The sequence below is a fragment of the Chiloscyllium plagiosum genome, unplaced genomic scaffold (genome assembly GCF_037043375.1).
Source record: "Chiloscyllium plagiosum isolate Xiang-an unplaced genomic scaffold, Cpla_swu_hap1 HiC_scaffold_48, whole genome shotgun sequence".
NCBI classification, from domain to species: Eukaryota; Metazoa; Chordata; class Chondrichthyes; order Orectolobiformes; family Hemiscylliidae; genus Chiloscyllium; species Chiloscyllium plagiosum.
The window spans coordinates 19,340,992-19,413,080 of record NW_028270186.1 but is presented as its reverse complement, the minus strand read 5'-3'; the positions used below and the strand labels follow the sequence as shown (position 1 = coordinate 19,413,080).

The 72,089-nt window shown below is 42.0% G+C and overlaps 1 protein-coding gene and 1 pseudogene across 1 annotated transcript; one reads left to right on the top strand and one right to left on the bottom strand.

Annotated features, from left to right (window-relative positions):
* Positions 1–35,400: 35,400 nt before the first annotated feature.
* LOC148135718 (uncharacterized) lies at positions 35,401–45,881 on the top strand. The gene is made up of 2 exons (XM_087984316.1): positions 35,401–35,578; positions 44,980–45,881. Exons 1-2 carry the CDS (start codon positions 35,401–35,403, stop codon positions 45,879–45,881), a joined length of 1,080 nt encoding a protein of 359 aa, XP_087840442.1.
* On the bottom strand, positions 36,202–43,375 carry LOC148135719 (uncharacterized; annotated as a pseudogene).
* Positions 45,882–72,089: the final 26,208 nt, after the last annotated feature.

Sequence of the window (72,089 nt, the reverse complement as noted above, 5' to 3'; positions counted from 1 at the left end):
TCCAAAGCTTCCACATCTTTCCTAAAGTGAGGCGACCAGAACTGCACACAGTACTCCAACTGTGGCCTAACCAAAGTCCTGAACAGCTGCAACATCACTTCACGACTCTTGAATTCAATCCCGCTGCTAATGAACGATAATACTCCATAGGCCTTCTTACAAACTCTATCCACCTGAGTGGCAACCTTCAAAGATCTATGTACATAGACCCCAAGATCCCTCTGTTCCTCCACCTGACTAATAACCCTACCATTAACCCTGTATTCCGCATTCTTATTTGTTCTTCCAAAATGGACAACTTCACACTTGGTAGGGTTGAACTCCATCTGCCACTCCTCAGCCCAGCTCTGCATCATATCTAAGTCCCTCTGCAGCCGACAACAGCCCTCCTCACTGTCCACAACTCCACCTATCTTCGTATCATCTGCAAATTTACTGACCTACCCTTCGACTCCCTCATCTAAGTCATTAATAAAAATTACAAACAGCAGAGGACCCAGCATTGATCCCTGCGGAACTCCACTTGTAACTGGACTCCAGGCTGAATATTGACCATCTACCACTACTCTCGGACATCGATCGGTTAGCCAGTTTTCTATCCAACTGGTCAAATTACCCTCTATCCCATGCCTACTGACTTTCCGCATAAGCCTACCATGGGGAACCTTATCAAATGCCTTACTAAAATCCATGTACACTACATCCACTGCTCTACCCTCATCCACATGCTTGGTCACCTCCTCGAAGAATTCAATAAGACTTGTAAGGCAAGACCTACCCTTCACAAATCCGTGCTGGCTGTCCCTAATCAAGCAGTGTCTTTCCAGATACTCATAAATCCTATCCCTCAGTACCCTTTCCATTACTTTGCCTACCACAGAAGTAAGACTAACAGGCCTGTAATTCCCTGGGTTATCCCTATTCCCTTTTTTGAACAGGGGCACAACATTCGCTACTCTCCAGTCCCCTGGTACCACCCCCGTTGCCAGTGAAGACGAGAAGATCATTGCCAACGATACTGCAATTTCCTCTCTTGCTTCCCACATAATCCTAGGATATATCCCGTCAGGCCCGGGGGACTTGTCTATCCTCAAGTTGTTCAAAATGTCCAACACATTTTCCTTCCTAACAGGTATCTCTTCTAGCTTACCAGTCCATTTCACACTCTCCTCTTCTACAATACGGTCCCTCTCGTTCGTAAATACTGAAGCGAAGTACTTGTTCAAGACCTCTCGTATCTCTTCCTACTCAATACACAGTCTCCCACTACTGTCCTTGATCGGACCTACCCTCGTTCTCGTCATTCTCAGGTTTCTCACATACGCATAAAATGCCTTGGGGTTATCCTTGATCCTATCCGCCAACGATTTTTCATGCCCTCTCTTAGCTCTCCTAATCCCTTTCTTCAGGTCCCTTCTGGCTATCCTGTATCCCTCCACTGCTCTGTCTGAATCCTGTTTCCTCAACCTTATGTAAGCCTCCTTCTTCCTCTTTACCAGACATTCAACCTCTCTCGTCAACCAAGGCTCCCTCACACGACCATTTCTTTCCTGCCTGATAGGTACATACATATCATGGACACGTCGTATCTGCTCTTTGAAAAAATTCCACCTTTCCACCACATCCTTCCCTGACAGCCTATGCTCCCAACGTATGTTCCTCAAATCCTGCCTTACAGCATCGTAATTGCCCTTCCCCCAATTATAAAATCTACCTTGTTGTGCGCACCTATCTCTCTCCATAACCAAGGTGAAAGTCACAGAATTGTGGTCACCATCACCAAAATGTTCACCCACTAACAAGCCCACCACTTGTCCCGGTTCATTACCGAGTACCAAATCCAAAATGGCCTCCCCTCTGGTTGGACAATCTACATACTGCGTTAGAAAAGCTTCCTGGACACACTGCACAAACACCGCCCCATCCAATCTACTTGATCTAAATTTTTATCTTTTTGTCATCTGTATGCGAGAGTGCGACGACACCCACATCACTCACATCGTCAGTCATCTTGAATGGTTTTGCGTCAGGAGGTGAGCCTCACACTGCGGCAGTGGGTCGTACAGCTTTCCGGCTGATGGTGTTCCATCTAATGGAATTTTCTGCACCGCTTCAAAACGTCAGTCAATAGAGTAAAGACAGTGCTAAATTTCCGGATAAAGTTCCGATTAAAAAAAAAACACTCAATTCCAGGAATCGTAGTGCGATGGCATAGGGAGCCCTCCAATGATCTTTGTTTTCACATCCCATGCGACCATCTGTTCATGACTAATCGCATGGTCCTGGAAGAAGACATGGTCTTTTTTCTTTCAAATTCACTCTTCGACTGGTTTATCACGAAGCCTGTTTCTCCAAGTCGATTCAACAATTCTGATAGATGCAGCAAATGTTCCTTCTGGGTGTAACTATATTTCACAAAGTCATCGATGTACACGACACAGTTGGATAATTGACAAATGATTTAAGTGTTTAGTCTTTGAAATGCTGCTGGCACTTTTTTTTTCATAACAAACGACATGAATTTAAATAAGTACAGACCCCATTAGGTGTCACGAAAACAGAAACTGTCAATGCTGTTTTAGATAAAGATACCTGCCAGTATCCTGAGTTATTCCAACTTAGAAAAATAAGTTGCTTGTTTCACCTTCTCAATACAGTCTTCCAAACGTGGAATATGAATCAGAATTTGCAACTGCAATAGTTCTCAATTAATTGTTGATTACAACTTCGGTGAGCTCCAGTCGCTGACCTGGACATCTTTAAAGGGATAGATCGATAATGGTGTTACTTAATTGGAACTATATTTCCTATCTCTGTATTATATAGAATTAGGTTAGTATTTATCTCCGCAGGTGATTGCAAGACTGCTTTCAGATAATTTCGCCGTTTCTCTGCAAGGTAACTCAATATTGCATGTCCATTTTTGTGTATTTCCTTATTATCTAACTTAACTTGAGGCATGTCCAATTCTGAATTCTCGGAATCGTAGTTCTTCGCCATGCCTTTTAACATATTATCATTTTGCTTTCCTTCCCCATTAAACTGACTTCTGAGTATAGTTAGATGACACAGTCTGATATTTCTTTGAATCGTGCGTTATTTTCGAACAATTCTCCTCACTAATCTCCTTTCGGTTTGATAAGCCCGACACAACCCTGCTTTAAATAATTCACCTGTCACTGGCAATAATACTATCAATTTCTCTCTACTAGCAAAATTGTGTTTTTTGTTTGTCTACTTCCTGTTTAAGTACATGCTTTGCTACTATTGATATGTTGCCTTGAAGATTCGCCTGGTTTCCTTCATCTTTCCCGAAACCTTGTCACATGGTCCAAATATGCATTTGCCGAACTCTGACCGATGAATTCCTCATGAATCCATTTCGGCGGTCATCTCACCTCCTGCCGAGAAACTAAATACAATAAACTAAGTTTGGTATATTCAGCTGGATCTATCACTAATTTTTTAAAAAAGGACAAATGTACTTCCTTTATCCCAATCTCCTGGATCGTCTTGACTATTAACCCTCAGCTGGGCGTTTGAAGTCTGATTCCGCTGTTCTAATGTTACTGCAATTTTGCGTAGTATGCAGTTAATTTGACTTGTCTCGCTCCAAATCAATCCATAATTTCTTCTTTCTTTTCTTGTTTTTAATCAAGTGCTAGTCAGTAGTGAGTTTGGTTATTATTTCACTTCGTTTGGTTTCGCTATTGGTTCATATTGTAGTTGGACAAAGTTAAGGTTAAGAGTCAAATGGCAAGAGATCTCAGACCAATGTATGCTCCTTTTGCTCAAAGTGGGAGCTCAGGAACGCAGCTAAAGTCCCTGACTCCTTCATGTGCAGTAAATGCGTACAGCTGCAGCTCTTGTCAGATCGCATGACGGCTGTGGAGCTGCAGATGAACTCACTTTGGAGCATCAGTGATGCTGAGAAGGTCGTAGATAGAATGCTTAGCGATTTGGTCATAGCACGGATTATATTTGCTGAGGGAGAAAGGGAATGGGTGATTGTCAGGCAGAGAAACAGCAGGATGGTAGTGCAGGAGACCCATGCGGTTCTCTCCGTCTGAAACAGGTACACTGTATACTCATTTTGTATACTGTTCGGGAAATGGCTCAACAGGGGAAGACAGCAGTCGCCTGGTTCACAGCAAAGTGGCTGGCTCTGCTTTACAGAGGGGCGGGAAAATTGTTTGGAATGGTTACAGTCAGAGATGATCCAATTGTAAGGCAAGTACGTAGGCAGTTCTGCAGTTGCCGAACCCGATGTTGCCTCCGACATTCACGGGTCAGGAATGTCTCATATCGGCTGCAGGACATTCTGGAGTGGCAGGGTGAACAGCCATGCTGCTGTGGTGCATAAATTCGCCAGTGGTATAGGCAATAAACAGGATGAGGTCCGACAAGCAGAATTTAAGGAATTAGTAGCCAAGTTGAGGTGTTAAGAAAGATGGAGGTAAAGGCGGGACCAGATTGAGGTCTACAAAATCATGAGAGGTGTAGACAGGGTGGAGAGCGAGAAGTCTTTTCCCAATGTGGTTCCGCAATTGCTAGTGGTCACCAGTTCAAGGTGAGGGGGTCCTTTAATGGAGATATGCATGGTAAGTTCTTTATGCAGAGAGTGGTGGGTGCTGAAAAGCATTCCCAGCAGAGTTGTTCGAGGTGGGCACAATAATGTCATTTAAGATGTGTCGAGACAGACACATTAATGGGCAGGGAGCAGATGGATACAGATCCTCAGAAAATAGGTGATTAGTTCAGACAGATGAACTGGATTCTCTGAGGCCTGGAGGGCCACGTGGCCCGTTACTGTGCTGTAATTTTCTTTGTTCTTTGTTCTCTTCAGAACTCAAACCTTTCATACCTGGAAACATCCCAGTAAATCTCTTCAGTGCCCTCTCCATCTTTATAGTATCCTTCCTCTAGCAGGGCCACTAGAACTGGGCACAGTTCTCTTGACGAGCTCTCATCAATGTCCTGGCGAAGCCCTGCATGACGTCCTAACTCCAGCACTGACCTGACTAAGCAAAGGAGATGTTAATGAGCTCAAGGTCCCTGCTACCTTGTGGCGGGACTCGAAGTGAGAGTTGCCTTGTTGGACAAGTACTCACCGACAATGAGGATGACCTCACAGAAAGTCATCGTATCCAGAAGATATCATCATTCCAACAGTGGTCGTCAATGATCGCCACCACATCCAGTTCAAATTTCTGCAAAGCACAGAAAGAGAGAAGGGGTTCACAAATTCCTGCTGATTGTGATTTCAATCCCAGATAACAGTGGCTCAAGGAGTTCACAAGAACAACAGCGGCCACTCCGTTGTGTTTCGATCGTAAAAGGAAGGGAAGTGCAACAGGATTGGTTGTCCCTCTTACCCCACTTGCTGAAAGTCCGGCATGCAGGATTCGAGTACAGGAGCAGGGAAGTACACGGCGAGACCACACACTGGGGTATTGCGTGTGTTTGCATTTTGGGGTCCCCTTATCTGAGGAAGGATGTTCTGGCGATGGAGGGCGGGCAGTGGAGGCTTTCACAGAGAGATTCCTGAGCTGATGGATGGAGAGAAACTGAATCTGATTCGGATTATATTTGGAATCCGAATTTAAATATGAATTTAGAAGAATGAGAGCAGTGTGGTCTCATTGAAAACGATCAAATTGAAACAAGGAGCAGACAAGTTGAAGAATGTTAGCAAGCACTTTTGGGGTGGTGCGGGGGAGTCCAGTACCATAGGGTCACAACACAAGAATACGACGAGGGACTTAGCTGGGGAGGAATATTTTCATCCAGAGAATAGTCGGATTTCTCTACCACAGTAAACAGTTGGGGGCAAAATATTGATTGTTTCCATGAAAGAGTTAAATATAATTCGTGAAGCGAAAGGGAGACAATGGTGAAGGGGGCAGATTTGAGTAGTTAGTCCATGATCGTATTGAATTGCAAAGCAATTGAGGGTAGCACTGTGCTCAAGGTTTGGCCTTGCTCCCACGCAGTGAGAATCTAAAATTTGAATGTAGGTTGTTGTCAGAAGCTACAAGTGTATGAAGACTTTTATTTAACACAAAATGGTTTTCCAATTAAAATAAAATAACAAATGCCTCTGGAATTGTTGAACTGATGCCTTTCTGAGTTGGTTCTATTTAGAGATAAGGCAAACAATGAACACTTTGAGACATTAATTGACCATTTGAACGAACCTTGAACTGAGACCACGACATGACGATTTACGTAATTAAGATCCCTTTCGAAGGGAATATCGTTGGATTAGCCTGTTGTCAATCATGTCCCATATTACAGTTGATTGGACTTTTCTTGTAATTAAGATTTCTTTCCCAAGGAATATCATTGCATTAACCTGCTGTAATTCGTCACGTTATTACATTTGATTGGACTTTTCTTGTAATTAAGCTTGTGCTCCCCCTTAAAAATATATAAATTATGTGAAATTTCGAATGTTATTGTGCCATTTCTTCACAGAACACAGAAACCTCTAACCTGTGTTGCTGGACAAATCTGCGCCAGGCTGCCTTAATTTATTAAACTGGTAAGCTTGCTTTAAACAGATATTACTCCTAATGATTCTTTTGACCAATCTCGAAAAAAGTGGCCCTCTGGAAGGGTTCATACCTTCAGCAGCCAGGGGACCTGGGTTCGATTCTGACTTCTGCCTTTTTCACAAAAATCTTTTTTTAGGATTAGATTTGTGGATATCCGAAGTCTGTTACAGGAGGCCCCTGTCCAGGAATATCGAACACATATGAAGACAATTGGAATTTCTGAATCTTATCAGAATTTTTGTAATATTGTTGTTTAAAGAAACGTGATTGCCAGATTTGTATTCAGAAACAAATATATTAAAGTCATTGACCGTATAAGTAACTGAGTACAACATTTTGTATAAGATATGTTATGTCTAGTAGAGGCACTGCAGGGAAGCTCTTCCTGAACGTTCTGGTTCTCAGAAAATACTGACAAGGATGGTGACAGGATTGGAGGGTCTGAGCTACAGGAAGGTGCTGAACAGGCTGGGGTTGTTTTCCGTGTAACGTCGGAGGTTGGCAGGTGACATTTTGGAGTTTTGTAAAATAATGAGGACACGGATAGGGTAAATGGACAAGGTTCTTTGCCTGGGGTGGGCGAGTTCGGAATGACAGAGCGTACAATTAGGGTGAGGCGGAAAGATTTAATAGTGACCTAAGGGGCAACATATTCATGCAGAGAGTGGTAAGTGGATGCAATTAGCTGCCACAGGAAGTGATGGAGGCAAGGATAATTACAGCATTTAAACGCCATCTGGATGGGTAAATGCATAGGAAGGGTTTGGAAGGATATGGGCCAACTGTTGGCAAATGGGACATTGTTGAGTTTGGATATCCGGTCAGCATGGAGGAGTTCGAATGTCGGGTCTGTTTCCATGCTGTACATCTCCATAATTCCACCGCTATAACAGAAAAATCTCTGTGTGCAAGAATTAGAATTATCTGAAGAATTGATAATATTCTCAATTGTTATTAACTTCCAAGCACGAGCTGCTCAGTTGAACCACAGATTCAAACCAGGCCGGATCAATAATGCGAGGACTCGGTTCCTAAATTTGTCAGGACTCGAGAATCTAAACCCGATCATTGCAGATCAGGAGGGATTTCACAGCCTTTGTTCAATCAGCAAGTACAACTCACTGGAAGTGGCTGATCTGCACCGTTTTGTTGTAATTTAGTTAATACAACTAGAGAATAAGATGTAAGGACAATAAACATTTCTTCAACTGGCACATATGCGCATTGGTGAAGAACTGCAATGCAAAAACAAACACTAATTAATAGAAATTCAATAAAGGGAGTAACACAACACTGTTAGAGTTTATTTATGTCATAAGTCCTCTGAAATAGCAACGCAAATATGCCTTAAATAAAACTTACCAGTGGACATCACCCTCAACCGACCACATGGAGATTTTGATAGCGCAGGAGACGTCCGTTACTACAGTTGCATAGTTTGTGTTACATGAGCAAACTGTGCCAGTTAAAAAAAGTTTGTTGTACCCGTACAATGTACAACCTAACCAAAACAACGAAAGCTTTGTTTTTAACTCCTATTTTGGATAGATATGAGAAAAACTATTTGAATTTAGATTCGTAATCGTTCTCTGCTTAATCTGTTTGTATGTGATATGTCAAGCGAAAATTTCTGGTTTGGGAAAAGGGAAATCCATTTAGTTGCAAATAGTTAGCATTATGTGCAGTCTTGACGATTCAAAGTATCGAGCGTTAAGCTCGTAAAGCGAAAGTGTTGTGAGAAAGTAGCCCGAGACTACATGCACACAACAGAGAATGGCAAGGTTTCTCCCACAGTGGGCAGTACCTGGGCAAAGTACAGCCGGTGTCACCAGAAATTTATTTTAATTCATTTCTCGTTTGAGACAACACTCGGAAAGGAATGTCTGGAAAATTTTCGAAAAATCTGTCCAGTGTGCACTTGAAGTTCATGAAATGTAAAGACTGTTGAACGGGGAGTAACGTGAGGACCTCAGGTGAGCTCATATTTTCCCAATTAGTGAATGCTCGTGGGCAGCAATTTCAATTCTCTAGGAAGAAGATAGAACATAGAAAAAGAACATAGAACATTACAGCGCAATACAGGCCATTTGACCCTCGATGTTGCGCCAGCCTGTGAAAACAATCTGAAGCTCACTGAACCAACACTCTTCCATTCTCACCCATATAGCTATCCAATAGCCATTTAAATGCCCCTAAATTTGGCGAGTCTACTAATTGTTGCATGCAGTGCGTTTCTTGCTCCTCCGACTATCTGAGTAGAGAAACGATCTGTGACATCCGTCCAATATTTATCAGCCTTCAATTTAAAGCAATATCCCCTCTTTCTAGCCATCACTATCACAGTAAATGGGTCTGACTGTCCACCCTGTCCAATCGTCTGATTCTCTTATATGTATCACAAATGCCACCTTTCAACCTTCTTCTCTCTAACAAAAACAGCCTCAAGTCCGTCAATCTTTCCTCGTAAGACCTTTCATCCAAGACAGGTAACATCACAGTAAATCTCCTTTGAACGCTTTCCATACCTTTCATGTTCTTCCTCTCTTGCGGTGACCAGAACTGTACACAATACTCGAAATGCGGTCACACCAGACTTTCGTACAGCTGCAGCATCACTTCTTGTTTCTGAATTCAATCCCTCTGCCAATAACAGCAACACATTGTATGCCTTCTGAACAACCCTATCAACCTGGGTGGCAACTTTCAAGGATCTATGTACACGGACATCGATATCTCTCTGCTCATCTGCATTACCAATAATCTTACCATTAGACCAGTGCACTGAATTCCTGTTACTAATTCCAAAGTGAATCATGTCACAGTTTTCTGTATTAAATTCAATTTGAAACTTCACAGCCCAATTCTGCAGCTTATCTATGCCCATCCATAAACTACAACATCCTTCGTCACTATCCATAACTCTACTGACCGCAGTAGACCGCCCAAGGTGAGCGTTGGGCGTGCTGGAACCAGGGTGATAGTGACTAGATTAATTTAGGATATTTGGTTGGCATGGATAAGTTGGATTGAAGGCTTGTTTCCATGCTGCATGTCAATGTGATATTATCGATTATAATAAAGAAAATCTCGATGGTTCAGAGTTAGAATTATCTGAAGAAATGAAAATTTTCTCCACCATTATTACATTTCAAATGGTGTTTAAAGTGATCCAGTCTTAAATTTTTCAAAAATTTCTTGAGGCTACAGATCAATTTTTGCATCAATTGACTCAGCGCTCAAATAGACTCATAGAGTTGTGCAGCATGAAAACAGACTCCTTGGAAAATTTTGGGCGAGCCGATATGATGTACTTAATTAATCTAGCCCGATTAACCAGTATTTGGCTCAAATCCCTCCAAACATTTCGTACTCGTGTACCCATCCAGATGGCTTTTAAATGTGATAATTGTATCAGCCTCCAACACTTGGTCACGCAGCTCATTCCATTAACGCACCTCCTTATAATTTATAGTTCTGGACTCCCCCAAGACTGTGAAAAGGCCTCAGCTATTCCACCAATTCATGCCTCTCATGATTTTATCAACGCTACAGGGGAAAGAGTCCAAGCCGATTCAGCCACTCCAAATACCTCAAACTCTCCAAACCTGGCGACATCCTTCTAAATATTTTCTGATCCCTTTCAAGTTTCACAACATGCTTTCTGGAGCAGGTGTATTGAAAAGTTCTTTATGCATAAACCAAATACCATGGGAAACTACTTTTTACCTGTCCTAACTGAACCAATTCAAATGAAACACAACGAGACACTCTGGGTTCAAACTGAATAATACGTGTCAGCTCTCTTCCAAACAAGGAGACAATGAAGAGTTTCCAATTGGTTGAACGATTTGCTCTATAACAATCATTTCTACTGTTCGAGATTGGACACTTTAGAGTATGAGCTGCAGGCAAGAGGACGAGACAGTCAGGAGTCGAGGGGCTGAAATTTTGGGATTTGTTCGTGCTGATCGGGAGGAACAATTCAACATTTTTTTGGGAAATCGGAAAGTGGAGGAGAACGAGATCCTGTAAGTCATCTGTTACAACCATTTGTACTGCTGGATCCACGGTCTGTCACTGGGTGTTTCTTCACACAAAGAAACAGGATACAGCAGTATGCTCCCAAGTACATCGTCCAACTATATTCCTACAATATTTACAACGTTCTGGTAAACCATGGCGGAGACGTTGAAAATACCCGAAATGCGTTGCAGAAGCTTGGTGAGGTGGCCTTCGATGGATTCTCTGAAAGAAATTTGTGTTTAGAAATGGAGATTTTGCCCAGTACGATCTGCAACCCTCCAAATGGAACATTTCAAGAAAGATTTTTCTGCCCTGATTGCAATTTACATATTCCCGCACCTCACCATCAAAACGTTTGCATCTACACTCACACAATTCTTCGCTCCAGACGTTGGGGACATCCAGATATTCCTCCGTGAATCCAACAGCAAGAATTATGCTCGAGTTGAGGTTTTCCAAGCTTTATTTCTGCTTTCTCCTCTGCAAGGCACGTCGGCCTCTCGACTACTTCATTGATTAATTTCTTCATCAAACAACCTTTTGTTCAACTGACTGTCTGAAAGAGAAGGTTGGAGCACACTTTGGAAATATGCAATCTGAAACTGTAAAAATGAACCTCCTGAAATCATTTCAGTGTCTGTTTGTGTCTCTGAATAAAGCACTGCGTCATACCACAGTGGCATTAATGATTGGATTGTATTTCACGAGCTGCGCCTGACCCCGTTTGACTGTGTGATCCTATCGTTGACCACTAATCTCTGTGCAACAGTAAAACAGCTTGAATCAGAAGGATGCATCATTGTTCGCGAAGGTCTACAACGTTGAGGATGTGTACTGCACAAATGCCAGGCATTATGTTCTTGCTCTATAATAAAAGGAAACAGCTGCTCAATTCAACGACAGAAACAGATTAGAACCGATCTATATCAATAATGTGAGTATTCAATTCATAATTTTGTCAGCCCTGGAAAATCCAAAATCGACCTTTGTTGATCACGGTGAATTATTTCACAGCCTGTTTTCAATCGGCAAGTAGAGATCACTACAAGTGGCTGGTCAGTACGGTTTTGTTTTTCCTTCGTGAATAAGACTTGATAGTGGGATGTAAATGCAACAAACTTTTCATTAACCAGCATTTATATGCATTGATGAAGAGGTCCACATAATGTAAAAACACATAGTAAACAATAGAAATGTAAAATAGGGAGTGGACTCATCACTGTTATAGTTTACTTACGTCATAATTCCCCTGAAATAATCATGCAACTTTGCCTTGAATAAAATTTCCTGTTGGAAAGCACCCTCAACTGAATGCATGGAGATTGTGATTACACAAGAAACATCCGTTTAGATTACTTTACAGTGTGGAAACAGGCCCTTCGGCCCAACAAGTCCACACCGACCCGCCGAAACGCAAACCACCCATACCCCTACATTTACCTCTTACCTAAGACAACGGACAATTTAGCATGGCCAATCCACCTGACCTGCACAGGACTGTGGGAGGAAACCGGAGCACCCGGAGGAAAACCAAGCAGACACGGAGAGAATGTGCGAACTCCACACAGTCAGTCGCCTGAGGCGAGAATTGAACTCGGGTCTCTGGCGCTGTGAGGCAGCAGTACTAACCACTCTGCCACCGTGCCGCAGTTATGTCAGGTGATTAATTGTTTCCAGATTAGCAAAAGGTGCCACTTAAAAAAAAGTTTGCTGTACCTGTATAATGTACAAGTAACAAAAAAAACCTGAAGCGTTTTTCTCAGTTGCCAATTTGCTGAGAAAAAAGCAAAACAATTTGAATTTAGATTCGTAATCATTACATGCTTAATATAATTAGCTGTGTCTTGTCAATAGAACATTCTTAGTTTGGGAAAAAAAGGAATTCGTTTCGTTGCAAACAGTTAACATTATTCACAGTCTTGCACCTTAGCACTTAAAGCGAAATTTACGTGAGGCATTTGCCAGACAATACAGCCACAGTGAAGGGAATGTCAAGGCTTCTCCCATGGTGGCAGGAACTGGGCGAAGTGCAGCCACTGCCACCAGAAATTTATTTTATTATTTAATTCATGTTTGAGACGCCTCTCAACGTTTCGAAGGAATGTTTGGAAAATGTTCCAAAAATCTGTCCAGTGTGCACCTGCAGTTACTGTAACATGAAGCCCGTTGAACAGGGAGTTACGTCAGAATCTCCTGTGAGTGCAGCTTTTACCAAACAGCGAACGTTCGTGAGCAGAAATTTCGATTCTCGGGGAAGAAGACAGAACACGGAACATAGGATATAAAACATTGCAGCAGAGTACAGGCTCTTTGGCCCTCGGTGTCACACCGAACTGTGAAAACCATCAGAAGTCCAATTAACCCACAGTAATCCTTTCTCATCCATGTGCCTATGAGACAATTTAAATGCCCTGAAAGTTGGCGAGTCGACCACTATTACAATCAGTGCGTTTCATGCCTTTACTACAATCTGAGTAATGAAGCTACCTCTGACATCTGTTCAAAGTTATCATCCCTCAATTTAAAGCTATGTCCCCTCGTGTTAGCCATCACCATCCGAGGAAAAAGGATCTCATTGTCAAACCTCCGATCATCTTATATGTCTCAATTAAGTTACCTCTCAACCTTCTTCTCACGAAAGAAAACAGTTTCATATCCGTCAGCCTTTCCTCGTAAGATCTTCCCTCCAAACCAGTCAACATCCTAGTAAATCTCCTCTGCATCCTTTCCAAAGCTTCCATACTTTTCCTATAATGCGGCGAACAGAACTGTACACAATACTCCAAGTGCAGACGCACCAGAGCTTTGTATAGCTGCAGCATGACCTCATGTTTCCAAGAATCAAACCCTCTACCAATACAATCTTACACAACGTAAGAGTTCTTGAGAACCCTATCAACCTGTGTGACAACTTACAAGGATCTATATACATAGACACCGAGATGTCTCTGTTCATCTCCACTACCAAGGATCTTAACATTAGTCCAGTACATTACACTCCTGTTACTCCTTCCAAAGTGAATCGCCTCACACTTTTTCGCAATAAACTCAAGTTGCCATTTCCCAGCCCAGTCTTGCAGCTTATATGTGTCCACCTGTAATTGACAACATCTTTAGTCACTATCCACAACTCTGCCGACCTTAGTGTCATACACAAATTTACTAATCCATTCTTCTATACCCTCATCCAAATGATTTACAAAAGCAACAGTGGACCCAAAACAATTCATTGCGGTAAACCAAGAGTAACTGAACACCAGTATAAATATTTCCCATCGATCATCGCCCTCTGTGTTCTTTCAGTTAGCCAATTTCTGATCCAAAACACTAAATTACCCTCAAATACATGCCTTAGTATTTTGTGCAATAGCCTATCATGGCGAAATTTATCGAATGCCTTATTGATATCCACATGGACCGCATCATCTATGTTACACTCATCATCCTGTTTGGTCACCTTCTGGAAGAACTCAAAAACACAATAAGGTTTGTGAGTCACGACATACCTTTCACAAGACCATGTTGCCTATCCCTAATCAACTTATTCCTTTTGTGATGATTATGAATCCTATCGCTTATTACCCTTTCCAACACTTTACAATTACCGAAGTAAGGCTCACTGCTCTATAATGACCAAGTTTGTCTCCACTCCGCTTCTTGAAAACGCCAACTTTTGCTATCGTCCAGTCTTCTGGCAGTATTGATGAATACAATGACAACATAAAAATCAAGGCTAAAGTCTCCACAATCTCCTCCTTGCCTTCCAGAGAATCATATGATCAGTCCATCTCGCCCAGGGGACTTATCTATTTTCACATTTTCCATAATTGCCAATACCTCCTCCTTGCGAATCTCAATCCCAACTAGTCTAGTGGCCTATATCTCAGTATTCTGCTCGACAACATTGTCTTTTTCTTGTTTGAGTACTGGCGAGAAGTATTCATTTAGCGCTTCACCTCTCTCCCCTGACTCCATGCACAACTTCCCACTACTATCCGTGATTGGGCCTATTTTTACTCTAGTCATTCTTTTGTTCCTGATATGCATACAGAACCCCTTAGGGCTTTCTTTAACCCTATCTGCCAACGACTTCTCGTTACTGTCCCGGCTCTGCTTTGCTCTCACTTTACGATTTTCATGCAGATAACTTGTAATTCTCAAGCGCCGAAACTGAGCAATCACATTACATCCTAATATAAGCCTTCTTCTTCCTCTTGACAGGAGCTTCATGTTCTTTAATTACCCAAGGCTCGACAGCGTTTTCCATGCCTGACAGGTGCACTCTTATGAAGGATCTGCAGAAGCGGTTTCTTGAATTACCTCCACATTTCAATTCTGCCCATTGCCCTGCAATTTCCTTCTGCATCCTGTACATCCTAAATCTTGCCTATTCGCGTCATAATTGCATTTCCCCCAGCTATGATACTTATCCTGCGTTATAAGCCTATTCCTTTCCATCACAAAAGTAAACATAATGGAATTGTGGTCACAATCACCAAATTGCTCACCTACCTCCAAATCTAACATCAGCCCGGGTTCTTTCCTCAGTACCAAATCGAATGTGTCCTCCTCCCTTGTTGGCCTGCCCACACACTGTCAGGAAAACCTCCTGCACACATTGGCAAAAACTGACCCATCCAAAGTACTTGAGCTATAGTATTCCCAGTCAATATTTGGAAAGTTAAAGTCTCCATAGCAACAATACTGTCACTCTCACTTCTATCGAGAATTATCTTTGCTATCATATCCTCTACAGCTCTGGAAGTATTCGGAGGCCTGTGGAAAACTCATAACAGTATTACCTCTCCATTCCTGTTTCTAACCTCAGCCCATACTACCTCAGTTGATGAGTCTTCAAATGTCCTTTTTGCAATCGTAATACTGTCCTTGACTAACAATGCCACACGCACCTACACCACGTTCACTTCCTCGTTTGTTATTTCTGAAACATCTAAATCTAGGAAATTGTATTATCCATTCCTGTCCCTTCACTACCGATGTCTCCGAAATGACCACAACAACGAAATCCCAGGTGCCAACCCATGTTGCAAGTTCACCCATCATATTCTGGATGCTCCTGGCATTGAAGTCGGTATACTTCAAACCAACTTCTTGCTTTCCAATGCCTTCTTGTAACCTTTGAAACTCATTTCTTAACTCTCTACTTTCAAACTCTTGCATACTCGAACTGCAATTGAGGTTCCCAGCTCCCTGCTGAATTAAATAGGACAGGAGTTTCCTCGAGGCAGCAGATTATTTACTCTCCATCACTAAACGTATTGTCAACAGTGGAGACATCTATTCCATTCATTTCTCAACTTTTATTTTCAACGGTTGTTCTAATATCAGAAACAGCCCAACTCTTCTTATTAGAAGGGAGGTTTCGTTCGGGTTGTTTTTCATTCGTTTTGGTTAGATTGTGATAGAAGGACCTGGGAGATTCAGGAGTGAAGGTGGTGCCTATGTCCCTGAGAAATCCAGACTGTTAGATACAGAAACTGCACCATGTACCTGACTTTAACTGATTTTATGATAACTGAATGTTTGATGCTGCGTATTGTTACTGATGTCAGGAACGGTGCTATTATTATTCACTGAGTTTTGTTCTGTTTCCTGCTTATCGTTTCTGTTCCTCTTTCAACTTTTTATCTGATCCTCAGCCTCTATTACAATGGCATCACAAATTGTGCTGAGGAACTCGCCTCCGCTCTCAGAATAAACGGGTCGCTGATGGATCTGTACCTGGATAATAATAAACCAGCAGGCACAGGAATGAAGCTTTCTTTTATCCAAATCTGAAAAAATGTGAATTTCAAAATACAGGCACTTGAGTAAGTGCCAGACTCTCAGAAAATGTTGATCATAACTGTTGTTCAACACGACTGGATATTAGCCATGTCAGCAATTTTTTTTCTTAAAATAAACATTGCAGTATTAGCATCAGCAATAGGTTTGTTATTACAACTGCTTGTTGTTTGTATGACTAGTAGTGTTTCTATTAAGGACTGCGCATTATTAATAGTTTCTGCAATTTTTAATGGACAATTAACACGGGTTTAATTTGATTCCTGTTACTCCTTGCTCTGATTCCACAAGGTGCTTGCGGTTTGTCTCTGAGGGTCGTGTACTGAGGTACTCACCTCCGTTCTTAGCACCAACCAATCACTGCTGAACCTGAACCTGAGTAATAATGTACTGGGGGATTCAGGAGTGAAACTACTGTCTGCAAGTCTGAGGAACTAGACTTGGAAAATACAGAAAAAGGGATCATTATTTAACTCTGTGGAGTTTTCATTTCAAAAATGCTGTCTATCTTTGTTATTATGCGTCATACAATCATCGGTTAACTCTGATTCTTTATTTTCCTGAACGCCAGTCTATACGGCATCAATATGACAGATTCTACTATTGATGATCTTGCCTCAACTTTCCGTCGAATCTGGTAACTTACGTTTCCGAACCTAAGATCATAATCTTCACAGACAAATCATCGTCATGATCTGTCAGCTGATAATGATCTGCTGGAGAGTGCAGAGAATCTGGTAAGTTTCTCGGAGTTGTACCGAATGTAATAATCAAAGTATAAGCTGAATTAAGTCAAGGTTATGGTCGCTATTTGTAGTTACTTTGAAAGTGTTGACACCTTTATGCCATTGTCCCTGCTTTTCCTCTGTTCTTGGCTCAAGTTCTTTCCTGTTTAATCTGTTTCAGGCTGCAGCAGAATCCGTTCAGTCCATCTGGAAAGATAAACTTGATGTCGCCGCTGGAAACCAAACCTGGAATGTGTATGGTCGTGTGAACATTGTTGCTTTATTGTTTGTACCTTTTGTTGAAGCAGTTGCACTCCAGATTAATGTCCTTTTGACGGTTTCCAGGAAAGAGCCAGGATAAAGCTGTGGCTGTCAGCAGTGGCATGCAGACAATTGTACTGGATAGTTCTGGGTTCGTGCTCAACATCCGCGCTTGCTGTTACTTCTTGGACGTGAACCAGTACCCCCTTCAGGTTGGAGACAGAATCTGTCGATCTGGGTGGATCACATAATCAGAAAATCCTCAGCAAACACCTGAAGTTACTCACCAAGACAGAGAGAGAGAGAGAAAGAGTAGACTGGTTAGCAAACATCCGAGACTTGTATGGACGGGATGGATTCGCTGAACAAAATGAGAAATGGGGCATGTGCCAGGCGGACACTTTACTGTTTGAAGTGAATGAACACGAGCAGTGTTGAAGGATTGTTCTACCAGTGTTTCTTACATTAACAAGGGAACTGGACTGCCATCATAGGGAAACTTAAACACCGTGTGTTTAGTGGAGACTGAATTCTTCAATCATTTCGACCTGATGATACAAACTATGCTTGATTGTGGAGAGACATGATCACCCTGTGAAATCTCCTGAAAAAACAGGGGACAATGACTGGATCTCATGTTTGATGCACTCGCATTGTGTTGTACAGTGACATTCACCGAGAATTTTGTTTCTGAAATACATGTAATTGGTGAACTAATCAATTCTCTCTGACAGTTTGAGCCGCCATCCCTTCTCACTCATGTCACTTTTCTGTCTTAGTATGTTGTTATGGATAGTGGCATCCAGCAACTTTAAATTAAGTCATTGATGAACTCAACATTAAATTTATTATAATTATCTTCAAGAGTTAAATATTGCCAGGTGATGACATGATGTCTTACAATCTGTTTAAAACATTTTGAAGAAGTAACAAAGAAGATTGATGAGGGCAGAGCGGTGGAAGTGATCTATATGAAATTCAGTAAAGCGTTTGACAAGGTTGTCCATGGGTTAGCAAGGCTTGATCTCTTGGAATACAAGGAGAAGTAGCCATTTCGGGTCATGGTGGTAGGTTGTTTTTCAGACTGGAGGCCTTTGACCAGTGGAGTGCCACTAGGATTGGTGTTGGGTCCACTACTTTACGTCATTTATATGGATTATTTGGATGTGAGAATAAGCAGTCGAGTTAGTAAGTTGCAGATGACACCAAAATTGGAGATGTAGTGGAAAGTGAAGAATGCTACCCGAGATTTGCAACAGAACTTTGATCAGATGCACCAATGGGCTAACAGTTGAAGGGTGGTGTTTAGTTTAGATAAATGCAAAATGCTGCATTTTGGGAATGCAAATCTTTGCAGAAATTATACACTTAATGGTAAGGTCCTGGGGACTGTTGCTCTACAAAGAGTCCTTGCAGTGCAGGTTCATAGCTGCTTCACTTTACACTTGAGGGACCATAACCTACAAACCAATAGCCAGAATGGAATCCCTTTTCCAAACCGCATGGGCACATTATGACAAACTATCTCCCTCTGTGTAGTAAATGCTATCTGTTTCTGTGAGCAGTCTTGCAGGTGGATAGGATAGTGAAGAAGGCGCTTGGTATGCTTTGCTTTATTTTTCGGAGTATTGAGTACAGGATTTGTGAGGTCATGTTGCAGCTATACAGGACATTGGTTCGGCAATTTTTGGAATATTACGTGCAACTCTGTTCTTTGCCCTAACGGAAGGATGTTGTGAAACTTGAAAGGGTTCAGAAATTATTTACAAGGGTTTTTCCAGGGTTGAAGGATTGGAGCCATGGGGGAGGTTGAATAGACTGGGGTTATTTTCCCTGGAGCGTCGGAGGCTGACGGGTGACATTATTTCTGGACTCCACCATCGCAGGGTAGAGACTTTGTCCATTTATCCTATCCATGTCCTCTTGATTTTATAAACCTCTATAATGTCATAACTCTCTCTATAAGACATAACTTTAGAATGAGAGAGGAAAAGTGTAAAAGAGACTTAAGGGGCATCTTGTTCACCCAGTGGGTGGTACATGTATGGAATGAGCTGACAGAAGAAGTAGTGTGGGCAAGGGTCTGCTCCAGGTACTTCCACTATCCAAAGATGTTCACGGTAGGTGAACTGACCACGCTAAATTGCTCATAGTGCGAGTTGTATTCGTCAAGGATAAATGTTGGGAATGGGTCGAGGTGGTATGCTTTTCAGAGGATCGGCGTGGACTTGTCGTGCCGAAGGGCCTCTTTCCACACTGTAGGTAATCTAATCTAATCTTCGCTAATGTAATCTAATATCTGGGTTATCTGGTTGGCACAGACAAGTTTGATCAAAGGGTCCGTTTCTATGCTATTCGCCTCTATGACTCCGTAACTGGATTTCAGAAGAGGGGTTAATCCATTTGCAGATGAGCTCGTGGTGATTTGAATTGAGGATTGGTGATGATAACTGATATCTTTCATTGTTGTGCTTCTGTTCGCCGAGCTGGGAATTTCTGGTGCAGACGTTTCGTCCCCTGTCTAGGTGACATCCTCAGTGCTCGGGAGCCTCCTGTAAAGCGCTTCTGTGATCTTTCCTCCGGCATTTGTAGTGGTTTGACCGATACATAGCAATTTGTGATGTCGTATCGTGACAGGACAAAGAATCAATCTTCTCCCTTGCCATGTATTTATAGGAACCCTGATCGCCAGCATGCTAACACGGTTTTATAACACACAACATTCACATTTAAAAACAACTGTTTCAGTACTGAGCCACACATAACACTGATGTACAATGTAAATCCATCAGCTTAACTAAACTGTGCAACAGATTTTAACAAATGAACATTAATGATATGACTATAATGCACAAAATAGCTGGAGTATGTGATCTGGGGAAAAGCTACGGTTTCTGGTCTGGGAACTGATGCAGTATCTGGTGACATTTTCGGGCCGACAGGCTTAACTGCTGGTACCAACGTATGATCCCGTAGTCAGTCTTTACAGTGGGGGAAGAACACAAAACTGCTCATAGAATCAGAGAGTGTTTACAGCACAGAAGGAGGTGGTTTGGCACAATGTGCCCCTGCTGATTACAAACGGGATTCCAGCACTGCATTACCTGGCTCTTGGGTTGTAGGTTATGGTCCCTCAAGTGGAAATCCAAGGTTAATAACTCAATCACCGCTGAGTAGAAAGAATCATCTTCGCTTGCCCTCTGATCTTTTTACCTTGATTTTCGTCGTCTCCGTCAGCAGAATGCGTTTTTCCTACTGACTACAACTAAACCTGAATAATATTGCCACTTCAGTTAAATGTTATGTCAATGTCGTCAATTCCAAAGATGCAGTCGTACTTCATAGGAAATGAATTGCAAGGTTTCAAGCAGGGCATTGCTGGAAGAAGAGAAGATGCACATGCACTACTTGTGATGGTGCCTCAGGAGGTCGTTATGTGCTGTTTCTCTTGCAGCAAGGTATTGCCACAGTGGTGCCACATTGGCTGCTTCAAATCATATCTAGAGTATGCGCATAAACAGTTTTGAACACCCGGAGATATGTTTTTTAATCAGACAAAAGAATCATGATTGGGGTAGTCAGGCTCAGACAGAATTGGCTTTTAGTTTTGCAATCAGTTGAGGGATGTATTTCGTGGAAATGTGTGGGCTTGGGAAGGTTGGGTGTGGTAAAAACATCTGAGAGTTGACGTTTCTCTGCATAATCTGACTGGCAACAGCAACAGCGTCTCCCGTGTCAGCAGCAGCAATGACAACTGAACTGAGACAACAGAATGCAACCAGTTCTTGTTAATGGTCCCAATGATGAGAGGTTGATGGGATGATTCGTGTCAACTTTGGATCATCGGACGGAGTGATCAATTGCTTCTTTCTCTGCAGGTTCCCCTCTGAGTTGCTGTCTGTTGCACTATTTTTATTTTATCGTCTTTTAGTCATGACACTTTGCTGAACGTCATGGTTTCAGTCACGAAAATTCAGCTACACAATATCCAGCTACTTCTCAATGAATGGCCCTTACGCTTTGTGGTTAGTAATTAAGGAAATATTTACCTCTTAAAATCCCCTCGCTATTCTACTGGAGACTCGGAGCGTCTTCGTATGACTCTGAAATCCGAATGATGAAGCATCCACCGATGTATTTGATTTATTGTAAGAAGATTGCAGTAACTATTCAGAACAGTGGAGTGAGCAGCTCACAGGAAATAGACAAAAAGCATTTATGCTTATGTGTTCCAATCCTTATTTAATAAGACATAAAATCGAAATGCAGTTGTAAAACAAAGCTCACACTGAACGGTTTGTTTTATGTATTGAGTTATAATGTGAGCATCATTATTTAGGCTACCAAATTTTGCTCAGTCCAATGTTTGAATTACAAGACAATTAGTCTGTTGTCACATGCTTCAAGACAAAGATGGTGGTGGCTACATTGCAAAAGCTTTTCACTGCATTTTACTGTTTTCTTTTCGCTGTAGCATATATGTGACAACAATTTCATACATTCCTTTATTTATTTATTTATTTATTTCATTGCTTTATTTCTTTCATTTTTTTTTAAATGATATTAGCAAACCCAGTGATTTTATACCTCAACAACCACCAATCAGTTGATTTCTTTGTTCAGAACTTTCATCACCAGCCTACATGTGATTCATGTGCAGGTCTGAAGAAAATTGGCATATACAGATGAGGTCATGACATTACCAGAATGCCGCCACAACCACCAGGTAGCTTTTTAGATCGTCCTTTGTTACTCCCTTTATGGAGTGAACTGTATTAATCCAGAGTAATATTGATTCAAATGTGTTTTACATTCTCATGCTTTTGATGCTTGTAAACTTATGTCGAATTTAGTCACCGTATGTGGTGTTCCTCTACACCTGAAATAGCTTGAGTGAGAGAATTTTAAAACTATTCTGAGCCTGTCATTTCAAGTCAGATATTTTCCTTTACACCATTAAATTATCAGTTTACTTGCATTTCCAATGTAACTGCCTGATTATTTCAATAGTAATTACATAACATGTTCGCCCCAACAATTTTAACATAATATGCAGTTGCATGCTTATTATAAGGTTATAATACTCCAAATTACAGACTCCCAGCAAATATTGTACATGAGATTCACACGGATCTTCCAAAGATTTCAAATGCTTTCAGTGCACATTTGTGGTGTAACATGCAAGGGTGTGAACATGTCACAGTTAACAGTTCATTCATCGAGGGCATGGAAGGAAGCAACTGAGAAACCAATCTCAGTGTGGTTTGGGGAGATGCATTCAGATTCTAAGTCATCGCACGCGCATTGAGCTGGACCAAAGTGACAATGAAGGCATCAGATGTATTCTAAATTTTCGATATCAGCATGCAGGCATAACGCATAAAAATACACACTCACACTCTCACACATACACCTCCTCACTAACACATTCGATGGTTCTATGACGCACATGCACACACTCACCCTCGCAATTCACGAAACTATACATCGCTGCACATATTTAGACAGGTCACAAATACGCAAGCTCACACTCTCTCGCATTGATACACAGTCAGAAACACACACTGACACAGTTGCTTCTCTCACACGTATGAAATCACATACGCTTACACGTGCAGATACACACAGGCACTGTCACATGCACAAATACCAAAGAATGGCTCGTGGATAGAAACATAGAAACAGCTCAGAAGGAAACAACTCAGACGTACGAGCCTGCCCAAAAATTCAATTTCGTATAACGTCGAAGAACTAAAGTAAACATCTTAATTAAAGAATTTCAAGTTTACACTTTAACTTGTATCTGTTCAAGAGAACTCCACCGGCTCGCCACTGTCTGGAAGAAGTGCTTTCTCAGCGTCACGCCTTTCGACTCACCACTCAGTGGGTCAAGTCTTCTCCTTATTTTGATCCTAAGTGGCCTACCTTGTGTCCTGAGACAATCACCTCTGAACCCGAATTCCCTGGTAATTAGGAACGTCCTTCAAACATTTAAACTGCATCGTTCTGTCAGAATTTGTTAAGTTTCTGCAGTTGTATCTTATTCGTATAAATTCCAGTGATATTGCACTAACTGATCCAATTTTTCTTCAGACCTAAATTCTGCCAAACTAGGAATCAGTCTGGTAAACCATCACTGCACGCTCGGAAAAGATGGAGTTTCTGAAAAGTCTAAATATTGACAGACTAAATGATGTTTTTGAAGAAATATGGCAATGCAATGAATCGTCATTCCAGAAAGTACCAAACTTTTAACCCCACGCACCCAATACTTCGTTTCAGATTTCTGGTTAATTCCGAGCAATCTGGGGACTTGCTTTGCATCTTGGAAGCTGTTAGTTCGTTCGAGTTGCAGTATTTTGTCGGGACCTATTTCCTTATATTTATTTTAAGTAATCTTTGTTTCATCACTGTTAATTTACTCCTGTTAAACTTCAGTTCAAATCCAGTTGTTTCATTGGCCAGTTGCCATTAAGTCATTGCTTCAAATAAATCTCATAATGAATATTTGATCTGTTTTTATTTTGATTTCTTTGTGATTTCATGATTGGAAGAATCTAGGAGTAGGATTTCATCTTCTGAACTTCATGTAAAGATCAATGCGCATTACAATTCTCTGCCAATTTCTTGCATTTTGTCCATCCTGGTTTAGATTTTTTTCTTTCTTTATGCTTTATTGAGTATTTTAATTTATTCCACCTACCCGTCACTTTGGTGACCTATCCTTTTGGCGAAGGAGGAAGGGCTTCCTCGCATCACCCTTGCTTCGTTTGCAGATTACTTTTAAGCCATAAAGCATCAGAGCAGAAACGCTTATTCTGCTCATGGACATGCACTGCCTTTCGATATGCATACTTTTTTTTGACTGTGATGTATTGCTGGTTGGTAAAACTTAATTGCTCAAAGGCGCCTCCTCTTGTTAATTATCTTACGTCTTTCTACAACGTATTGCTAATGTGTGTTGTTCTTCTTTTCAATGATAACTTTCAATGCTGCCCACATTTGGAATGTATAGCATTAGTTAGGGCTGAACCCGAGAGCTGACCCCTGATTTGCTACCACCGGGGACCATTCTGACACTTTGTAGTTAATGGTCAGCCTGTATCTCAGCCCGTGTCTTATTTTCTGCATAACCTGTTAGTTTCTGCTCCAGTTCAGAGTCTTACCAAGCGACAGACTGGGGCTGTAGTGTCCCCATGAAGCATCCAAGCCTCTCGAGGTTTGCTTCAAGGAATTAAGGTCTTCAATAATTTAAGGTGATGTATGAGAAAATGTGAGTGTTGTGTGGTGCTTGTGAAAGTTACGACAATTAATTAGGTGCATGATTCTGACATGAGGCTGTAGACTGATTCATTGAGGCAAGATGGAAGAATGGGAAAATCGCCTTAAATTAACACATTCCGCTAAGTGTTTAATCATGACCCGAGCCTGCAAGCTGATCCCCAGATTTAAATGTCAAACTCGGATGATTGCTGGGATTGGGGAGGCCTTGAGGAATTCATCCCGGCGCCAGTGTTTTGTTTTGTTCATTGTCTTTGTTTGCACCTTATTCATTTGCCAATAGGACACTGATCTGCGTTCAGGAACTGGGATGTGAGAATGGGTTCGAATATCTATGTAAGACTGAAGCACCAGTGTCGGGTACAAGGTAATTTTGTCCTGCTATGCAGGCCGGACCCCGTCCTTTTGTCCCCACGGAGGAGATGCTGAAACCCCACAATAACATGAGAAATGCAACACGGAAGTTAGTGAATTCCCTTGTTGCGTTTAAAGAAGTGCATAAGAACCATCAGTCCCCTACAGTTAGAATAGGGGCCAGTGTCCTTGGAACCCTTTCAAAAACCCTCCCGCTGTACTGGCGCCTTATTCCCCTAACTATCCCAAATTCCTGTCACAGACGGGATTGCGGCTGTTGATACTTCCCAAACAAGCAGGAATGCTGACCAATCACAGAATGCTGTCAGAACCGTTTTTATAGTTCACACTCTTGGGCCACAACTTACTCGTGCAAGTACTCAGCAGGGTCCAAGTGTCCAGACAGATCATGTTGGTGAAAATATCTCGTGTTTCACAGCGATTGGAGGTAAAGCACTTCTTTGCCCAGGATTATGACAGGTGAAACTCCACTTAACATGCCCTTAGGCTCACTCTCAGTTCGGTGGCATGCTTCACGAGGCCCCAATCCGCTCCAGTGGACGACATTTTGAAATTGGTTTGTACAAATCTGCAGTATTCATAATTGCTTGTCTAAAGAATGCCAAGACTTAGCTGACTGGACACATTGGGTGACCACTAAAGACTATATTGTATTTCCCCCTGGGTCATGGACTAATGTAGAGTCACGGACAACTTCGCTTGAAAATATTGTTAGAATTGAAACTCCTTCATTTTGACTGTTCTAGAAAGTGCATGTCTCATTATGCTTACGAGCAAGGAATCAATAGAAGCTAAAAAAAAAACTAAAATAAAAAGAACTTTGCCAGAGAAACTGACGTTTGCAGAAAAATAAATAACTCTTTGTGTTCTGGTTTGAATGCACGATTGCTTGATGGAGATTGAATTTTAAAGTTTTGTTCCCTGGAGCTCGAGATCCAGGAATGTTCTGACAGACCATGACTGCACTGCTGTCAATTTCCAACTCCTAATATTTTATGTTTTCATGAAATTCAAATCAGATTACTATGGAGGAAAACGCCATTATAGTCTTTTAACAAGTCTTTTGCTTATATTTCTGCGCGATTTGAAACAAGTATAAACCTGCTACCAACTCCTCCATAAATTCACGCCCCTGTTAAAATTCAATATCACTCCTTTCACTGTCACATCTTGGACTCATCAAAGGACTGACAAAAGGACGTGAAAGCGACAGCAATAACTCCTGCAGTCGGGTGCAGAATGATTATGTTCCTGGATGAAGACGGGTGCCTGCTCATTTCTTAAAAATAATCTAAACCGAACATTGAGGAAAATCATCTCAAACGCTAACGTTTGCTCGTAAAGTGGAGGAATTATGGTGAACCTTACATAATTTCATTAAAAAATTTAAAACTGCAAGTATAAAGATAGATCTAAGAATCGCAAACCAGCAGCTTTTATTTTGGACTCGTTTGGTTCCAAATAATTTTAAAACTGCTGCACTTAAATTGAGAAACTAGAACCAGCAAATTATAATGGATTTCAGTGTTGGAAACTGTGTGCATTTTATGTTGTGAAACTGGTTTATGAAGGCCGAATTTCCCTTTTATATTGAACTGTCTTGACCATATTCATACTCAAAAGGAAGAATCCTTGCGAATTAATAGTTGGGTGCGATATGCACTGAATAGACCAATCCCGATGCAACTTCATGTCTGCAACACGAAGCAGATTTGAATATTTTTTGTGTCTTTGAAATCTGTTTGGTCTTATTCATTAACAGTGAAGTGTCTTCGACACTTGTTGAGCTGCCATCTCTCGTTAATAATATGTTTATATTAGTCAATATTTTAAAACCATTCAGAATAGTCCTGACTTACATAATCTGGCTTAATTGGTAAGATCAATTAGTTTTAAAACCTTCATACATTGTCAGTGATCTTGTCATTGTCTCATGATTGGTGAGAATCATGGCTGTACTGATTAATGTTCACCTGTGCCAAATCTTAAAACAAATTGGGCATTGCACATCCTATTGGCAAACAAAGTCGGTGATATAATGGAAAGTGAGACTCCGTTCTCAGCAGATGAAGGGTCCAGTATCGCTAACTGGCTTCGTAGTCGACATCATGGTCGTGTGTAAGCCATCTTTAAACAGGGGCTGTCTCGAAAAGCAGAGTAATGTTCATGAACCAAGGCCCTGACTGCAAGTAGCAAACGGCCCAACTTGCTCATTATGTCCGAAGAACTATTCGGATGTAATTGCCACCCGAAAGGAATGTTCCCAGTTACGAGGGTTTGAAGAAGAGATGCCCCAACAATGATGACCAGGCGGACCACTTAAACCAGTCATTAATGTGAGCCTAAGAATAGCCTGCGAATATTAGTGACATATGGAAAAGCAAATTCAAACTTTCGGAGTTAGGAGAGGATTCTTCGGAGAGTTTTTTTGCCTGTTATGGAACATTTGTAGATGACTCGTCTTTAATCGAGAAGCTGACACACGTTTGTTTAATAATTTGCTTTTTACTATACTACATCTGGTGTTGCCATCATGATTCAGACAAACAGTATGAACTCGTCTAAGAATTTCTGATCACAAATGAGTTGAGCATTGGTCTTCTAATGGTAAAGCCAGAACTAGACCAAGCCACGATCCAAATTACAGGAACAACTGAATATGTCCAGCGAGCTTGCGTCCCCAAAACACCATGTGTCAATTCTGAAGAGATTGATTGGGACCAGCATACATTCTGGGGACTGAAGGTACCTCAAATGCCCATCAGCAACCACTGTTGAGCGAGGCTTTCCCGAAGGGACCTTTGAAATTTGAGCAGGTATCCCACAGTACTCCAGCTTTGCGACTAGGAACATGACAGCGAAATCCCCCAGGGAGAAATGACAGTCTTCGCATTAACTGTGGAAATATGACCACTGGGATGTGAAGAATCCTTATTGTTACCTCGGAGCTAACACGAGGATCGACATGCTTCCATCCTATTGAAAGGAAAAGCTGCAAAAATAGTTTGACTCTCGATGTGCTTTTGAGGGGTTACCGAGGCTTGTGTTAACTTAGAGGATTTAACCACCACGGGATAAACTATTAGTACTGTTGTTTCTTTTTCCGACTAGTCTGACAGCTATCATAATGTTTGGCTTACGCTGAGGCAACTGATACAGTCTTCAAAGGAAATGATTGGATAGATATTGCTGTCAAGCAAGCAGTCTTACACCCCAAACTTCTGATCCAATTGAGTTCCCACGAAAACTTGGTTAGAGACAGTATAATGGTGGGTACACAAGACCTTGGTTAAATATCGAAATCATGAGAGTGGTCTCGGCTGAAGATAAAAAACTATGTACTCAAATGGGGTGCTCCTTCGGTACTCATGCCAAGTTATTGGTGATCCATGTGGGACACGTTTGTGTTCCTTCTTTGCTTTTCCCAATTTAGCTGATTCTGTGTGTAGTTGTACACACTTGGAAAAGGAGGATTCTATATCCGCTCCCTTGCCTGGTGCCCTTTATCTTTACAGTAACTTGATTTTATAGAATTATCTCGAGTACTTTGTTGTGAATGTTGTCTCATAAAAGTCTTCTGTAGATGAATCTGAACCATCCCAATGATAGATACTACTGCCACAACAGTTGTTGACAAGTGGGAAATATCTGGATAAGTTGACTAAAACATTCCAAAGTGTATATTCACAGGCATGCCAAGCCTAAGAACTAGGTCCGTGGAAAACTGAAGCCTAGTTGGGACGGCGCTAGCCACCCGCACAGCAGTCAAAGCCAAAGAATGATTCAAATGGACGCACGGAACTGGATGCAAATGAGTACCAGGTCAGAGGGAACTAGGCTTCCGGTGGACTAGTGGAATTCAGTGGGCTTGTGGCTCGTGTCCTGGGGCAGCGCTCACCTACAAGTGCTTATTGACTTTGTTATTGTTTTAGTGCATCTCGTGGTATTTTCTACTTTTGTTAAGTGCGTTTTGGCTCACTGTTGCTGCTTTCATTGCCATTATCAGCCCAGCAGGTCAAAACCCCCTCGCAACAAATCCCTGCACTGGCACTGAGCCCCGGACTCCCGACCCTAACTGCGCTGACCCGTCAGATTCTGAACTCTACCTATCCAGTACCAAACCTACCCTTCCAGACAACCACCTGGCCTTGGCCACATTGCCCCTTATGCTGATGCTCCAAAGCAGTTTCTTTGGTTGTGGAAAGAAAAACGACGGATTGTCAAAGCAATTTTCCTGGCTGTGACTTCCCTCCCGGTTAAGGACCCGTTTTGCTTAAGTGTGTCTCACTCAGCAGAACAATCGTACTTCAAATGCAGCTGTGAGAGGCTGTGTTACAGTATCCTACACGTAGGTTAATTCATATCTCCCGAGGAGGTAATGCTGAAGCGTAGCTTATGTGTTCAAGGTGTCATAGTTTGCTTGCTATCTATTTCCTCACTGTGATGTATTGCTTTAGCATGTGGCTTACTTGCTGAACCGTGTTTTGCCCTGTCAATTAGTTGACAAATGTGTGTGGTTCCTCTAATTCAGGACATCTGTCCTATATTTGTTTCGATCTCTGTAAACAGCGTGTTAGGTGCTCGCTTTCAATGCTGCCCTCATGTGGAACGTGTCGCATCAATTCGGGCTGAAACCAAGAGCTGGCCCTTGATTTGCTACCTCCTTAGGCCATTTGTAATTAACGCTCAGCTTGTGTCTCAGTCAACGTCTTGTTTCCCCTATAATCCTGTAGCTTTCTTCTTTACTTCGGAGTTCTACTGAGCCACTGTTTAAATGGTGAGGCTCCGCATGATGCATCGTGTAATAAACTAGTCAATGCGCAAGGTCTGCCTCTCGAAATTTTCATGAACACCCAAACTTCCACTTTATCATCCAAATTCATTTATAAACATTGAAAGTGCAACGGCTCAAGAATATATCCCGACGGGCCACCACTTATCACCAACTTTCAATTGGAATATCTTCCATCCACTACCACCCGCTGACCTCTTTTGTGCAGCCAATTAGATATTAATACAGCCAAGTCTCACTGCATCCTATAACTCCTAACTTTCAGAAATAGCCTAACATGGGGAACCGTATCATATTCGTTACTAAAATCTACACACCTTGCAACTATTTATCGACCTTTATCAGCTTGTCTCGTCACATGCGCAAACAATTCAATATGGCTTGTGAGGCATGACCTACCCGTTACAAAGTCATGTTAACTATCTTAAACCATACTACATCTTTGCAAATAGTCATAAATCCTATATCTTAGAATTCTTTACAGTACCTTACTTACTACAGACATAAGACTGACTGCGCTGTAATTCTGCAAAATGTCTTAATTTCCTTTCTTGAAAAGAGGAACAACATTTGCCTCTCTCCAATAATCCAGAACTACGCCCATTCATGATAAGGATGCAAAAATCATCGTCAGAAACGCAACGATCTCATTTTACACTTCCCGGAGTAACCTTGCATATATCTGGTCTGACCCTGGGTACTTATCTTTATTGAGGCTTCCCAAAACGTTCAGCACATTCAGTTTTTAAATATCAATCTGTTCATGTATGGTCACCTAGTCCACTATCGACAAGGTTCCTCTCTCAAACAGAACAAATAGTTTTTGCCTCCCCACATCTTCAGATTTCAGGCACAGTTCCTTCCAGTACCCCTCATCGGCCCTACCATCATTCTGATCATTCTGTCATTCCTCATGTCAGTACAGAACGCTTTTGGGTTTTCCTTAATAATTCCCGCCAAAGCATGTTCGAGATCTTTCCTCACATTCCTCAGTTCCAAGCTAAATTGCAGTCCTTTAAAGCTGTGTCAGATCCTTGCTCGCTCAATCTTAAGGAAGCTTCCTTCTTCCTCTTGATGATAAACAGCTCTTCTCGTACCGAGTAACCTTACAATTCCTTGCCACTCTCAGTGGGACAAACTTATCCAACACTTTCAACATTTACACTTGAAACAGCGCCCACGCTTCTGTCGTGCAATTCCCGGAGAACAAATGTTCCCAAGTTATACTCAGCAGCTCCTCCATGTCGTGTACTCATCCTCTGCAGCAACGGTCAAAACGATAGACCTATTTTGGGGGGGAATAACCAAAGAGGATCCCTGTATTGTTTATCTGTTTCGTTTGAATTCCCTGACTGTAACCAATCTACATTTTTCCTTTACCTGAGGCGAGACTTCTCCCTGTAACTGCTCTCTGTTACTCCCTCGACCACCACAATCATCAGAAAATCGTCCAGCTCCAGCTCCAGCTCCAGTTCCATAATGCAGTTTCCGAGGGGCTGGCGTTTGGTGCACTTCCTGAAAGTGAAGTCAGTGGGGACACAAGTGGTGACGCTTCCCTGCCATATCCTACAGTAGCAGCATTCAACGGCTCTAACATACATTCCCATTGTTCTAAATTCCCGATCAGACAATTGAAAAAAAAAATCCAGACACCTTACGAAATTGGCACACTGAAACACTTTTTTTGGTATGAGTGGGAGGACACGTGGGAGACTCGAAGTAATGTTTCAGGTAAAGCTATGGCTAAAAATATTTTCTCACTGACTTAGCAGTCCCGTCTCCGCTGCAGATCAGCGTGTGCCCGTCTATACACGAGGTAAGCTTTTTAAGGAGGAATTTACCTTTTCGGAAATGCACTCACCCTCGCTCTCACTGCTCCTGCAAAAAAAAGAGGGTGCAGATTAACAACGTTTGAATTTAAAGGTGGAATTTGTCTTCCCAGCAACCTCTCGGCCCTTGCTCTCACGGTCTCGCTTCTGCTGGAAAAATGGATCATCATATGTACCCTGTCTTTATCTCATGTCTCAGTGCAACACTTCATACTTATCGGAGTGAACAGATGTTCTCAGTTGTGTCAGGTCAGCTCTAGAAATCTTGGATCTCAGCCACCATGCCTGTGCTATACACAAAAAGGCATTTACGGAGTTCTTCTCTTTGCTAGGACAAACCATGGTCCACATGCAGGATGTGGACAAGTGCCTCATTTGTCTTTGAAAGAATACCACATCCCTAAAATAACGGAGAGACGCTGAAGAATGGGAGATTTTCGGATGGGATGCACAATTGGACTTGCATCCAACTCCCTCACACAAATGTCAGCGATGCAGCATAAACAAAATCAATATATTTTAGAAATGTTGAGTGGTTATAGAGCTCTGACATGCAGAGGTACCTGTTAGTTCCACTGTTAGAATCAACGAAGGTTAGCACACAATTTCAGCAAGCAATCAAGAAAGCTCATAGAATTTTATCATTTGTTACAAAGGGAACTGAGTGCAAAAGTAAGGAGGTAATGTTTCAGTATTCCGCGACATTAGTGAGATGCATCTGGCTTCCTTTGCACAGTATGGTGAATGGGACTGTGTTATTGACCAGGCCAGACACCCCTAAATATTTAAAGAAAGAAGTCGAGACCATAATATTGTTCTTGCTTTAAAGGCAGATGTTTAGTGGATATTCCACGTGTGATGCATCCGTTAAAACCACGCCAAGTAAAACAGAATTTATTGAAACACGACACTTGAAACACGAACAAAAGAAAACAGATCTTAAAAAATATTAACAATTGAAAAACTTAACAAAATCGATAGAGCAAATTAACTCAGGAGCCATTCCAGACTCAGTCCATAAACACGCCCTTGGCAAAAATGCAAATTGTGCTACCGGCAGAGGGGAACAGCATTCCAAGATATTTCAGAGGGAAAAGTCAGCCAGGAATCATCTGCCGAAACTTGGAAACTTTTATGGACTCCAGAATTTTGTGACTGCTGCAGCTAATACAAAGCAGAGAAAAAAAAATCTGAACTGGGAAAACTGATCACTTCCTTTCCATTGGTAAGGTATTAAACACACTCGACTCCCCGGTGCCTCTACCTCTCTTCAAGACAAATTTAAAGACAAAGTAACATTTTCAAAGTGACAATAATGGATGCAGATCTGATGGTTTTACTCAACAAATGGTATGCCTGGTTGGGTAAGATCAGGTAGTCTAGTGCCTAGTCTATATCCTAATGTGTCGAAGAGCCAGAGTTATTTTATTTTATATTTTCTAACAATTTCAGGACTCCTGCATACCTGAAAAAACTTAATGTTCGAATCTGGGATCAGAAATGATCCAATTTCTTCCCTAACGTTGTTTTGCATTGCATAGAATATTCTGCTGAGTCTAATCGTCAAAAATGGACAATTTTCGTCGGTGACACTGCATTGTAAATGGAATCGTCACCACTGTTCAACCATACTGGATTGAACTACCTACCAATTTGCTAACTCCAGGCTCTTTCCCGGACTAAATCGACAGGGACACGTTGAAATGGAAGTCCACGGTGAGAAAATGTGAAACTGTTCAGTTTGTAAGGGTCAACAGCTGAACAGTACTTTGCAAACGGAGAAAGACATCAGAAAGCGGCAACATGAGGGACTGGGTGGGCTGCTGAGAGGGCATCTACACTCATGCGAAAGTCCAGAGCTAGAGGGCAATACCTCAGAATAAAGGGCTTTCAGGTGAAGACTGAGATCTGGAGGAATTTCTTCTCTTAGAAAGTTGTGAGGGTTTGGAACTCCTTGTTTCAGAGAGCTGGAGCGGTTGTGTTGTTGTGTATCTTCAAGTCTTAAATAGATTTTGGGAAGTAGAGGAATCAGTATTTATGGTATACTGTGTTTGTTGGTGGTTGGGGTGTTCGTATTTCTTATGGTCTTATGCTACTTCTATAATAAGGTACATTTTTTCTGTTTTTACATTTTATATCAGAACCTTCTGTCCTGCATTTGAGGAAATGCTGCAGCTCATGTGGATTTTCTTTTTATTGAATAACCATTGTGTTAAGCAACCAAGCACAAAAAAGAAACCTATAATTTGGAGACAAATCAGTTAACATGTCGGCTCGAGAGACCCTTGCTGACAACTGTTCTCCAGCAATTTGTCTTTTTCTTTCTGATTTACAGCATCAGCAAGCATTTTAGTTTGCATATTATCCATCATGTAAGCTCTTATTTTGGGATGTGACATTGCCAGTCAAAACATCAAGAGAAATCAAACAATCAACTGTTTATGTTCAAAACAGTCGGTGGTCTTATCGCACGTGAACTTGCACATAAAGCAAACAGTTCAGAAGGTTGACATCATGTTGGCTTATAACATGGCAGGATTGGAGTAAATAAGCAAAGACGTCTTAATTGAAGTGAATTGTGCTGAGACTGCAACTGGAGTATTATATGCAGTTCTGGTTCCCTTGCCTGAAGATGGGGAAGCGGGAATATTTGGAATTAGAAAAAATTCAGAACATCCAAGAAAATTCAATGGTTTTAAAGAGACAGAAAGTGCAAGGTTAATGTGTAGCCACTTGTGTGGGCTTGCACTCAAGAAACATTTCAGGATCAAGGGAAACAATATCGGCATGAGATGACAAGGAATGTTTTGATGCAGAGGATAATGAATCTTTGAAATTCGCTGCCCCAGAATATTGTGGCGGCTCCATCATCAAGTCAGAGATTTTCACAGTTAGTAACGATGTCAAGTCATGTAGGTATGTACTAAGCGACCATGTGAAGGAACAGCGGAGGAATTCCGATGTCACCGATAGCATAATGTGACTAAATACACTACTCCTCTCTTTGTTGTGTGAACAACTGCTCTACACTTTTTTTTTCATCAGCTCGTCCACTGTGCCACGCCTCATGTTTCTTCAGGCACCTAAAGCTTTGGTTTTCAATTTGCACGCTGGCCTCCGTTTAAATGGCATATTCATTCACTTTCTAAAAGCGCGCTCAACACTTCTAATGCTCAAGTTGTCGCCCTATTCCAGTTTTACAGTCAGTGCATTCTTTAATCACATCACTCTTTCCACAGACAAGCTCCTATGTCACTTGGGTAAACACATCATTCTATTCTGGCACAGCGGGAGTTGATTTGAAAGGACTTAATTGAACGCTTTCGTTCAGTAACTATTTCCAATGCCAGTCCCAGTGGATCCTAATTGTGTCGCAGCAATGTGCACTACATATATTAGTAAGGGACATCAATCGATGTGTTATCTCATAATGTCCGTTGGAGCAACATCCTCAGCACAAAGAGAGAGAGACACACACACAGAGACAGACGGACAGAGGCAGAGAGGCAGAGGGAGAGGCCAGAGAGAAAGAGAGAAAATAAGGGAGATCTATTTTGCTATTGGAGACTAATGCATTAGAATGATGAAACAATATACTGGAATCTGACCATAGATTGGACTGATAGAACATTGGATTCGAATCCAAAAACAATACATTGAAAAGTACGACAATGCATTGGAAATTCAGACCAATCGTTTGGAATGGTACAAAAATAGATTGGAATGTTACAACAGAATGGAATGTAACGGCAATGGTTCAAATTGTGAGAGCAACAGATTGGAATGGTGTAACAATGGGGAGGGGTTTCTTTGAAATGTTGAGTTATTTTTCCACCAATCATCGGAATCCAGTAAAACAAGACATTCGGATGGTACTTCGGATTATCCAATTCATTTATTATCCGATTCTCGCTATTGTTGCAGTCCCTGGTAAGTCCTGGATATTTCAATAAAATGCGATACTTACTCTGCAACCCCTATTGCTGTAGTTTCATTTCTTGCCTGTTGTTCATTCTGCAAACCTTTGATAAGAGTTTGACAGTGCTTGAAATTTACTGTCTTACTTATGCTGTTTCTAGTCTACCTCTATGACCGACGGTTTCATCTGTAATTCTCGCTCTCTGAGAGTCTTATTGAGTACTCACTGACTTAGTATTCTTAGATCAACTGGCTTCATATCAATATGGTTGATGTATTTCATCGAGTGAATCTATAATCTTTGTTTTCACTGCAAACATCATTGCTTAACAATTAGTTCAATCGCGTAATTACATGGGGAAAATATGTCTTAGATTTTATCCATTTCCAAAATGCATTGGCTCACATATCTGGCATGTCACGCCTTATCGCTCAGCCATGACCACATGTTCTGAGGTCGCATTTCATTCTTTTCAAGAACAAGCAGAAACCATTAGAGCAGCCAAGCAACTCGGACGACACTTTGAGCAAAAACCATAGTTAATATTTGCGAGAAAATTTGTAGCTCGGGTGCTCGTAGTTGTGGTTCTGTTCTCCGAGTTGGGAATTTGTATTGCAGACGTTTCGTCCCCTGTCTAGGTGACATCCTCCGTGCTTGGGAGCCTCCTGTGAAGCGCTTCCGTGATCTTTCCTCTGGCATTTGTAGTGGTTTGAATCTGCCGCTTCCAGTTGTCAGTTCCAGCTGTCCGCTGCAGTGGTCGGTATATTGAGTCCAGGTCGATGTGCTTATTGATTGAATCTGTGGATGAGTGCCATACCTCTAGGAATTCCCTGGCTGTTCTCTGTTTGGCTTGTCCTATAAAAGCAGTGTTGTCCCAGTCGAACTCATATTGCTCGTCATCTGCGTGTGTGGCTACTAAGGATAGCTGTTCATGTCGTTTCGTGGCTAGTTGGTGTTCATGGATGCGGAGTGTTAGCTGTCTTCCTGTTTGTCCTATGTAGTGTTTTGTGCCGTCCTTGCATGGGATGTTGTACACTGCATTGGTTTTGCTCATGCTGGGTATTGGGTCCTTCGTTCTGGTGAGTTGTTGTCTGAGAGTGGCTGTTGGTTTGTGTGCTGTTATGAGTCCGAGTGGTCGCAGTAATCTGGCTGTCAGTTCGGAAATGTTCTTGATGTATGGTAGTGTGGCTAGTCCTTTGGGTTGCGGCATGTCCTCGTTCCGTTGTCTTTCCCTTAGGCATCTCTTGATGAAATTGCTGGGGTATCCGTTTTTGCCGAATACATTGTATCGGTGTTCTTCTTCCTCTTTTTGTAGTTCTGGTGTGCTGCAGTCTGTTGTGGCCCTTTTGAACAGTGTCTTGATGCAACTTCTTTTGTGTGTGTTGGGATGGTTGCTTGCGTAGTTCAGGACTTGGTCTGTGATTGTGGCTTTCCTGTATACCTTGGTGGTGAATTCTCCGTTCGGTGTTCTCTGTACCATCACGTCTAGGAATGGGAGTTGGTTGTCCTTTTCTTCCTCTCTAGTGAATTGGATTCCTGTGAGTGTGGCGTTGATGATCCGGTGTGTGTTCTTTATTTCTGTGTTCTTAATGATTACAAAGGTGTCACCACATATCTGACCCAGAGTTTGGGTTGAATTTGCAGTAAGACTGTTTCTTCTAATCTTTGCATTACCGCTTCTGCTATGACTCCAGAGATGGGCGAGCCCCTGGGTGTGCCGTTGATTTGTTCATATATTTGGTTGTTGAATGTGAAGTGTGTTGTGAGGCATGGGTCCAGTAGTTTGAGTATGCCGTCTTTGTTGATAGGTTCAATGTCCTGTTGTCTGTTCTGTATGTCCAGCAGGTTGGCTATTGTTTCTCTGGCTAGGGTTTTGTCGATAGAGGTAACAGTGTCGTTACATCGAATGAGACCATGCTTTTTTCCTTGTCTATGTGTATTTTTCTGGTGATGTCCAAGTATTCCTGTGTTGACTGTATAGAGTGTCTGGATCCGCTGATCAGGTGTTTCAGTTTCTGTTGTAGTTCTTTAGCCAGTTTGTGTGATGATGTCCCTGGTAGTGATACTATGTTTCTGAGTGGGATGTCTGGTTTGTGCACTTTGGTAGTCCATAGAATCTGGGAGTGTTGTTGCTATCAGGTTTCATTCTTTGTAGGACAAACCTGGCTATCTGTCCGTTTTTTTTGTAGGTTCCTCAGTGTGTTGTTTATCCGATTGGTGAGCTGTGGCGTGGGTTCAAACTCACTCTTTTGGTAGGTGTTGGTATCTGCAGGTAGTTGTTGAGCTTTTTGGATGTAGTCTGTTTTGTCCAGGATGACCGTCATTCCACCTTTGTCTCCTGGCAGTATGAGTATGTTCTTATCGTTTCATAGTGATTTTAGTGCTTCCCTCTCCTTGGTGTTGAGGTTATGTGTTTGTCTTTTTCTTGTTATCAGAGGTACAATACTTTGTCTCACTGCTTGTTGTGTCTCTTCTGTCAGTCCATTGTTCCTGAGTGTGCATTCTAGTGCTGCTAGGAAGTGTGCTGTCTTCCTAGCAGAAGCGGTAATGCAAAGATTAGAACAAACAGTCTTACCTCAAATTCAAACCAAACTCTGGGTCAGATATGTGGATGACACCTTTGTAACATTAAAAACACAAAAATAGAGAACACACACCAGATCATCAATGCCACACTCACAGGAATCCTATTCACTAGAGAGGCAGAATAGGACAACCAACTCCCATTCCTAGACGTGATGGTACAGAGAACACCGAATGGAGAATTCACCACAAAGGTATACAGGAAAGCCACACTCACAGACCAAGTCCTGAACTACGAAAGCAACCACTCCAACACACAAAAGAAGTTGCATCAAAACACTGTTCAATAGGGCCACAACAGACTGCAGCACACCAGAACTGCAAAAAGAGGAAGAAGAACACCTATAAAATGTATTCGCCAAAAACGGATACCCCAGCAATTTGATTAACAGATGCCTAAGGGAAAGACAACGGAACGAGGACATGCCGCAACCCAAAGGGCTAGCCACATTACCATACATCAAGAACATTTCCGAACTGACAGCCATACTACTGCGACCACTAGGACTCATAACAGCACACAAACCAACAGCCACTCTCAGACAACAACTCACCAGAACGAAGGACCCAATACCGAGCATGAGCAAAACCAATGTAGTGTACAAAATCCCACTCCATCGGGCAAACAGGAAGACAGCTGAACGATCCGCATCCATGAACACCAACTAGCCATGAAACGACACGAACAGCTATCCTTAGTAGCCAAACACGCAGATGACAAGCAACATGAGTTCGACTGGGACAACACTATTATAGGACAAGCAAAACAGAGAACAGCCAAGGAATTCCTAGAGGCATGGCACTCATCCACAGATTCAATCAATAAGCACATCGACCGAGACCCAATATACCGGCCACTGCAGCGGACAGCTGGAACTGACAACCGGAAGCGACAGATTCAAACCACTACCAATGCCATAGGAAAGATCACAGAAGCGCTTCACAGGAGGCTCCCAAGCACGGAGGATGTAACCTAGACAGGGGACGAAACGTCTGCAATACAAATTCCCAGCTCGGCGAACAAAACCACAACATAGTTAATATTTCCATTCTGTTGTGATTAGTCCTCCAGATCTTAACAATAGAACATAGAACATAAAACTTAGAACATTACAGCTCAGTACAAGTCATTCGGCCCTCGATGATGTGCCGACCTGTGAAACCGATCTAAAGCTCTTCTAAATAACTCTATTCCATTTTTGTCCATATGTCTATACAATAGCTATTTACATGTTCTTAAAGTTGGCGAGTCCACTACTGCTGCAGGCAGTTCTTTCCACAGCCCTTCCATTTTATAGGTAAAGAAACTATCTCTGACATCTGTCCAATATCCATCACACCTCAATTTAATGCTACGTGCCTCATGTTAGTCATCAACATCCGGGGAATAAGGCTCTCACTGTCCACCCTATCTAATCCTCTGATTATCTTACATGTCTCAATTAAGTCACGTCTCAACTTTCTTTTCTCGAATGGAAACACCCTCAAGTCCCTCTGCCTTTCCTCAGATGACCTTCCTTCCATACCAGGCAACATCCTACTCAATTTCCTCTTCCCCTTTCCAATGCTGCCACAGCCTTCCTATAATGCAGTGACCAGATCAGTATGCAATGCTCGAAGTGTGGCTGCACCAGCGTTTTTGTTATAGCTGCAACATGACCTCATAGTTACGAAACTCAATCTCTTTACTAATAACATCCAAAACACAGTATGTCTTCTTAACAATGCTATTCACCTGGTTGGCAACGTTCAGGGATCTATGTACTTGGACACTGAGATCTGTCTGCTCATCAACACTACCAAGAATCTTTCCATTATCGCAGTATTCTGCATTCCTGTTACTTCTACCGATGTGAATCACCTCAAACTCTTCCACATTAAGCTCCATTTGCCACCTCTCAGCCCAGCTCTGCAGCCTATCTATGTCCCGCTGCAATCCACAACATCCACTGGCATGATCTCAAACTGTACTTATTGCTATCCGCAAATTTGGTAACCCATCCTCTATGTCTTCAACCAGATCATCTATCAAAAAAGCAGCAGTGGACTGACAACAGATCCTTGCATTATACAACTAGTAACCAAGCTCCAGGATGATCATTTCCCGTCAAAGACCACCCTCTATCTTCTTTCAGCTAGCCAATTTTTGTTCAAAACTTCTAAATCACCCTCAATCCCATGGCTTTGTATTTTGTGCAGTAGCCTACCATGGACAACTTTCCCAAATGCCTTACTGAAATTCATATGCACAACAAAAACCACTTTGCCCGGATCCATATATTTAGTCACTTTCTCAAAGAACTCAATAAGGTTAGCAACACTCAACCGACCCTTCACAAAATCGTGTTGACTATCCCTAATCAACTTATTCCTTTCTTGATGATTATAAATCCTCTCTCTTATAACGTTTTCCAACACTTAACCCACAACTGCATTAAGGCTCACAAGTCTATAATTACCAGGGTTGCCTCTTTTCGCCTTCTTGAACAAGGTAACAACATTTGCTATCCTTCAGTCTTTTGAAACTATTCCTGTAGACAACGAAGACATAAAGATTAAAGACACGTCAATCTCTGCCGTGGTTTCCCCGATAATCCTAGTATAAATTGCAAAGTCAAGCGTATGAATTCTGAGACACTGGCTTGAACACTGAAGGTCATGTTTCGCCTAAAAATGGAACTTATAACACAGAAGTGCATGAATTTTGAGCCGCTATAAGCCATTGAGCCTTGGAGAGTTGCTGCAGTGCAAATTCCAAACGCTGGGAATCAGTTTTGTGAACCACTTTGTCCTGGATATAATCCACATCAATCGAAGAATGTTCGATCGTTATCAAATTAAATCAAACTCTGCCAGTCCCAGATTGATAAGACACATGAGTGCATGATCAAATTTGGGACGCAAATTCCCGTGGAGCAAGTTGGCTCAGCGCTACGCACTGCTTTCTCACAGCCCTTTGGCCGGGGGTTCGATTCCAGACTCGGGCGACTCCCTACGCGGCGTTAGTGACTAATGTCTTTGGCTGCAAGGCTTCCATCCGAAAGCTTTGATTTCTTCACACATTGAAAACTGCAATAGGAGTGTACATAAGAGAGAAATCAGGAGGGCAATAGGGGACCTGAAATAGCTTTGCTAAATACAGTTAAAATAATTCAAAGGGTTTTGTACAAACACATTAAGAATGAAAGTGTAACTTTGGATAGAATCGAGCCCCTGAAAATTCAGCAAGGCAGCCTTTCTGTGGAGCTGCCGAAATGGCTGGGGAGGGAGTCTACTCGACGAATGTTTTGCCTCAATGCTTACTGTGAAGAAGGACATGAAAGATATAGCATTTGGGCAAACAGATGGTGACATCTTGCGAAATGGTCATATTTAAAGGAAGAGGTGTTGGATGTCATGAAGCGCATGAAGGTTGATACATCCCAAGGATGCGATCATGTGTACACTTTAACTCTGTTGGGAGCTAGGGAAGTGCTCACTGATCCCCATACTGAGATGGTTGCGTTATTGATAATCACAGGTGAGGTTGGCTAAAGTGGTACCACAACCTAAGAAAGATGGTAAGTACATGCCATGAAACTATAGACCGGTGAGCCTGACGTCGGTAGTGGGCAGGATTTTGGAAGGAATCCCGTGAATCAGGACTGACACGTATTTGGAAAAGGACTGACTAGGGATCATCAATATGACTGTGCAAAGGAAATCATCTCTGACGAACTTGACGGAGTTTTTTTTTGAACGAGTAACAAAAAGGATTGATTATGGTAGAGATGTGGACATGATCTAATTTGATGTAAGGCTTTCGACATGGCTCCACATGGGGGACTGGTTATCAAGGTTACATAGCGTAGAATACATCGGGAAATAGCGATTTGGATACAGAATTGGTTCGAAGGTAGAAAGCAGAGTGTGGTTGTAGAGAGTTGCTTTTCAGAAAGAAAGTCTGTGGCCAGTGGAGTGTCTCAGGGTTCGGTGCTGGGTCCACTACTTTTCCACATTTATATACATGATTTGGATGTGAACATAGGAGGCATTACTAGTAAATGTGCAGATGACACTAAAATTGGAGGTGTAGTGAACTGCAAAGGAGGTTACCTCAGGTTAAAATAGGGTCTTAATCAGATGAGCCAATGGGCTGAGGAGTGGCAGATGGACTTTAATTTTTAAAAATTTCAGGTTCTGCATTTTGGAAGAACAGATCAGTGTAGGAACTATACTCTTCAGCTTCATTGATGACTGCATCAGCACCACCTCATGCTCCCACGAGGGGGTTGATCAGTTCATCAATTTCACTAACACATTCCACCCCGCCATGAAGTTTAAACGAATCATTTCTGGCACTTTCCTCCCGTACTCGACCTCTTCATCTCAATCAATGACGACCGATTCAACACTGAGATTTTTTTACAAACCCATTGACTCCCACAGCTACTTGGATTACACCTCCTCCCACCCTATCTCCTGTAAAAATGGTCTCCAGTAATTCGCAATTCCACCATCTCCACTGTATCTGGTCCAAGGAGAACCAGTTCCGCCAGAGAACACACCAGATGGCCTCCCCCTTTAAAGACTGGAATTTCACTCCCACATGGTTGAAGATGCCCTCCAATGCATCTCATCCAGGTCCCGCACCCTACCACTCCAACTGCAACAAATTAGAACCCCCGGTCCTCACCTTCCATGCTACCAACCGCTGCATAAATCGCATCATCTGCTTACATTTCCGCCACCTACAAATGGATCCAACGACCAGGAATATATTTCACTCCCCACCACGATCCGCTTTCTGCAAAGACCGTTTCTGCCATGACTACCTGTTCAGGTCCACGCCCCACAACAAGCCACCCTCCCCTCCTGGCATCTTTCCCTGCCACCACAGGAGTTGCAAAACCTGCGCCAACACATTCCCACCCCTCACCTCCATCCAAAGCCCCAAACAAGCCTTCCACATTCATCGAACTTGCACCTGCACGTCCACTAATGTCATTTACGGCACCCATTGCACCCGATGCAGTCTCTTTTTCCATTGGAGAGACTGGATGCCCTCTCGCAGATTGCATCAGGGCACATCTCCAGGACATCCGTATCAATCAAACCCACCGCCCCGTGGTCGAACATTTCAACTTTCCCTCTTGCTCTTCTGAGGACATGCAGGTCTGAACCTCCACCACCGCCACTCCCTCATCTTCCACCTCAGAACCCTTCAAACCCTGGTCATCAATCATTTCCCCTCTCTCCACCTACCCCAGTTCCAAACTTCTAGCTCAGAACCATAGTCATGACCTGTCCCATCTGTCAAACGTCCTTCCCATCTCGGAGGTCCACGCTCCTCTACGACTTTTACCCCTTCCTCAATCGACCTATTGCACTGTCAACTACCTCCTGCCCAGCCCATCGCCCTCCCGTTTATCTCTCCACCCCCGAGGTTTCCAGCCTCATTCCTGATTACGGGTTCCTGCCCATAACGTCAATTTTCCTGCTCCTCGGATGCTACCTGCCCGCCTGTGCTTTTCCAGTATTACTTTAATCTTGACTTTAATCTCAGGTATCTGCAGTCATCACTTTTGCCTACTTAATTATAAGGTCCGAGGGAATGTTAATGAACAAAGAGTTGGTTTGAATGTTCATACCTCCTTGAAAGTAGAGTCGCAGCGAGATCAGAGAGTGAAGAAGGCATTTGGTATGTATTAATTTATTAGTCAAGAGTATTGAGTGCACAATTTGGGGTCATGTTGCGACTGTCCATGGCGTTGGTTAGGCCACGTTTGGAACGTTGTGTACAACTGTGGTCTCCTTCCTTTTGGAAGTATGTTGTGAAACGTGAAAAGGTTCAGAAAAGATTTACAAGCATGTTTCAAGAGTTGCATGATTTGAGGTATAGGGAGGAGCTGTATAGGCTAGGGCTGTTTCTCCTGGACCTTCGGAGGCTCATTTTATAACGTCATTGTATAAATGGCCTTATACATATTTATAGAATCATGAGGGGCATGGGTAAGGTAAATAAACATGTTATTTTCCCTGGGTTGGGCGAGTCCAGAACTAGAGGGCATAGATTTAGTTTGAGAGCAGAGAGATATAAAAGGGACCGAAGGAACAACTTTTTCATGCAGTGTGCTCCATGTATGAAATAATCTGCCAACAGAAATGGTGGACGCTGGTAGAATTGCAATAATTAAATGGCATCGGGGTGGGTACATGATAGGACGGCTTTCGAGAGATATTGGCCAAGTGCTGGCAAATCGGACCAGATTAGTTAGGGATGGACCATTCGAACTGAAGGGCTTGATTCATTGCAGTACATCTCTATGTCTCTGTGTCTCTCTGTATTGTTTCGATGAATTGGCCATGCTAAACGTTTCTTCGTGTTCAGAGATATGCTTACATGCATTAGTCTAAGGAAATGTAATTTTAGGGTGATGGGCAATGGGTCAATGTGGGGTGATGTTCGAAGGGTTGGTGTGGACCTGTTTGGGATAAATCACCTGGTCCACATGTGGAGGGATGCTTTGATTATACTTTTAAAATACAAATTCACAGTACAGCGTTCCCTAAATCAAGTTGAGTTTCTTGATTTATGTTACGGCAAAAATTTAATTGAATCAATAAGAAACATTTCAGTAAACAGCAACGATTATATCATGATACATTTCCATTCAATGCTCAATTTATGGAAAGGCAATAGTTGGAAACAACAAGTAATCTAAGCATTGGCATAATCTGTCGCTACAGTAATGACTACAGCGTGATATTTAACATCTTAGATAATGCTCAAGAAAACTGATATTATTCCAAGCAAAAATCATAACTTCATTGTTTGCTTTCCTCACAGCTAACGTAGTAACAGTTGTGATTTTGTCCCGGAAAAAGTGTGGTCTCTCCAATTGTGTCACTCGCTACCTGATGGCCATGGCAATAGCAGATCTCCTGGTTATTATTGTTGACCTCATATTGCGACACATACCATTTGTCTATATGGACGAGCATCATTTCTTAGAAGGCATTCCTGTGTGTAATATCCACGCTGCCCTGCTTTATGCAATCATTGACTGTTCTGTCTGGTTCACCGTCGCTTTCACCTTTGATCGTTTTGTGGCCATTTGTTGCCCAATGCTGAAAATTAAATATTGCAATGTAAAAACAACGGCTGTGGTTCTGGGAATGATGATTGGATTGAGTGGTTTGAAGAATATTTTCTGGTATTTTATGTTCGAAGGACAGTATTATCCCAGGAACAGACCATGGTTTTGTTTCATTAAAAGAGAAGTCAAGTTTTCTCTGGCGTGGGGAGCAATTGAGTTCTTTCATTACATACTAACCCCGGGAGTTGCCTTTATTCTTATTCTGCTTTTCAATTTTATAACGGTGAGACACATTGTAGTGACCAGCAAAGGCCGCAAGAGATTACACCATCAAAACAACAGGAAGAGCGCCAGAGGCCAAGAGCTGAAGGGTCGAAGGAATTCCATCATTTTATTGTTTCTTATCTCAGGCAATATTCTACTGTTATGGTCAGTATCAATGGTATTTTCCATAAATTGGAGAATGGTAAGTTTGGGATATCAATTTCTAGTTCTCCCCCTTTGCGTAATGGAACTGGGCTACATGCTCCAGATGCTCAGTTGCTGCACAAACACTGCAATTTATGTCATCACACATCCTCACTTCAGACAGCAATTGAAGATCATGGTGAACTATCCCTTGACTTCACTTTTAAAATGGATTAAAGGTTGAGACTTAATGCAAAATTACACCAACAACAATTAATTCTGCATCTGTTTCGATGCAATGTTCACTCTTTGTGTCAGACTTATACACATTTGTGTAACTGGATTTTGTATCCAGTGCCTCCGATCTGTGATGTTTGCGACTCCAACCTGACAGATTGCAACGTATTTTCTGCATTCCAATTGGTTCTGTTGTACTAATGCTTCGGTTTGTGTGTGTGCGTGTGTTTGTGTGTGTCTGTGTCTGTGTGTCTGCATGTGTGTGCAGTTTGCATAGTCTGCACGTAAATCTAAGATAGATCGACAGAGGAGAAGATTCAGTGTCGTGCCCACTACTCCAGAGTGATCACAAAATGATGAAATGTCGTCCAGTTTATACATGGGAATGGTGATAAACATGAATGAACCCAATCTATACACTTACATAAAACAAACAAAAACCCGTGAAAGCACATTTCGTTATGACAGACTGGAAAAGAAATAGAAATGCTCGCATGTTAAATATAACGAAAGAGCAGTGCTTCAAAAGTGTGCAGTTCCAAATAAACATGTTGTGCGATAACGTGGTGTTGTGTGATCTTTAGCATGTTAGACAAGCACTGTTGGGCTCTTCAAGTAACATCTCATAACTCTCAAGAGTTATCTTTACAGAGATGCAATTGAAGATGATGTGTGCACGAAACTTTGAATGTAAGGATCATTTGACAGTGAACGAAACTTGTCAATGCTGTGAAGCTGTCTGGTTAAGTTTAGGTCTTTTAATGAAAAGCAGTGAATGTTTTTTTTTCGAAAAAGTGGGAGACAGTTGCATGAAAACGGAAATTAACACGAAATGATTCGAAAAGGAGATGGCAAGAACTTCGACAAAGTTAGATATCGGGATGACGGTTGGAAAATGAAATATTCGTCCCTGACTGAATAGAACGCTGGACCTAACAAAAGGAGAGGAGGAAAATGATATGGACATTGAACAAATACCTTTTATCTTCTTGTATAGATGAAGGCATTAAAATGTCCAAAACAGAGATAATCAGGTGTTAAAACGAGAGGAGGAAGAATGGATTGTAAGCAATAATTATCACTGTTGACGAACTTGCATTGTACTGTAATGAAATATATGGATGGCAAGAGTTTGGAGGAAAGTGGGAAATTAGCAAGCCGCAATAATATTCACTGGAAGAGCCAATGCAGGTCCAATGTTGCAAATGACCTCTGTCTGTGCTGTACCAAGCCTGTGATTCTATTGGGAAAATGCAGCAGGGTAAATGTTCATCGGTTTTCAGCACTTGAACGTTTGCATTTTAGAATCTGAAACTACGTGAGCAAAACCCGTGCAAGATTCGGTTTAATTTTGCCTAATTCCTTTATTCTGGGAAACCCAAGCCGATCAGTAAATCAGAACATCAGATCTTAAGCCACTTCCAAAAGACTGAATTTAAAATGGTCAGTCAGGACAGCTAAGCTGTAAACCGTGGTTTGCTCCCGTTAAACCCTGTGGGAATCTAGGCACACGACCCATTCCGAAGTTCGGGATATGAGCAGGAAAATACTCCAGGCGCAACTCCTGGAAGCCTGCGGTTTGGAACTCAACTAGCAAGTTTGGAATACTGTGGAGCATTCGCTGAGGAATCACGTCTGTCACGTCACCTCTCTTCCTTCTTGTCACCAGCTTGAAAAACCCTCGTTCATTCAACGTCTCTTCATAAGACAAGCTTTACAATGCAGGCAGCATCCTGGTAAGCTTCCTCTACACCCTCCCTAAAGCATTCACAAGCTTCCTGTGATGAGGCAAACAGAACTAGATGCAATATTCCAAGTGTGGTCTACTCAGGGTTTTGCAGGGCTGTAGCAAAATCTTACGGCTCTTAAACTAAGTCAACGAGTTATGTGAAAGCCAAAACACCATACGTCTTTTTAACGACCCGATCAACTGGGGAAGGGGGGGGGCAGTCAACTTTGAGAGATCTATGTACTTGGACCCCAAGATCTTGCTTTTCCTCCACGTTGCCAATAATCCTGTCTTTAACACTATATTCGACATTCAAATTCAAAACGATCCAAAATGAATCACTTCACATTTCTCTCGGATGAACGTCATCTGCCACCTTTCAGCCCAGCACTGCATCCTGTTACTGTCATGTGGTAGACTGTGACAACCTCGACATAATCTATAACAGCACCTACCTTTGTGTCATCGGGAACTTTACTAAACCACCCTTCCACTTCTTCACCCAAATCACTTATTAGACGTAAAATGTGCAGAAACACAAGAACAGATGCCTACTTAAGGGCACTGGTCACCAACGTCCAGTCGGAATATATTCATTCACTACCATTTATTGTCTTCTTTCAGCCAGCCAGTTCTGTATGCAGACAGGAATGAGGCTGCATGCTGATGAAGAGCTTATGATCGAAACGTCGACTCTACTTCTCCTCTGCTCCCTCCTGACTGGCTATGAATTTCCAGCGACACTCTCTTTGACTCTCGCATTAAGATGGTCCGTCTTTTTCTCAACAGCTTGGTTGTTTCTAAAGGTTTGCTGGGGAGGGGCGTGTGGCTTGAACACATGGAGTTTCTGACCCACCTGATGTCCAGCGTGGCACCCACATTTCCTGCCTGGGTGGGTCCTCCTCGTCAATCCCGGATGTCAGTGAGTGAGGTCAGCAAGTCCGATAGATGCGTGAGTGTTTTTCATGTGGACGTGGGAAAAAGGCTTGAACAGCGTGTGGTCTCTTGACATCGCTGAAGGAAGTCAAGCGTTTCAGAATGTACATCAGTGAATCTAATGAGTTCCTGATCAGCAGTCCTGACCTTGAGCGTTCTGGGGGATCTTATCGTTGATCTGGTCGGAGTCTTGACGTCTTTTCATTGCGCTCTTAATTCTTATTCCTGTGGTTGTGGGGCATATTTTACCAGCTTTTGAAGGAGTCCTCGGGTTTGCGGTTCCAGCATCGGTAATCGGGAATTGTCAATCAGAGCATCCTCAGACCTGCAAGTAGATTGAAAATATGTAAGAAAGAAACCTGCTTTCGACAGTTTGCCAGGATTTACCATACTCTGGCCCCAACTCAGAAAACTATGGATCGTTTCTCCAAAATAATACATTGTTTAAAGATTGTTTTGGACCAGGCCAGACCCCCTCAAAATATTTTAAGGAGGTAGCCCAGGCCCTAATATTTCTCATTTTAAAGTCATATGTGATATGGATATTCCAAATGTGATGCACGTGTTCAAATTACTCGGCTTTAGACAAAACAGAATTTATTTAACAACTAAAATTGGAAGACAAACAGCACGAAATGAAATTTAGAATGGTTTAACTGCTGGAAAACTTCAAGGACACAATGCAGCTTCATAACGAAGGAGCCATTCCAATCCAATAGCAACCCAGAAACACATGGGAAGGAGGGATCAATTTCGAAAGAGATTTCAGAGAGAAAAGTCAGTCCATAATCATCTGCTGAAACTTTTGAGACCTTTTCCTGGACTCCAGCAGCTTGAAACTGCGATAACTAAACTAAACTAGTAAACACCTGAAAAAGGTAAACTGGTCACTCCATTGCCCATTGGTAAACTAGGCTATTACCAAACCCCTTGGAACTTCTGCCTTTATGAACACTCTTAAAAGAAAACCAGGACAAAACAATCTTGTTAAAGTAACAGTGTGGTCACAACCTGAATGAACTCCATTCTTGTTGTTTTTTAACTGTGCGAAACGTTCTCCACATGCCTGATGAAGGGCATGGGTTAGTACCCTTATCTTTGGGCCAGTAAACCAGAACCACAGACAGTGTTCTCCTATGTTTAATTTCGCAAGGAAAAAATAGAGCAATTTGAATAAAATTAATTGGCAAATTATCATATTCCAGTGTCACGTTTGTAAACGTTGTCAGTTTCTGAAAAAGGAAAGTCTCAGTTTCCTAAAGTCCTTTATGGATGTTTCTGTGTTTCACTTGCCTTGCTATATTTACATAAGACTCCAAACGCACAGCAATGTTGTTGCATTTTCAGTGCCCTCTGAGCAATTAACAATGAACCGCTTTGGCATTGCCTGCCCCAACCCAAAACCGATTGTCAAAAATATCAGTTGATTTGCTGAAGGCAGTTAAACCACTTAAATGATAAGTCAGCCCACATGAAAATGTTTGGAGGTTGGGTTTAAGCAAATGAGTTCGCACAATCTGTCCATCCGACTGCTTCTGTAGTTTATTTGAGGAGAGTTGCACTAACCTCCATTATTTAGACGTGGATCAATGCCTTTATCAGAAGAGCCAGGCAAGATCAGTCACTCTCACCTCTCCTCTGGAATTCAGCTGTTTTTGTCCATGTTTGGACCAAGTCTGTAAGGAATTCCGGAATTGAGTGGCCCTGGCGGAACCCAAACTGGATGTCACTCAATAGTGTATTGCTCAGTTGTTGCTGCTTGATAGCACTGTTGATGACACCTTCCATCACTTTATTGATAATCGAGAGTAGACTGATGGAGCGGTAATTGAACGGAGTGGATTTGTCCTGCTTTACATGTACAGGACATACTTGTGTAATTTTTCACATTGCTGGGTAGACACCAGTGTTTCAACTTGGCTCAGTTTGGCTAGGGGAGCGGCAAGTTCTGGAGCAAAGGTCTTATGTACTATTGCCCGGATGCTTCAAGTGTCCAGTCTCTCCAACTGTTTATTGAGATAAAATGAAGGGAATCGATCGGCTGAAGACTGGTATCTGTCAAGCTTGGGACCACTGGAGGAGTCGGAGATGGATCATCCATTCAACAGTTCTGGCAGGAGATTGTTGCGAAAGCTGGTCTCTTCCATCATTGTGGATGGGGATATTTACTGAGCCTGTTCCTCCAGTGAGTTGTTTAATTATCCAAAAGCAGAAATGTGGCAGGACTGCCGAACTTAACATCTGATTTCTTCATTGTGGGATCACTTAACTCTGTCATCATTTGCTGATCCAGCTGTTTGCCATACAGGACGTCCTGTTTGTTGGCTTCAACAGGTTAAACTCTCATCTTCAGTATTGCCTTATGCTTCTTCTCGTAGGCCCTCCTACCCTCTCCATTAAAAAAGGATTCATCAAAGTGGCTTGATGGTAAAGACTGAGTGGGGGCTATGCCCGACCATGAGATTATAGATTCTGTTAAAGTATAATTCAGATGCTTTTGATGATTCACACCGCCTCATGGATGCCCAGACTTGAGCTGCTCGGTCTGTTCGAAATATGTCCCTTTTAGCATGGTGTTCGTGCCACACAACATGAATGGACGTTCATTTAAATGTGGAAGCCTTCTATATATCTATTAAGATTGTACGATGGTCTGTCTTATCGATTCTGTCATCAACAGATATATCTGTAGCTGGCAGATTAGTGAGGAAGAAGTCAAGTATGTTTTCCGTCTTGATGGTCCCCTCACCACTAGACGCACACTCAGTCGAGCACGTATGTCCTTGAGGACCAGTCCAGCTCTACCTGTAGTGCTGTTGCTGAACCATTCTTGGTGGTGAACAGTGAAATCCACAAGTCAGAGAACATATTGTGCTCTTGCCATCATTAGTGCTTCCTCTTCGTGCTGTTCAACTCGGAGAACCAATATTTCATCAGCAGAGGGAGGACAGGACATGTAAACGAGCATGAGGTTTCTTTGCCCATGTATGACATGAAGCCATGAGATCTCGTGGGGTCTGGAATCGATTTTGAGGATTCTCACAGCAACTGTCTCGCCATTGTTTACCTTGGTGCCGCCACCTGTGTTGGATCTGTCCCGATGGTGAGTCAGGACATATTCAATTTTGGTGGCTGTCAGGTACGATTCCGTGAGTATGTCTATGTAAGCTTGACGAGTCTGTCAGAAAGCTCCCCCAGTTTAGGCATTAGTCCACAGGTGCTAGTGAGGAGAACTGTGCAGTGTGGACAAGACATATCTTTCTGGTTCAACGAACGATGTCAAGAAATTCATCCAGTTTAATTTCTTTGAGTTTTGTAGCAATTGGTAAAACTAAATGGCTTTCTAGGACACTTCAGGGGGCAACTAAGAATCAACGATGTTGCTGTGGGTCTGAAGTCGCATGTTGGCCAGGCAAGGTGAGGATGCTAGATTTCCTTCTCTGAAGGATATTAGAACATAGAACATAGAAGAATACAGCGCAGTACAGGCCCTTTGGCCCTCGATGTTGCGCCGATCCAAGCCCGCCTAACCTATACTAACCCACTATCCTCCATATACCTATCCAATGCCCGCTTAAATGCCCATAAAGAGGGAGAGTCCACCACTGCTGCTGGCAGGGCATTCCATGAACTTACGACTCGCTGAGTGAAGAATCTACCCCTAACTTCAGTCCTATATCTACCCCCCCTTAATTTAAAGCTATGCCCCCTTGTAATACCCGACTCCATACGCGGGAAAAGGTTCACACTGTCAACCCTATCTAACCCCCTAATCATCTTGTACACCTCAATCAAGTCACCCCTAAACCTTCTTTTCTCTAATGAAAACAGCCCCAAGTGTCTCAGTCTTTCCTCATACGATCTTCCTTCCATACCAGGCAACATCCTGGTAAACCTCCTCTGCACCCGTTCCAGTGCCTCCACATCCTTCCTATAGTATGGCGACCAAAACTGAACACAATATTCCAGATGCGGCCGCACCAGAGTCTTATATAACTGCATCATGACCTCAGGACTCCGGAACTCAATTCCTCTACCAATAAAAGCCAGTACGCCATATGCCTTCCTCACCGCACTATTTACCTGGGTGGCAACTTTCAGAGATCTTTTTACATGGACACCAAGATCCCTCTGCTCATCCACACTACCAAGTATCCGACCATTAGCCCAGTACCCCATCTTTTTGTTATTCTTCCCAAAGTGAATCACCTCACATTTAGCTACATTGAATTCCATTTGCCACCTTTCTGCCCAGCTCTGCAGCTTCTCTATATCCTGCTGTAACCTGCCACATCCTTCCTCACTGTCAACAACTCCTCCGACTTTCGTATCATCCGCAAACTTGCTCACCCAACCTTCTAACCCCTCTTCCAGGTCATTTATAAAAATGACAAACAGCAATGGTCCCAAAACAGATCCTTGCGGAACACCGCTAGTGATGGCACTCCATGAAGAAACTTTGCCATCAACTACTACCCTCTGTCTTCTTCCATCCAGCCAATTCCTAATCCAAACCTCCAACTCACCCTCAATGACATATCTCCGTATTTTCTGCAGTAGCCTACCATGGGGAACCTTATCAAACGCCTTACTAAAATCCATATATACCACATCTACCACTTTCCCCTCATCAACCTCCTTCGTCACCTTTTCAAAGAATTCAATAAGGTTTGTGAGGCACGACCTGCCCTTCACAAAACCATGCTGACTATCCTTGATCACATTATTCCTATCCAGATGTGCATAAATCCTATCCCTTACAATTCTCTCTAAGACTTTGCCCACAACAGAAGTGAGACTCACCGGCCTATAGTTACTAGGGTTATCCCTACTCCCCTTTTTGAACAAGGGAACCACATTTGCTATCCTCCAGTCTTCTGGCACTACTTCTGTAGACAAAGAGGACATAAAAATCAAGGCCAATGGCTCTGCAATCTCCTCCCTTGCTTCCCAGAGAATCCTAGGATAAATGCCATCAGGCCCACGGGACTTATCTATTTTCACCTTTTCCAGGATTTCCAACACCTCTTCTCTACATACCTCAAAGCCATCCATTCTACTTATTTGTGACTCAGTATTCACATCGACGACAATGCCCTGTTCCTGAGTAAATACTGAAGAAAAGTATTCATTCAGTGTCTCCCCAATCTCTTCCGCCTCCACACGCAACTTCCCACTACTATCCTTGACTGGACCTATTCTTACCCTAGTCATTCTTTTATTCCTAACATACCTATAGAAAGCCTTAGGGTTTTCCCTAATCCTACCGACTAAGGACCTTTCATGTCCCCTCCTTGCTGCTCTTAGCTCTCTCTTCAGGTCCTTCCTGGCTACCCTATAACTCCCAATCGCCCCAATTGAACCTTCACGTCTCATCTTGAGATAGGCCGCCCTCTTCCATTTTACAAGGGATTCCAATTCCTTATTAAACCACGGCTCCCTCGCACGACCCTTTCCTCCCTGCCTGACAGGTACATAATTATCAAGGACACTCAATAGTTGCTCCTTGAACAAGCTCCACATATCATTTACACTCTTGCCTTGGAGTCTACTTTTCCAAGCCACACATCCTAAGTCATGCCTCACCGCATCATAATTTCCCTGACCCCAGCTATAACTCTTGCCCTGTAGTACACACTTATCCCTCTCCATCACGAGAGTAAAAATCACCGAATTATGGTCACTATCCCCAAAGTGCTCACCTACCTCTAATTCTAACACCTGGCCTGCTTCGTTACCCAGAACCAAATCCAGTATGGCCTCACCTCTTGTTGGCCTGTCTACATATTGTGTCAGGAAACTCTCCTGCACACATTGAACAAACACTGACCCATCTAACGAACTTGAGCTATAGCTTTCCCAATCAATATCAGGAAAGTTAAAGTCCCCCATAACCACCACCCTATTACTGTCACTCATCTCCTGAATCACCTTCCCTATCCTTTCTTCTACGTTTCTAGGACTATTGGGAGGCCTGTAAAAGACTCCTAACAAGGTGACCTCACCTTTCCTATTCCGAACCTCAGCCCAAACTACCTCAGATGGCAAGTCCTCATCCATCGTCCTTTCCACCACTGTAATACTATCTTTGACAAGCAATGCCACACCTCCCCCTCTTTTACCCCCACCTCTGACCCTACTAAAACATTTAAATCCTGGAACCTGCAACAGCCAATCCTCTCCCTGTTCTAGCCATGTCTCCGTAATAGCCACAACATCAAAGTCCCAGGTACCAACCCACGCTGCAAGTTCACCTACCTTATTTCGTATACTTCTTGCATTGAAGTATACACACTTCAAGCCACTTTCCTGTTTACAGACACCCTCCTTGGAAATTGATGCCATGTTCCTAACCTCCCTACACTCCAGGCCCTGCACCCTGAAGCTACAATCTGGGTTCCCATGCCCCTGCAGAGTTAGTTTAAACCCCCCCCCCAAGAGCACTAGCAAACCTCCCCCCAAGGATACTGGTGCCCCTCAGGTTCAGGTGTAGACCATCCTGTTTATAGAGGTCCCACCGTCCCCAGAAAGAACCCCAGTTATCCAAAAACCGGAATCCCTCCCTCCTGCACCATCCCTGTAGCCACGCATTTAAGTGTTCTCTTACCCTATTCCTCGAATCTCTATCACGTGGCACGGGTAACAAACCAGATTGTGTCAGGAAACACAATATGACACAATATGAACCAGATCGGATTTTCTGACAATCCACACTGATTTCATGGCGATCAGTATATCTTTAATTCGTGTTTCTTTTTTTTATTGGATTCCAATTCCACAACTGCTTTTGCTAGCGCGTCAGAACCTTATGGGTGATGTTATGCACGTATATAAAATCAAGAGGGGCATGGATATGGTCAACTGACAAGGTCATTTCATAGGGTGGAGGAGCCCAGAACCACAGGGATAGTGGCTAAGTGCTGGCAAATGATACTTGATGAGGTTAGAATATCTATTTGGCATGGACGAGTTGGACTGAGGGTCTGCTTATGAGCTGTGCATCTCTTTGACTATATCTGTTGTGGCGTGTACGAACCTTTTTCACCAAACGATGAGCTCAGTTTCTAGCTTCATGATCTAGCAATAATTCCAATGCAATATCGCTTAATTATGCCAGCCCTTGCAGCGTTTTATGAAGACATTGTATTGAGAAACATATTTTCGTTTTCTTAAGTAATAGATATAGCTTTATTCTGTATTGAACACGGCATTCGACATGTGTTAGAAGTGTTTGATACAGAGTATGCAGTGGGATTTTATTGTAAAACGACATACATGTTGTACCTGACCTTGTTTAGGATCGTTTGGAGTTGGTTTAATCGATAGTGAAATCCATGCTGAAAGTGGCATGGGGATTTCCAAAGCTTTTCAGATAGTCGGTTCAGCTGTAACGCTCTTTTCTTCAGCTATAACGCTATTAATTAACATAGACCATCAGTTGTAAAACGCTAAAATCCCTTACTTGTATTGACTCTTACTCGATTCTAGTCCAACTGGTTTAAAAGGTGCTGCTGCTCCACGATTTTCTTGTAGGATCGCACAGGAACAGAACTACGACTTTAAATCAGAAAAGACGAGATTGCTAAAATTTTAATGATTTCCCCCTTCCAGACGCAGCAAGACGTGTTTCTCTCAATTTAACACAGCAGTTTCCATTATTATCTCGAAAATTATAATGCCCACAAATCTTCCTATATTCCAGGCGAATGACACTGGGTTTGTGTCATTTCCCCCTGTCGTCATTGAACCCCTCTTTTCGAACTATCAGTCTGGTGAATCTCTACTGCTCGAAAGCACATGGACTATTAATTCCGTACACATCCGTGGCTTTTCCAGTTTAGGAAGTAACTGACATTGTTGTGCTCACATCAGGTGGCTACAGTGAACAAACGTAAATTGCCTGACTCACTCCATCAGACTCTTTCATGCAGTCTTGCAAATTAAAACACATTGTTAATTCACAGCTCTTGGCCACCTGTTTGTGAAATATAGTGATACGTGAGGTGATGTGTTTTGAATGGTGGACTCAGAAATGTGATATAAACCAAATGGTGAAGCAGGGCATTGGGAAGGGAACCCTTCACTTTGGGTGTGAAATTATATTCGCAAGGTGTTGGGGGCCGACTTGAGTCTGTAGCTATTTTCGTTCATTCACTCCTATATTGGCAAAATGATAGCTTCTATTGCAGCATTAGTACTTGGGAAAATAGGTTTGAAAGGATATGCAGGCTTTGGTATGTAAAAACGCAAGCTTCAGAATTGATGTAGAGTCCCAGAGTCACGCAGTCATACCACACGGAAAAGGACCCGTCGGACCCACCGTGCAATGGCGAAAATGAGCTAAATGAGTCCCACCTGCCTGCGTTTGGCCAATATCCTTCCAAATATTTCTTTTTCGTGTATTTAACTGTAACACCTGGACACAGTGCTCCAGATGATGTCTCATCAACATCCGTATATCCTCGACACGACATTTCAACTCTTAATCTCAAAGTTTTGAGTAATGTGAGCACACGTGCTTTCTTAGCTACAGTGTCCACATGTGATGCAAATCTGGAATGATTATGTACTTGAACCTCTGAGTGTACCTATTTGGCAACGCTGTCTGTCGTGGAAAATAAATCGACTTGACTCAATTCTTAGCAAGAGCAAAGAAAGGATCTTTAATTTAAATCCTGCAGGATTGATTCATTACACTAAGCCAGATGCCTCAATGCAAAGAGCTTCGAAAATTGTACAGATGCTTGCCTTCTAGCGCTCCTTCTCGCACTCTCAAGGGCAAAGACTGGAGGAAACTCAAGTTGTTATTGTCTCATCCCCTGGTCATGGACATAACAGTTCTTCAGCTTCTGCTGAGTTCGACTATCGCAAGGTCGAGTTGAATGTTTACAGAATTTAAACAGAGATAAGCTAACTGCAGACCTTCGTCAAAGCAACGTTTACAAAGCTGAGTACAGCATTGAATTTAAAAAAAACATTGTCTGTTAAATTTCACAATAAATGGATAATTACACTGTCTAATGCCCTACGTTTAATACCATAAGCCCTGTCTTTGTTTGTTTTCTTTTTACGGAATGCAATACCATTCATTAATTCAAATTAAACTCCATTTGCCACTATACAGCCAATCGACCCAATTGACCAAGATCACTTTGTAATCTTGGATAACATTCTTCGCTGACTACTGTACAAAAATATTTGCGTCATGTGCAAACATAATAAACATGTTTTCTTTATTATTATCTAAATAGTCTTTTTTTCTCACCTCTCCGATTATTGACTTCAAACAGAAAGATGGAGAACGCAGGAGATGGGCATGAATGGAACTGGGATTGAGCGAGTTGACGCCGTCACGTTGCTGAAGTGACAATAACTGACAAACTGTCCTGGGCTTCCCAGGTTGTTGCGGAGTTCAAGAAAGCACAACAGCGCCTCTCCTTCCTCAGATGGTTTAGAAATTTCGGCATGTTTGGAAGGAACCTCATCAGCTTTCATAGATGCACCATATAAAACTGCCGTGCACAGGACAGTAAGAAATTACACAGAGTTCTGTACACAACCATCACGGAAAACAACATTCCACCTTCGGACTCCTTCACGCTTCTTGCTGCTGTGGAAAGGCTACCAACATCAGCAAAGGGATCTCTCATTCCAGGATTGTTGACTTGCAACCTGTTTTGTCAGGCAGCGTTACAGACGCTTGAACATACGCACAAATAGCGTCAAAAACAGTTACTTCTCTGTTGTTATTGAAATAATGAATGCACTCAATGATCACAAATAATGGTGACCGTGTTAATGTTGATTTTTAATCATGTGCCTCCTGTGCAGTGTAACCTGTATGCATCACTCTGTCCAAACAGCCTACAATCATTCTCTCCTTGCTTACTGTGATCTGTCCGCACGGCATACAATGAAAGGTTTTCACTGTACTTAATTACACATGATAATAAATCAAATCGAATTAGTCATGCATATGAATGACAATACAAAATAAGCCCAGCACTGAAACATATGGATAATCACTTGTCATAGGTCTCCAACCCGTCAAACCAACCTCCACAACCACTCCCTGTCCACTATTGTTAAACCAATTTTGTATCTAACTGGCAATCTGATTTCACAATCCCATGTGATCGCACTTTACGAATTAGTCTAACATGTGCAACCTTATCAAAGGCTTTGCTACAGTTAAAATAAAGTTTGTGAGAAGATTTGTAGCTCGGGTGCTCGTTGTTGTGGTTCTGTTCGCCGAGCTGGGAATTTGTATTGCAGACGTTTCGTCCCCTGTCTAGGTGACATCCTCAGTGCTTGGGAGCCTCATGGGAAGCGCTTCTGTGATGTTTCCTCCGTCCATTTACAGTGGTTTGAATCTGCCGCTTCCAGTTGTCAGTTCCAACTGTCCGCTGCAGTGGCCGAATATTGAGTTCAGGTCGATGTGCTTGTTGATTGAATCTGTGGATGAGTGCCATGCCTCTAGGAATTCCCTGGCTGTTCTCATTTTGGCTTGTCCTATAATACTAGTCATATCCCAGTCGAGCTCATGTTGCTTGTCATCTGCGTGTGTGGCTACTAAGGATAGCTGGCCATGTGTTTCATGGCTAATTGGTGTTAATAGATGCAAATCGTTAGCTGTCTTCCTGTTTGTCTTGTGTAATGTTTTGTGCCGTCCTTGTATGGGATTTTGTCCACCACATTGGTTTTGCTCATGCTGGGGATTGGGTCCTTCGTTCTGGTGAGTTGTTGTCTTAGAGTGGCTGTTGGTTTGTGTGCTGTTATGAGTCCTAGTGGTCGCAGTAGTCTGGCTGTCAGTTCGGAGATGTTCTTGATGTATGGTAGTGTGGCTAGTCCTTTGGGTTGCGGCATGCCCTCGTTCCGTTGTCTTTCCCTTAGGCATCTGTCGATGAAATTGTGCGGGTATCCGTTTTTGGCGAATATACTGTATAGATGTTCTTCTTCCTCTTTTTGCAGTTCTGGTGTACCACAGTGTGTTATGGCCCTTTTAAATAGTGTCTTGATGCAACTTCTTTTGTGTGTGTTGGGGTTGTTTCTTTCGTAGTTCAGGACTTGGTCTGTGTGTGTGGCTTTCCTGTATACCTTTGTGGTGAATTCTCCGTTCGGTGTTCTCTGTACCATCACGTCGAGGAATGGGAGTTGGTTGTTCTTTTCTTCCTCTCTGGTGAATCGGATTCCTGTGAGTGTGGCGTTGATGATCCGGTGTGTGTTCTCTATTTCTGTGTTTGTAATCATTAAAAACATTAAAAAAACACAGAAATAGAGAACACACACCGGATCATCAAGCCACACTCACAGGAATTCGATTCACTAGAGAAGAAGAAAAGGATAACCAACTCCTATTCCTAGACTTGATGGTACAGAGAACACGTAACGGAGAATTCACCACAAAGGTATACAGGAAAGCCACACACACAAACCAAGTCCGGAACTACGAAAGCAACCACCCCAACACACACAAAAGAAGTTGCTTCAAGACACTATTCAAAAGGGTCACAACACACTGCAGTATACCAGAACTGCAAAAAGAGGAAGAAGAACACCTATACAATGTATTCGCCAAAAACGGATACCCCCGCAATTTCATCAACAGATGCCTAAGGGAAAGACAACGGAACTAGGACATGCCGCAACCCAAAGGACTAGCCAGACTACCATACACCAAGAGCATTTCTGAACTGACAACCAGACTACGGCGACCACTAGGACTCATAACAGCACACAAACCCCCATGCAAGGACTGCACAAAATACTACATAGGACAAACAGGAAGACAGCTAACGATCCGCATCTATGTACACCAACTAGCCAGAAACGACACGACCAGCTATCCTTAGTAGCCACACAGGCAGATGACAAGCAACATGAGTTCGATTGGGACAACACTACTATTATAGGACAAGCCAAACAGAGAACAGCCAGGGTGTTCCTAGAGGCATGGCACCCATCCACAGATTCAATCAGTAAGCACATCGACCTGGACCCAATATACCGACCACGACAACGGACATCTGGAACTGACAACCAGAAGCGGCAGATTCAAACCACTATAAATGCCGGAAGAAACATCACAGAAGTGCTTCACATGAGGCTCCCAAGCACTGAGGATGTCACCTAGACAGGGGACGAAACGTCTGCAACACAAATTCCCAGCTCGGCGAACACAACCACAACACAGTTAAAATGAACAATTTATATTGCTATGACCTCATCAATCACCTCGGTTAGTTCATCAAAAAATCTCAATCAAGTATGTGTAATACGACTTTCCTCACGCAAACCCATTCTGACTATCCCTAAACATCCATTGTTTGTCCAAATGCATGTGAATTCTGTCATGCAACTTTCATTTCTAACAACTTACCCATCACTGCATTGAGACTCACAGGTCTATTGCTCCTCAACGTCTCCTTACATTTCTTCTGAAACAACATTTGCCACTCTCCAGTTACCCTGCACTTCATTATAGATGACACCAATATTTCTGTAAGGGGCACTGCAATTTCCTCCCTAATCTCTCACAAGTTCTTGGGTTATACGAGATCAAGTCTTGGAGATTTATCTATCTTATGTTTTCTGAGACAGTCCACACTTCCTGTTCTGTAATGTTTTCAAATTATCTTCATTTATCTCCTTGAGCTCTTTAGCCTCCATTTCTTTCTCCACAGTTGGACCCAGTGCAAGTTGTTTATTTATTATCGCTCCTATTTCCTGCGGTTCAACAACAAAACGACGTCTTTGTTCTTTTGGTGGCGAGTTGGCTCGAGTTGTTGACCTGCTATTAATATACTCGTAGAACCTCTGAATTCTGTTTATTTGCCAAGAGTGTCTCTTTTCCCGTCTTTGCCATACTGATCTCCCTTGTACGAATGCCCCACAATTCTTTATACTGTTCAAGAACTTCGTTTGAATCCAGTTTTGCATATGTTATATATATATTATATATATATATATTATAATTATTGATAAGAACCCCAATGTGTTCATTCGTTTAGGGTTCTCGAAACCAACCAGCCTTACCCTTTACTGTAACAGGAACATAATGACACTGAACTGTCATTATTACACATTTGAAACCTTTACTTTTCAGACGTCCTCTTATTTGCGAACAGTCGACAGCTAATAATTTTAGAAACTTCTTGTTTCATTTTGTTTAAATTTCCTTCTCTCCAACTAAAATCTGTATTTTTTAATGGAAGGCTTATCGTTTTCGATAACAATTTTAAAACAAACAGAAATAAGATCACGAGATCAATAGTGTTCTACTCCTATTGCTTTCGTCAGTTGTTCTGTCTTATTGCCCAAAACGTCAAGATTTGAACCTTCTCTGCTGCAAAACCTTGCATTTTGAGAAAGAGCGTTTTTTTTTCGCACGCATTTAACAAATCGTTTAACATCAAAATGTTCCATGTGATGGTAGTCCCAATCAATGTTTGGAAAAGTAAAGCCAACTACGATTACAGTCTTATTATTACTGCATATCCCGGAGAGCTCCCCATCTGTTTGTTCCTCCATTTCCCTCTGGCTATTTGGAAGTCTATATTATAATCCATTCAAGGTAATTGTTTTAATCATTGTATAATTTAAAGGATCATTCAATGTCCTGAGGTAATTAAATGCTTAAGCAGTGTCACGATCACTCTCCCAAACTCAGTTGGTGTGGTGGGAACATACAAAGAAATGACAAATCAGGCAAACCACCGAAGTGTTGATCCGAAGTGTTGCTCAGAATCTGACTCGGATACTTAATTGTAATTTAGGCTTGTTTTATTCAGAACTCAGGAATTTGTCAGAATTGATTAAAGTTAGAAATGGTTACATACAAGGCAGAGAGTGGTGCTGGAAAAGCACAGCCAGTCAGGCATCTTCCGAGAAGTAGGAAATCGACCTTTCGGGTACAAGCCCAATATCAGGAAACCTGATGGAGGTCCTATGCGGGAACGTCGATTCTCCTGCTTCTCGGTTGCTGCCTGACCGGCTGTGCTTTTCCAGGACCACACTCTCGAGCCGGATCGACAGCATCAGCAGTCGTCACTTTCTCTAATATACAAGGGAAGCCAAATCACCAAGGGCACTGTGTGTCCATCTTGCTCCTTATGACAACCACAAAACTCCCATGTCTTTTGTATTTGTTTTACTCGAATTCAACTTTTTCTATTTAATGTTTTTTTTTTCGTTTTGTCTTTTATACGACAGCTTCATCTAGCAATAAAGAATCAGAAACATCAGATGAAAACTTCCTCCGTGGAAATCTGTGTTTCTTGCTAGCTTTGGCGTAATTCCGCCTGGAGGCAGCAGAATGAAAAGGACGAAGGCATTTGTGATGATTAGAGTTGTTATTTATTCGTAGACTGGACTGGTAGCAAGTGTGAGTAAGTACGACTAATAGAAAGCAGACAGGAGTAGAGTGAAGGAAAAGTACAGCAGTGGAGGATGCTGTTTGACCCATCCAGACTGGTTCTTTAGAAGAGCAATCGAATAGTTCCAATCCCTTTCTTCTTGCACATTATCCGGCCTGCCACTCTCCATCAATGATTCATCTAACTCATCTTTTGGAATATTAAATCATGACCCACGATTTTGAAAGACATTTTGTGGGCAGTGTTCTTCGAATATCGTTGTATTCACATCGTACAGAACATCGCACCTGTTGCAACTGCAAATATTTGGAAGATTCATGAAAATCCACCTTGTTTTGCCAACAGGCGCAAGGACGTAATTCTGTGATGATTTTACTGAGAAGATGTCAGCTATTCTCGAGTTTACTTTCATTTCCAGAATGACAATAAGCAGTTTCTGCGAATATATTTAATATTTATAATTTGCAGTGGCGTATACTTCAAAACAGTTTTTGATACGCTTCTTCCATACAATCACTGATTCTGTTCAGGATGAAAGTCGCAAGAGTCCATTAAAATGTCAAACCAAATGACCGAGAAACAGGAATAAGATATTCAGTACTTTCAAGCCTGTCCAACCAATCAATGTGATCATGACCTCAACACCGCATTCTGCCTTTCTTTCCATGCTGCTTCATACTTTTAATATCATGCTCAAAAACTTCTTCCATGAGCATATTCAGCGTCTTGACCACAGAAGCCTTCTATGGTACGGAGAGAATTCCACAGTTTTAGCATGTTTCAGGGTAGAGAAATTTCTGCGCATCTCAGTTCGAAAAGGCCTCGCTCATATCCTGAGACAGTAATTCCTGAATCTGAATTTCCCGAGATGAAGCAATCTGTCCTCTTGAGACAGTCTTGGTATCTTGGGCACCAGCCTCATGAACTTTCGCTGCATTCCCTCTGTGACAAGTCTTTCCTTTTTGAAATAGAGAGGCCTAAAAGCAAACTTCATAGTTTCCAATGGGTAGAAGCATGAGTGACTCAAACTCGCCTCATGACATAGTTCCTCCATACACAATATCAGTCCAGTAAATCTTCGCTTCATTGAGTCCAATAGCAGAATAACTTTCCTTACATCAGGGATACGAAATTGTTCACAGTGTTGCAACTGCGTTCTGAGTAGCCATGTGAGAGTAGAGTGCCTTCATCCCAGGCAGACACAGGAAGTTTGGAAAGAGTCTAAGAGATTGATGATGTCTTCCTCCTGAGCAATATCCCAGGACATGAGATAACAGTGACAAAAACGTGCATGCAAAAATTTGAATGCTGGACTCATTGTTGAGCATGTGAAAACAAGCAGCGCACAGGACAGCAAAAACAGAAGATGCTATGTAATTTGGATAAATGCGAGGTTATTCACTTTGGTAGGTAAAACAAGAAGATGCTGAATGTGTTCACGGAAGAGATTGTTCTCCTTTTAAATATTCAAGATATCAGCTGGTATGGGAAAAAAGCCAAAACATGCCATTGATGCAGATGATCAGTCATGATCGCATTGATTGGTGGGGAAGTCTGGAAAGTGCTTAAATGGCCTATTCTTGATCTTGAATGGTTGTATATTGGTTATGTACAGCAGGATTTGGGAGACACTGGACACGATCACTGAAGGTAAGCATGCAGGTGCAGCAGGTGGTAAAAAGCGGCAAAGGATATGTTGACCTTCATTGTGAGACGTTTCGCGTTAAGCAGCAGTGATGCATTGTTGCAGTTTTACGGGGCCTTGATGAGGTAAACCTAGAATATTGTGTGCAGTTTTTGTCCCCTTTTCTGAGGAAGGATGCTGTTGGTCTACAGGGAGTGCAGCAAACGTTTCCCAGACTGATTCCAGGGATGGCAGGACTGACGTTGGAGGAGAGATTAACTAGGTTACGGTTGTTTTCGCTGGAGATCGGACGAGTGAGGCGGGACATCATCGAGACAAAAATATGTTTACAGGAGTACACAAGGTAGTTGTTCCCGACCGTCGGTGCGTCTAGAAACAGGGTTCACAGACTGAGGATACAAGGTGGACCATAAAGGACGGACATGAAGAGACATTTCTTCACCCAAATAATGGTGAGTCTGCAGAATTCATTACCTCAGGAAGTAATTAATGACAAAGTACTGAATGTATTCATGAGGCGGCAAGTTGTATCACATGAGGCCAATGGGATTAAACTTTGTTGGGAGAAAACAGCGGAAGACGAGTGAATTCGACAATTAGCCATGGACATGATGGAGCAGAGTGGAAGGGCTCAATGGCCTCGATTTAGATTAGATTAGATTAGATTACAGTGTAGAAACAGGCCCTTCGGCCCAACAAGTCCACACTGACCCGCCGAAGCGCAACCCACCTACATTTACCCCTTACCTAACACTATGGGGCAATTCACCTGACCTGCACATCTTTGTGCTGTGGGAGAAAACCGGAGCACCCGGAGGAAACCCACGCAGACACGGGGAGAACGTGCAAACTCCACACAGACAGTCACCTGAGGTGGGAATTGAACCCGGGTCTCTGGCGCTGTGAGGCAGCAGTGCTAACCACTGTGCCACCGTGCCGCCACCGTGTTGCAGCTCGTATCATTTATGTGTCTAGGTTTAGAAACAGGGGTCTACCGTTTGGCAGTTACAGCCTACGATCCCATTCCAAAGGAGTCATGGATTGGTGTGTTATGGACAATGCCTGACTCCTCAAAACATTTCAAGAAATTATCTCAGACTCTAACTGTGTTTTAAGCAGCTGTAACGTAGACATTCCAGGAGAAACTCAGGCGATGAAAACACTCAGTTTTAAACAAAAACAGATTTTATTAACAATATTACGGAACAAAATGCAAAGGACAGAAAACAGAATACCGAATAATTTAACCTTGCCAAAAATGGAAGAGTTCATTCCAATGTAATGATGTTGTTCTAAATACTGGCAAAATTCCCATAAACACCCATTGGCAAGAAAGGTACAATGAAGCACAAATTGTGATAGCGTGGAAGTCGGAGAGAGACTACCTGCCTGGACTTGCTTCTGTGGGTCCAGCAGATTTTTGTTCAAACTACTGCTGAAAAAGTGAAAACCAAACCAGAGTAAATCTGAGTTGCAACAAGGGCCACACCCTTTCATTATATAAGTGTGTTTTAAAACTGACAGCCTCCACCTGAGGCAGTATCTGTGAGTTATTATCAAATTGACCCGAAGAGCCTACACCCCAGACGTTTTGGAGCCTAAATGATTTACGACATAACTTAAGGAAAAAAACGTCAACAGCTGCATAACCGTGTTCAAGAAGCAACTCCTCCCCCCCAAAATGAAAACGAGCCATCCATACCAAAAATACCTTCATTTCAAACGCCTTAAACTATTCTAAACATTTTAGACTTCCATAACACCCAGACACATTACAATGACTATTCACGTGCAAACATGCGCAACTACATTCCATTTCAGTCTGTTGGTCTGCTGCCATCGAACTCACTTTCTCATTCGAGTTTCGACAATGCATTGGCAATCATATTTTCTCGTCCTGCCACATGCAGAATCTTCAAATGAAATGGTTGTTGTAACATACTCCATCTAAGCAGGTTGACATTTCTATACTTAAATTTCTCCACAAACTTTATTGGGGTTTGATCAGCGTGAACGATTGTCTCCGATCATTCTGGTAACATAAGCATTGAAGTATTGTAATGCCAACGCCAAGTTCAAAGTCTCCTTCTCCAAAATCGAATATTTCTGCTGATAAATGTTCAACTTCCTGTAGAAATGCCCGATCTTTCTATCTTATCGTCGTCTTCTTGCAAGAGCACAGCACGAACACACACATCACTTGCATCAATCGCCACCTGGAATAGTGTTGCATAATTTGGTGTGCCGAATACTGGGACAATTCTTAGCACAGCTTTCATGCAGTCAAATGCCTTCTGACAGTCAGCTGTCCAGTGAATCTTCTTGTCTTTCCCTAGCAATTCAATGAGCGGAACAGCCACGCTGCTAAAATTTGTGACAAATTTTCATACAATCCACTCAATCCCAGGAGCAGCATTATTGTCTTTTCGTCGTTGGTATGGGAATCTCCCTAGTTTCATTTACTTTAGCATCCCGTGCTGCTATTTGTCCGTGTCTAATAACATGGCCCAGGAAGGTGACTTGGGCTTTGGTAAATTTACTTTTACCCAGGTTGATCACCAAGCCTGCCTTGTGAAATCGTTTGAACAAGTCTATTGTAAATATTCTTTTCACTTGTGACTAAAAATCATCATCGATATATACAACACAGTTGCATAAACCTGTAATGGTCTTATTGGTTAATCTGTGAATTGGAACTGGCGAATTTTCCATGTCAAGTGGCATTACTTTAAACTGATACGGTCCATTCGGCGTTATGAAAGCCTAAATTGTCTTTTCAATTTCTGACAATGGCATTTGCTAGTATCCTCTGAAAAAGTCCATCTTAGAAAGGTAAGTTGCTTGGCCTACCTTCTCAGCACAGTCTTCCAACCACAAAATCAGATACGCATTAGTTTGTGATAATCCAAACGTAACTGTTGGATAATATCTTGTTTTGGCACCATTATTTTGGGTGAGGTCTCGTCACTATAACTCACTTTGACTTTGTCGTCACAAAGTGTGTGTTCAATCTCCTTTGGAACCTGTGCTAACTTTAGAGGGTTATGCCTACAAGGATGTTGCTTCGTCAGAATAGCATCTACCAAATCTACATCATACATAAGTAGATTAAGTTTGACCAGCTGATTTCCAACTATCTCCCCACGAGATAGTGGTAAGTCTTTCAGGGCATTTCGATTTTTGTCTGGAGGATATTCAATAACTTATCGCAACTTTGCACAACCTCCTCATTGTCCAATTTAATGTGAGGAATCTCCAATTCAGAACCGTTTGAACGTGGTAGTTCTCTCTGTTTGGCGATCAAAAATGCCTTGTCCACTTGCTTCCCTTCCCTGTCAAAATAACTTTCACCATAGTCACATGACATGCTCTGAGTTTTTTATTGTCTCTCTCTAGAGTCCCTGTCAAGTTGTTTTAACTTATTCAATTTCCTTTCTATTTGATAACTAAACACTGCTTTTGAAGGTTCACTTGTCATAAGATGTAAGACTTTTACCTTATTCATGGCAGTAAAATTGTGATTATTTTATTTCTTGTCTGCTTCCTGTTACGTTGAATGCTGTGATACTTTGAAATGGTCTCTAGCCAACTCCTCAGCTCTTTTAATCATTCACTAAATTTGAGACATTGTCCAAATATGTGGTTTCTGAATTCTTACCTACCGATTTCTCCTTAATCAATTATAACAGTCTTCTCACTTCATGACCATTTGTGTTCATTTGCACCAAATGAATTGACCAAATTGATCAAATTCATCCCAATTTAATGATGCTGTTCCACTTTCCTGCTGTGTTTGCATAACATCGATTCGTCTGATGCTCAAGAATGTATCTCAGCTTTAACCACGCACAAGGTCTCTATACCCACAGTTGTCTGTGGCAAGGAGCGTCAAAATCTCGGAATCCTCTGAGAAAGAGAATTCCTTCTCATTCATTCTTCGATTGGCACACTTATATTCTGAGACTTTACGCTGTGGTTCTAAACTCTTCCATAAAGGAAGGGGTTACTTAACATTTACCCAGTCAAGACTTAAATAATCCTGCACATACCACGTCTCGTTTTTCTAGATTCCAATGAGTAGAGTCAACTTGATTGGCAATAATTCTTATAAAAACTTACTTAATAACTTTCACTTGAGGATAAATTCTTTAAGTTCAATAAAAAGTAGAGATAATACAGTATTTCAAGAAGGAAGAGACAGTCAAAGGGACAGACAAAGCAGAGAGAATGGCAATCGAACTACCGAGATGGAAGATTTGCTTTGTTATCTAATGGAGCTTAGTGGTAAATTCACTGTTCTTTTTGGAGTCACAGTTCATGTTACGACCTTCGGGTGAGAGTGTGAAAGTATTGAAGTGATCGTGAGACTTTCATTGCATGGTGATTTTTTTTTATAATCGGGCAGAGTATGTACTAAAAACAGTAATTTGTTTTCGATTGAGAAGAGTCAGGGTGTTTCTTTATTCACTTAGGTTAAAGATTCTTAAATTGAATGTGTTTGCATTGTAATTGCAGATGTCCTGGTTGAAGCAAAATGTTAATAATGCTGTTAATCGCGAAGAAAAGAGACAGCTCATAACATTGGAAAATAATTTATTTAAAATGCTTTACACTGAAAATTCCAATCCAGATATTTTCGTTGAGAAATCCGAATTAGATGTTTGAAGAACTTTTTAAAATTAGCTCAATTCCTCAACGAAGGATGATTTATAAAACGCTCAAGTCTGGGAGCATAAATCAACACTTAAGTCGAAACTGTGGTTGTTTTCGGGAATGGCATTCCCTCCATTTGAACACGGTGACGTGGTGAAATTAGATTGGCTTGAATTTCTCTGATGTCTCTTGCAGTCTGTCAAATTGTGCTAAATGTTTCTGCTTGGTTTATCTGATTAAACTTCATTATTTTACCGTCATAAACGTAAGCCTTATTTTGAAACCAAACCTGCCATATCGCCCGCTTGTACTTCTGTATGAGGCTGTCTCATTAAATAAGAAAGGTCCGTCAAATCAGGTTCACGTTTGCAGCCAGTGACAACGTTGCCCCAACAGGCTGCTGCCTGCGTTTTGTGATTTCATTAATTCACACGAACGATGTTGCATTTATCCTTGAGAAAGTGTGCACATTTGTGAGTTCCTCGACCGAAATATCCATATCAAGCTTCGAGAGGAATTATCCAGATTATCGATCAAAAGGCATTTGTTGGCACCTTCATAAACGCGACTGATGATTTTAAGCTGGTGACTCCCATCTAACACTGGCAGTTTCCAAGGCAGTCCACATTTGTGACATCTTAACAGAAACCAGTAATTGTTATATATTAGCCGTGATTTGGAAATGTTGTACATTTGATGACATAAGTCGTGCTTGCTGAGAAAAGGAGCTGGACAACACCAATCATTGCCTGTAAAATCTGCTTGGGACGTGTTCACACAAAATGCAATTTTTTTCATATTATTGGCAATCAGACGCATCTATTTTGAAAAAGGTGGAATTTGAAAATTAACTAAAACAGATTTTAACTAAAAGCGATTTTTCATCTTAACATTTTTCAATTAATCTTAGAATCCCCGCAAAGGGATATATTTTCTCAATATCGACAGTATGAAACTCCTCAGGAATCCTAGTTCCTTCAACGTGACTTATTCTCATTGTTCTAAACTCTGGTGAATGGAATGCGAATCTGAAAAACTTTGCTCATAAGACAATGCCTCCATTCCGGGCTTCATCCTGGTGAACCTTCTCTGACCGATTGACAATGGAAAGTCTTCTTAAATACATACGCTTATTGACCCTAACATTGTGCAAATTCCCACTCTGTGAATTTTCTTTGCATAGAAGTCCAATTAAATGTCTCTGATTTTCACAAAGTGTCAAGAAACCCTGGTCGATGTTTTAATAAACACATTCAGTCCGCAGTCCAATTTCCCCCGATTGGACTCATCCCACAATACACAAACTTTCCCCAATGTCTGCCAAAAAAGATGGATCAAGCTGTGCTTTGTTTCTTTGCTATTACAAATATAATTACTTCTAATAGTCTACTTAATCATTTAAGTGCAGTTCTGGAAAGGAAGCAATTGATTCTTCATTCTCAGCATTTCCTTTGCTTCTATTTACGCCATGTCTTTCCCCATGACCAATGTTGCATGACGCCACCTGAGAATGCACTCACCTCAGATTTGATGGTATTTTCTGTCTCATGGTGATGAGCTTCGCAGTTCTGTCAATTCACAGGAAGAAGCATGCTTAAAAGGAATGCAATCACACGTATGCTACAGAATGGATGCAAAGTTGACAAAGTAATATCCCATTTTCATTGTACAAAAGAAGAAGCAGTTCTGCAAGAAGAATATGTATAATTTCTGTTTTATTTCGAGAAAGCTTTTAGTGTTCTTGTTTCATTTAGTCCATGCCTTCTAATCAACATCTACATTAGGGTCCAGGGAGATGCAAATATATTTGTGATCTGTTCTCTGAATTTCCTCTGGGTTGAAGTATAAATCTAAATATTAACAGAGGAGCTCAAATTCCACAGGAAAGTTGTTCTTTTCGGCAACCTCTAAGTATTTTGTTAATTATTAGCTCAGAATCAAAAGCAAGCAAAATCAGGATGTCTTTTAAAAAGATAAGAACAACGAGTGTTGGAACAATTATAATGCCATTAGTACAGTGCAGTATTTTGACTTATGCTTCCCGTAGCAGATCACTACAAACCGGCCGAAATTGAAGGAACTGGTGAACCAAGCAGAACAGTCCAGGGTGACAATAGTCATACTAATGAACTTACAAACGGAGGTCGAAGATAAAAATGATGTTGGGAATTGGTAAATGAAAACGTGGTATACCATAACGTTACTAAGCATGATCAGTTGATCTGCTGCTGCCATGGCATCCATCTACACAGATATACACTCAAAAAGTCCGCAGTTTCCTCAGACGAGAATCATAATTGTCATCAGGTTCGCTGTAAAAAAAAGTGACAAAGGGGTGAATAATATTCGATTACATAGAAAAGAAAGTTTTTGTGATCAAAATGCAACTTAGTTTCCTGCTACCAATGGGATGATGAATAAAGTGTCTTGTAAGAATATGACTTTTTCTTTATAAATCCGATAGAGAATGTAGTGTCCTACGACCAGTGGGGGTATCTTCCGTCAGTAATATTTATCATTTACTACATGATGAAGTATCGGGAGATATGGATAATCTGCTTAAAACATGGGATCAGGATCTGGGACTAGAAATCTCCACAGAAACGTGGAATGATATCCGGGAAAATGCTAGAAGAATTACTATTTGTAACAGAACCCAGGCTATCCAGCTGAAGATACTTCATAGGGCCCATATAGCACCGGTTCGATTGGCAAAATTTAAGGCAGGAGCATCTCCAATGTGTCCTAAATGCAAAATAGAGGTGGGCACTCTTGTACATTGCTTATGGACCTGTCTAAGATCCGTAGATATTGGACTAAAGTAGCAAGTACCCTGACAGAAATTTTAGGAACGGAAATAAAAGTGGACCCCGTATC

What these genes read in the sequence shown, in the direction of transcription:
- LOC148135718 (XM_087984316.1), top strand. Translation starts at nt 35,401, where the DNA reads ATGGTTCAAATTGTGAGAGCAACAGATTGGAATGGTGTAACAATGGGG. An exon ending in CGCTATTGTTGCAGTCCCTG is followed by an intron (nt 35,579 to 44,979) that starts GTAAGTCCTGGA and finishes CTTTCCTCACAG; the next exon opens with CTAACGTAGTAACAGTTGTG.